Raw genomic sequence first — 72,089 nt, forward strand, 5'->3', positions numbered from 1 at the left:
ATCCTCTTGGTTCATCATATGAACCTAATCTCCATCTAATTGTCCTTAGTGTGTGACCCTATAGGTTATTGTAAAGTTGGCAATGCCCCTAAACCCATTTAGGAGCATAAGTAATGAGCGGTATCTAGCAACACATCATTACAACCCAAGTTACAAGAATGTTGAGATCCAACATCACCTTGTGACTACTAATTATGACTCCTCACAATATATGACAAGTGTCCTTCTATCCTAGACATCTAGATTGATCAATGTGAGGCATAGACCGTGTCATCCTCTGATCAAACTAAATCTTGAACTCCAAGTAGACTCATTAAATCAAATGAGCTCAATATCTCATATTGACTCATTTGGGCATGGCCATGCACTTCGTGGTCTCACTCTATCAAGAATATCAATGTCTCTCCCGTCATATAGGAGGGATAGATCTCATCTACATCACTCACATCCCTCTGCATAATTCGTTACATACCCAGTAATCGCCTTTATAGTCCACCCAGTTACGGGTGACGTTTGACGAAACCAAAGTACATAACTCCTTATGTAGGGAACCATGGTGACTTCAGGTCTAAGGACTAGTAGTCATACTAATAGCCACATGAGAAAGTATATTGTTAGGATCCTTTGTACGGCTAGAGAGGGGGGGTGTGAATAGCCGACCCCAAATCGCTCGCGTTTCTTCCTACACTTCGTTAGCGCAGCGGAAAAATAAACTAGAAACGAAAGGAAGAATATCAAACCTTAACACAGCGATGTACGAGGTTCGGAGATGATACTCCTACTCCTCGGCGTGTCCGTAAGGTGGACGAGCCCTATCAATCCGTCGGTGGATGAATCCCCGGAAACCCGGCTAAAATATACTCCTTCTGGGTGGAGAAACCTCGCCACAAAATCTTGCAACAGCAAGCAAAGAGTACACGAGATACAACAAGAAATACAAGACAATATGAATACAACAACACTAGCTTGCCTTCTCGTTGTCGACTGAAGTCCCAGATGAAGCAACAACTTCACGGACGGATGCCAACAAGCAACTCAGCAGCAGCTGATCCAGTCGTGGAATGAAGCTCACACGAAGCTTGCGAAGAAGAGCTCAACAAAGCTCAAGCACCGTAGCAGCCTGCAGCAGAAGAAGAGGAAGAAGCGATGCGCAGCAGGCCTCGACCCTTTATACCGCGAAGAAGACGAAGAAACTAGCCGCGTCAGCGGTTAGAACCCTGATCGGCTGGACCGATCAGGTCTACCGATCGGTCCCCGCATCGATCGGTACGTAACCTTCAGCGCATACGATCGGTGGACCGATCGATACCGGATCGGTCCACGACCGATCCCAACTCGGCTCCCTTCCGCGACATCGCCTCTCGACGGTCGCCACGACCGATCGTGAAGCTCTGATCGGTCCACGATCGATCGGCATCTTCTGCGATCGATCACGATCGGTCGCCGATCGACGATACCGATCAAGAGCACATCGGTTACTGATCGGTCACCAGACCGATCAGATAACTAGTGACTTGGTTTTTGCCCAAGCCAAGTCCCAAGCCTTCCAAACCAACATTCGGTCAACCTCGACCTGTTGGTACTTCATTCCTAGCATCTGGTCACTCCCTTGACCTGCTAGAATTCCCACCAAGTGTCCGGTCAATTCCTTTGACCCACTTGGACTTTCCTCTTCGTGCCAAGTATCCGGTCACTCCTATGACCTACTTGGACTTCCCATCACCAGATGTCCGATCACCCTTGATCCATCTGGATTTTCCCTTCCCCGGCTTCACTCACCAGGACTTTCACCTAGCTTCACTCACTAGGGTTTTCACACTGCCTAACATCCCAGTTAGGACTTTCTCACTGCCTGGCTTCACTCACCAGGACTTTCCAACTGCCTAACATCCCAGTTAGGACTTTCCCACTGCCTGGCTTCACTCACCAGGACTTTCCACACTGCCTAACTTCCCAGTTAGGACTTTCCCACTGCCTGGTTTCACTCACCAGGACTTTCCACCTGCCTAACATCCCAGTTAGGACTTTCCCTCGTGCCAAGCTCCCTGCTTGGACTTCTCCGTGCCAAGTCTCCATACTTGGACTTTTCCAGTGCCAAGTCTCCATACTTGGACTTTTTCCCGAATCAGGTCAACCAGGTCAACCTTGACCTACGGTTGCCCCAATAATCTCCCAAACATCTATTCTTGTCCCATATCAAGAATACAACTCGTCCACGAGTGTCAAACATCAACATGCAACTCAACTAGGTCAACCTTGACCTAAGGTTGCACCGATAATCTTCCTAAGTCAAACATCAAAATACAACTCGAGTCAGGTCAACTCGAGTCAGGTCAACCAGGTCAACCTTGACCTAAGGTTGCACCAACAATCTCCCCCTTTTTGATGTTTGACAAAATCCATAATCAAGTTAAGTTAACCCGATAACCTAACTTAGGTTTTCCAATCATCTTCCAATGTCCAATGTTCTTTCCTTGAACATTCTCTGGACATTCTCCCCTTAGGTTAACCCGATAACTTAACTTGGGTTCTCCAATAATTCTCCCCCTTTTTGACACACATCAAAAAGAATTCCAATGTTCTTCCTCGAACATTCCTTGACATTCTTCCCCTAGCTTAGGTTAACCCGATAACCTAACTTGGGTTCTCCAATAATTCTCCAGTTAACACTCTCCCCTTTTTGACACACATCAAAAAGAAAAAGGAGAGTATCAAGGTCAAGAGTTTCTTCCTAATGAAAGTCCCATACCTTTCATTGAAACTCTTAATTTCCCCCTTGATACTAAACTCAACAATCAACTTAGTGATAATCCCATATCACTAATCCTCAAAAGTCTTAAGGAGTAAAAACTCCCCCTAAAAGTTAACTCCCCCTAAAAGTCAACTACCCCTTGACAATTAGGTAAAAACTCCCCCTAAAGGTCAACTCCCCCTTGACAATTGCACCAACAATGTCTTGGAGAGTTTCAAACCTTTAGAAATCCACAAAACCCAACTTCCAGCTGAAATTTCAGACCAACAGCTGAAAATCAGAAACTGGCACGCTCTGATCGGTCCCCAGACCGATCAGCCCTTCACCAGATCGCACTCGTGCTACTGGAACTCACTGGATCGGTCCGCAGATCGATCCACAATACTCTGGATCGGTCCGCAGACCGATCAGAACTTACCTGGATCGGTCCCCAGACCGATCCAGAGTCTGATAGGCAGTTTTCTGAAATTTCCTTCCCGAAATTCAGAAACTCCTAGAAAATTCCAGAAAATTCGAAAAATTGTGAAATTTTGAGGATACATTCCTCATAACATATACTATTATGGAAAAATAATTTTCTATGAAAATAGTTTCCATTTTCAAATTTTGATACAAAATTCAAAAACTTTGAAATAGTTCAAAGTTAAGTCAATTTTGTATCACAATGTTCAATGATGAATGCTATCACTAGGAAAGCTTCATCAAGGTTTTTCAAATCAATTTTAAAATGCTTTTAAAACCATTTGAATTTAGGACCATAATCTTAGGGCTAGATGTACATGACTTGTACACAAGCTTTCCCTATGATCCTTCATTTCTTGAATTAGGCTCATCTAGGTACAAAAACTATGCACCTTGATCCTAACTCATGATCCTAATATCTCACACACATCTAAGGTGTATCAAACCACATTCAAGTCAATTTGATGTGAGATATGGGTTAAGGTCATCTTAGGCTAAGTTCTCATGCATTTTCTAAACTACACTTTGATCTCAATATCAAAATGTGTTTTTATCCTTAAATCAATTTCATTGATTCTTAATGCAAGAGATGATGACATGGCATGAAATAATATCATAAATGAAAACATGTGCCAATGTCATGATGTCATGGCATAAAGTTTGAAACTTAAATAAACATGACATATAAATAACCTAAGCATTATCATGACATTTCAAATGATCATAAATTAAATATGATGTCATGACATGACATATGACAAACAACCATGGTAAGTTAACACAAATAAAATACCTAGATTACCTATCTAAGTATCCTTAATCACTTAGCTAACTTAAATTCTAATCCTAGATTGCCCAAAGTGCTCCATGAAAATGTCAAGACCCAAATTGGCATTTCTTGATTTCTTTATACCATTTAAAAATTCTACAAGAGTAGCACTTCTAAATTAAGGCTCGGATTGCCTTGATTACCTAAGAGAATATCAAAATCCCAATTTGATATTTCTCTAGGTTTTTCCAAATTGTGTCAATTTAAAGTAAGATTGATATATTCTCACTTTGGCACACTTTACTCTTCCAAGGAGTGAATGATAAAGATTATTCCATTCCATTTTCAAAGGTTCCCAAAAACCTTGAAAATGCTCCTTGAGTGTCAATTCCCTCAAAGTTGGGTTAACTACCCTTCTTATTGGAGTTGACACTCTCTAACCCATCTATGGGGTAGAGAAGATGCTCCTAGGAACCCAATACCTATTAGAGCTCATTGGGTTCACTAAATATTCACTAGGGATAACTTCCCTAGCAACCCTCCTAATGACCCTCTTAGGCTTTAAAGCCATGGTCATTTGGGACTCATCAAGATCAACTCTAGGGGTGACTCCCCTTGTGACCTTGGTGATGGTCTTCCTAGCCCTAGTTTTTGTTCCATAATCAAATGGAACATTATGGTAAGTGGGCTTGACCACTTGGGACTTAGGTTTGTGACCCAAACCTTTCTTGTCCTTGGACTTGGGTTTTTGACCCCTAGACCCTAGAGTCAAATCCTCAAGAGCCTTTTCTAGTGAGTCAAGTCTTGACCTCAAGACTTGATTTTCTTTCTCTAATACCTCAAGCTTTAATTTATCATTTTTCTTTGAGGTATTCCTAGGCATATGTCTAGATGATTTTGGATTCCTACCTAGGTTTTCCTTAGCCTTAGATGGGCTAATTCTAGGGTTGGCTTTCCTAGTGTTATCCTTATCTAGGCTCACATGTTTGGCACCTAAGCATGTGTATCGATTTCTATAATTAACATGCTTATCATTCTTGACAATAGCAATAAGGCTACTAGCATGCATCCTACTAGAATTGCAAGAATGTGCCTTAGAGATTACCTTAGGGTTTGCCCTAGCTCCCCCTATACATGTGCTCGATCTCTTGTCCTTGTGAGATTGCCTCCCTCTCGGACATTGGCTCCGATAATGTCCCCTTCTCTTGCATTGGAAGCACACCACGTGCTCCTTGCCCTTGCGTGTTAGGACTCCGGCTTCCTTGACCTTTGGCGCCGGTGGAGTCTTTCTAACTCTCTTTGGACATTTACTCTTGTAATGTCCATACTCCCTACACTCAAAGCACATTATGTGTAATTTGCTAGAAATTAAAATGCTTGAGTTACCTAGGTTTGAGGGTGGATGAAAGCTCTCTTCTTCATCCCTTCCGGAGGTAGACGCTTCTTCTTCTTCTTGCTCCGAACTTGAAGAAGAACTCTCCTCCTCTTCTTCTTTAGATGTTGAGTGGCCCTCAACTTCTAAATTCACTCCTTCATAAGGTGAGCTCCTTGGCTCACTTGACTCCTCTTCATGACTTGAAGTGGAGTTCTCCTCATGGAGCTTTGCCAAGTTATTCCACAACTCCTTGGCATCGTTATACCCACCTATCCTACACAAAACATCATTAGGTAAAGAAAATTCAATGATTTTCGTTACCTCATCGTTGATGGTTGATTTGTGGATTTGCTCCTTCGTCCACCTCTTCTTCTTGAGAGGTTTTCCTTCTTCATCCTCCGGAGGAGTGAAACCTACTTGCACACACCTCCAATTCTCAAGATTAGTTATAAGAAAATATTTCATTCTTACCTTCCAAAACGCGAAGTCGTCGCAATCGTAGAAGGGTGGAATCGTGATGTCCTCTCCGAGTTGATCCATCTCTAGCTTGTGCTCCCTCGGGTGTTAATCCGATGAAGAGCGACCTCGCTCTGATACCACTTGTTAGGATCCTTTGTACGGCTAGAGAGGGGGGGTGTGAATAGCCGACCCCAAATCGCTCGCGTTTCTTCCTACACTTCGTTAGCGCAGCGGAAAAATAAACTAGAAACGAAAGGAAGAATATCAAACCTTAACACAGTGATGTACGAGGTTCGGAGATGATACTCCTACTCCTCGGCGTGTCCGTAAGGTGGACGAGCCCTGTCAATCCGTCGGTGGATGAATCCCCGGAAACCCGGCTAAAATATACTCCTTCTGGGTGGAGAAACCTCGCCACAAAATCTTGCAACAGCAAGCAAAGAGTACACGAGATACAACAAGAAATACAAGACAATATGAATACAACAACACTAGCTTGCCTTCTCGTTGTCGACTGAAGTCCCAGATGAAGCAACAACTTCACGGACGGATGCCAACAAGCAACTCAGCAGCAGCTGATCCAGTCGTGGAATGAAGCTCACACGAAGCTTGCGAAGAAGAGCTCAACAAAGCTCAAGCACCAGAACAGCAGCTCTGTAGAAGAAGAGGAAAGGGGGGAGCGGCGGCTCCCCCCCTTTTTCATATCAGCGGAGATGCTCCGCGAAGAACGCCATGGTGCGTTCGTCCGCCAGCCTGGCGGACTCGTCCGGCGGGCGCTACGCCTGAGGATATCCAGAATATCGTAACCTTCGTGCGATTCGATCGGTGGACCGATCACACCGGATCGGTCCACGCACCGATCCCAACTCGGCTCCCTTCGCGACATCGCCTCTCACGATCGGCGCCACGACCGATCGAAGCTCTCGATCGGTCCACGCACCGATCATGCGCTTTCTCGCGGCTCATCGATCACCGATCGGTCTCAGATCGATCGATCCGATAGCAGCGATCGATCTTACCGATCGGTCACGGACCGTCGATCAGATAACTAGTGACTTGGTTTTTGCCCAAGCCAAGTCCCAAGCCTTCCAAACCAACATTCGGTCAACCTCGACCTGTTGGTACTTCATTCCTAGCATCTGGTCACTCCCTTGACCTGCTAGAATTCCCACCAAGTGTCCGGTCAATTCCTTTGACCCACTTGGACTTTCCTCTTCGTGCCAAGTATCCGGTCACTCCTATGACCTACTTGGACTTCCCATCACCAGATGTCCGATCACCCTTGATCCATCTGGATTTTCCCTTCCCCGGCTTCACTCACCAGGACTTTCACCTAGCTTCACTCACTAGGGTTTTCACACTGCCTAACATCCCAGTTAGGACTTTCTCACTGCCTGGCTTCACTCACCAGGACTTTCCAACTGCCTAACATCCCAGTTAGGACTTTCCCACTGCCTGCCTAAGATTATGGTCCTAAATTTAAATGGTTTTAAAAGCATTTTAAAATTGATTTGAAAAACCTTGATGAAGCTTTCCTAGTGATAGCATTCATCATTGAACATTGTGATACAAAGTTGAGTTAAACTTGAACTATTTCAAAGTTTTTGAACTTTGTATCAAGATTGAAAAATGGAAACTATTTTCATAGAGAATTATTTTTCCGTGATAGTCTATGGTATGAGGAGTGTATCCTCAAAATTTTACGATTTTTGGAATTTTCTGGAATTTATTAGGAGTTTCTGAATTTCCGGGAAGGGAAATCAGAAATCTCTGATTTCAGAGTGTGGATCGGTCACCGGACCGATCCAGGGAAGTTCTGATCGGTCTGGTGACCGATCAGTAACGATCCAGTGCGATCAGTGAAGCGTGGATCGGTCTGGGGACCGATCCAGGGGGATTCTGATCGGTCTGGGGACCGATCAGTGCGTGCCAGTTTCTGATTTTCAGCTGTTGGTCTGAAATTTCAGCTGGAAGTTGGGTTTTGTGGATTTCTAAAGGTTTGAAACTCTCCAAGACATTGTTGGTGCAATGGTCAAGGGGGAGTTGACCTTTAGGGGGAGTTTTACCTAATTGTCAAGGGGGAGTTGACTTTTAGGGGGAGTTTTTACTCAAAAAGACTTTTAAGGATTAGTGATATGGAATTATCACTAAGTTGATTGTTGAGTTTAGTATCAAGGGGGAAATTAAGAGTTTCAATGAAAGGTATGGGACTTTCATTAGGAAGAAACTCTTGACCTTGATACCCTCCTTTTTCTTTTTGATGTGTGTCAAAAAGGGGAGAGTGTTCATTGGAGAACCTAAGTTAGGTTATCGGGTTAACCTAAGCTAGGGGAAGAATGTCAAGGAATGTTCAAGGAAGAACATTGGAATTCTTTTTGATGTGTGTCAAAAAGGGGGAGAATTATTGGAGAACCCAAGTTAGGTTATCGGGTTAACCTAAGGGGAGAATGTCCGGAGAATGTTCAAGGAAAGAACATTGGACATTGGAAAATGGGAGAATGTTCTAGGGAGAACATTGGAAAACCTAAGTTAGGTTATCGGGTTAACCTAACTTGATTATGGTTTTGTCAAACATCAAAAAGGGGGAGATTGTTGGTGCAACCTTAGGTCAAGGTTGACCTGGTTGACCCGACTCGAGTTGACTTGACTCGAGTTGTATTTTGATGTTTGACTTGGGAAGATTGTTGATGTAACCTTAGGTCAAGATTGATCTAGTTGAGTTGTATGTTGATGTTTGTCGAGAAGAGAGTTCTATTCTTGATGTTTGACAAGAATAGATGTTTGGGAAATTGTTGGTGCAACCATAGGTCAAGGTTGACCTGGTTGACCTGATTCGGGAAAAGTCCAAGCAGGGAGCTTGGCACGCGAAAAGTCCAAGTATGGAGACTTGGCACTGGAAAAGTCCAAGTACGGAGACTTGGCACGGGGAAAGTTCAAACAGGGAGTTTGGCGCAGGGGAAAGACCTAGTGAGTGAAGCTAGGCAGTTTGGAAATCCTGGTGAGTGAAGCCAGGTGAAAGTCCTGGTGAGTGAAGCCAGGCAAGGGAAAGACCTAGTGAGTGAAGCTAGGCAGTTTGGAAATCCTGGTGAGTGAAGCCAGGTGAAAGTCTTGGTGAGTGAAGCCAGGAGTGGGAAAGTCCTGGTGAGTGAAGCCGGGTAGATTGGAAATCCTGGTGAGTGAAGCCAGGTGAAAACCCTAGTGAGTGAAGCTAGGTGAAAGTCCTGGTGAGTGAAGCCGGGCAAGGGAAAATCCAGATGGATCAAGGGTGATCGGACATCTGGTGTTGAGAAGGTCAAGTAGGTCAAGGGAGTGACCGGATACTTGACACGAAGAGGAAAGTCCAAGTGGGTCAAAGGGATTGACCGGACACTTGGTTCGGAGTCTTAGCAGGTCAAGGGAGTGACCGGATGCTAAGCATGATGTACCAATAGGTCAAGGTTGACCGAATGTTGGTTTGGAAGGTTTGGGACTTGGTTTGGGCAAAAACCAAGTCACTAGGTATATGATCGGTCTGGTGACCGATCAGTAACCGATCAGTGTGCTACTGATCGGTATCTGATCGGTCTGCAGACCGATCAGTAGCCGCGAGAAAGACGCCTGATCGGTCTGTGGACCGATCAGGAGCTTCCCTGATCGGTCGTGGCGACCGATCAGGAGACGATGTCGCGGAAGCACAGCCAAGAGTTGGGATCGGTCTGGGGACCGATCCAGCCCGATCGGTCCACCGATCGAGTACGCAAGGTTACGTACGACCGATCGATGCGGGGACCGATCGGGCCTGATCGGTCCACGCATCGATCGAGTTCTAGCGTGCTATGACGCAACGCGGCTAGTTTCTTCATTTCTTCTTCGCAGTATAAAGATCGAGGGCATCTTCCGTGCAACCGCTTCCTTCTCTTCTGCTGAAGATTTGTGGGCTGCGATAAGAGCTCTGTTGAGTTCCTTCCGAAAGCTTCGCGTGAGCTTCCCCGACTGGGAAGCTGCTGCTTCATCCGGACTCCAGTCGATGAGAAAGCAAGATTGGTAGAGTGCTTGTGTATTCTTATTGTATTTCTTGCTTATTCTTTGTACTTGTACTCTTTGTTTGCTGTTGCAAACGTTTGTGGCGAGGTTTCTCCACCCACAAGGAGTATATTGTATTAGCCGGTTCTCCGGGGACTCATCCACCGACGGATTGACTGGACTCGTCCACCTTACGGACACGCCGAGGAGTAGGAGCCCTAATCTCCGAACCTCGTTACATCGGTTTGTTTGAGATTTGTTTTTCTTCTCCTGTTTTCTTTCTACGTTGTATTTCCGCTGCACTAACTTAATCGTAGGAAGAAACGAGTAATTTGGGGCGGCTATTCACACCCCCCCTCTCTAGCCGAGTACGAAGGATCCTAACATATATGACACTCATATAACGATCCATGATACTTTCTCATGGCGGGTCATTCAGTATACATTCTCCAATGCATACCCATGTGTCAACTTGATATCTCTATATCCATGACTTGTGAGATCAAGTCATCGAGTTGACCTACATGCTAGTCTTATTGCATTAATATTGTCCCTGAATGTTAATACTCGACTAGGAATGATTAAGAGTAGTGTTCCCTATATCATCTCACTATCGGTTCAACTAACCGATTGATATATGTGAGAACCTTCTACTCAAGGACGCTATTATACTTAGTTTATTTGGCACCAATACAAGCAAGTATAATAACCAAAACAATAAATGCCTTTATTTATATATAAGAATATAATACAACAAGTCCATAATACAATCATCAAATGATTGGCTCTAAGGCTCTAACTAACAATCTCCCACTAGCACTAGTGCCAATCAGTGTAGGCTCTAAGCCTCAATGACCTAGTGTGACCATCATGCTTCCTCTGTGCCAAAGCCTTGGTCAAGGGATCTGCGATGTTAGCCTCTGTAGGTACTCTGCATATCTTCACATCTCCTCTCTCGATAATCTCTCGAATGAGATGGAAGCGCCGTAGTATGTGCTTGGTCCGCTGGTGTGAGCGAGGTTCCTTCGCTTGTGCTATAGCTCCATTGTTGTCACAATAGAGCTCAATAGGGTCAGCGATACTGGGAACCACCCCAAGTTCAGTGATGAACTTACGGATCCAAACTGCCTCCTTTGCTGCCTCTGATGCAGCAATGTACTCGGCCTCTGTCGTAGAATCAGCTACTGTGTCCTGCTTCGAACTCTTCCAGCTCACAGCACCACCATTAATACAAAATACGAACCCTGATTGCGATCGATAATCATCCTGGTCGGTCTGGAAGCTAGCATCACTGTAACCCTTTACAGTTAGCTCATCATTGCCTCCATATATCAAGAAATATTCTTTAGTCCTTCTTAAGTACTTAAGAATATTCTTGACCGTTATCCAGTGACTTTCACCTGGATCTGACTGGTATCTGCTTGTTATGCTCAAAGCATACGAGACAACAGGTCGAGTACATAGCATGGCGTACATGATAGACCCTATGGCTGAGGCATAAGGGATCTGATCCATGCGGTCTCTCTCCTCTCTAGAAGAGGGACCTTGAGTCTTCGAAAGACTCACGCCATGTGACATCGACAGAAATCCCTTCTTGGAGTTCTGCATGGCAAACCGAATGAGTACCTTGTCAATATATGTACTCTGACTTAGGCCAAGCAATCTCTTAGATCTATCTCTATAGATCTGTATCCCTAGAATGCGGGATGCCTCACCTAAGTCCTTCATTGAGAAGCAATTCTCTAGACAGGTCTTGACAGACTGAAGCATAGGGATGTCTTTCCCAATGAGCAGTATGTCATCCACATACAATATGAGGAAGACAACTATATCCCCTACAACCTTCTTGTAGACACAAGGTTCATCTTCATTCTTGATGAAACCAAACTGTTTGATTGCATCATCGAATCGAAGATTCCAGCTCCGAGAAGCTTGCTTTAGTCCATAAATGGACCTATGCAGCTTGCATACTCTGATAGTATGCTGTGGATCTACAAAACCCTTAGGTTGTGTCATGTACACATCCTCGAGTAGGTTTCCATTCAGAAACGCGGTTTTGACATCCATCTGCCATATCTCATAGTCATGGTAAGCTGCAATAGCAAGCATGATCCGAATGGACTTAAACATCGCTACTGGAGAAAAGGTTTTATCATAGTCAATACCATGAATCTGCTTGAAACCTTTAGCTACCAAGCGACATTTATAGATAAGTCCATCTATGTCAGTCTTTCTCTTAAAGACTCACTTACACCCAATGGGTTTTACCCCTTCAGGTGGATCAACCAAAGTCCATACTTGGTTGGTGTACATTGATTCCATCTCAGATCTCATGGCCTCTAGCCATTTCTCGGAATCTGGTCTCATCACAGCTTCTTGATAGGTGGTAGGTTCATCCTCTATGAGCACAACGTTATCATGGTCAGACAAGAGAAATGAGTATCTCTCAGGCTGACGATGTACCCTATCAGACCTGCGAAGAGGTATGTCTACTTGAACTGGTTATTGTTCCTCAACTCTTTGTGGAACAACATCATCCACAACACTTTGTGGTTCCAGTTCAACTTCCATCAAGGCTTCAGTGCTATTGTTCGCATCTTGAACTTCTTCAAGATCGAATGTGCTCCCACTAGTCTTTCTAGAAACAAAGTCCCTTTCTAGAAAGACTCCAGTCTTTGCCACAACTACCTTGTGCTGACTGAGAATGTAGAAATAATATCCCTTAGTTTCCTTGGGATATCCAATAAAGTAGCACTTGTCGGATTTGGGTTCTAACTTGTCTGAGACTTGACGTCGAACGTAAGCCTCACAGCCCCAAATCCTCATGAAAGACACCTGGGCATCTCTCCCAGTCCATATCCTATATGGTGTCTTTATCACGGCCTTGGATGGAACTCGGTTGAGTATAAAAGTTGCCGTGTCTAGAGCATAGCCCCAAAGGAATGTCGGAAGATCTGTGTGACTCATCATAGATCGTACCATATCTCATAGGGTACGATTCCTCCTTTCGGATACACCATTCCATTGTGGTGTTCCAGGAGGAGTGAGTTGGGATAGAATCCCACACTCAGCTAGGTAGTCACGAAACTCATGGCTAAGGTATTCTCCACCTTGATCTGATCGAAGTATCTTAATACTCTTGCCAAGCTGGTTCTGTACTTCATTCTTGAATTCTTTGAACTTTTCAAAGGATTCTGACTTATGTGTCATCAAGTACACATAACCATATCTACTGAAGTCATCAGTAAATGTGATGAAGTACCTATAACCGCCTCTAGCAGCGACATTGAAAGGGCTACATACATCACTATGTATGAGTCCTAACAAATCAGTCGCTCTTTCGCTGTGCCCACTAAAGGGAGTCTTGGTCATCTTGCCTAATAGACATGACTCGCACGTCTCATAAGATTCAAAATCAAATGAGTCCAGCAAACCATCCTTATGGAGCTGGGATAAGCACTTGTCATTTATATGACCTAAGCGACAGTGCCAAAGATAGGTTTGGTTCAGGTCATTTGACTTGAACCTCTTGGTATTTATGTTATAGATAGGGCTTTCAAGATCTAGAATGTAGAGTCCGTTCATCAGAGGTGCACTACAATAGAACATATCTTTTAAATAAACAGAACAACATTTGTCCTTTATAATAAAAGAGAAACCTTTCTTGTCCAAACAAGAAACTGAAATTATGTTCTTAGTTAATGCAGGCATATAACAACAATCATCCAACTCTAATACAAGCCCAGAGGGCAGAGATAGAAAATAAGTCCCTACAGCAACAGCAGCAACCCGTGCTCCATTGCCTACGCGTAGGTCCACCTCGCCCTTCGCCAATGCCCTGCTATTTCTCAGCGCCTGCATATTAGTACAAATGTGAGATACACATCCGGTATCTAATACCCATGATGAAGAAATAGATAGATTGACTTCTATAACATATATACCTGAAGTGGAAGTCTCACTTCGCTTCTTCTTAAGATCTTCCAGGTACACCTTGCAGTTCCTCTTCCAGTGCCCGGTCTGACCGCAGTGGAAGCAGGTAGCATCCTTGGTGACCCCTCCTTTAGGCTTCAGTGCCTTGCCTTTGCCCTTGGCTTGGGACTTTCCTTTGCCTTTGGGCTTGCCCTTGCCCTTATGTTTCTGAACCATCAGAACAGAGTGGGGCTTTGCCTTCTTAAGGTTCAGCTCAGCAGTTCTTAACATGCTAAGCAGCTCGGGCAGTGGCTTGTCAATTTCGTTCATATTGTAGTTTAGAACGAACTGACTATAGCTATCCAGCAAGGATTGCAAGATCAGGTCAGTGGCCAGCTCTTGGCCAAGTGGGAATCCCAACCTCTGTAGGTTTTCTATGTACCCAATCATTTTGAGTACATATGGGCCTACGGGAGCCCCATCTGACATCTTGCACTGAAATAGTGCCCTTGAGATCTCAAATCTCTCATGCCTCGCTTGTCCTTGATACAGTTGACGAAGATGTTCAACCATATCGTAAGCGCCCATTAACTCGTGTTGCTTCTGAAGCTCAGAGTTCATGGTCGCGAGCATTAGATAGGACACATCTAATGCGTCATCTTGATGCTTCTTATAAGCATCTTTGTCTGCTCGCGTGGCATTGGCAGGAGGAGCCTCCGGAATGGGCTGCTCCAGAATGTACAGTTTACGTTCCTGGGTGAGAACTATTCTCAAGTTTCTGTACTAGTCCAGGAAATTTGCTCCGTTGAGCTTGTCCTTCTCAAGGACAGAACGCAAAGAGAAGGTGTTCGTATTCGACGTCATGGTTTATCTATAACAGAAAAATACAGAAAAATAAATATCATAGTCTTTAAATCATTTAATTAGGCCTTTAACTAAATGATGCCCCCACTGAATTCTATAATTCATGTGGGACAAGATCCACATCATACTAACCCTTGAGTTAGCTTTGACTAATACACCCAATACTTAGTATGATCGGTAGGTAACGATTTACCAATTACATCTCTATGCAACTCTTATTTATAGGATCATTATCCGTAGTTATATTAAAACTTGAGTTAGCTTTGGCTAATACGCCCAAGAATTAATATAAATGTGATTTATGTCCTATCTTTCCAACCATTGGAAGAATGCCTATAGTTGTACTTGATCCAACCGAGTTAACTAGGAATACTCAATCTAATTGAGTTTGTATTCGCCCATGCGTTGATAAGCGGGACCAAGATTGTCCCTCCGTACCCTACCAAGATAATATGTGTTGCTCTACTTTGGCAGATTCAACAACACATGTGATCGAGGTAGTGATAGGTATCACGGCACGGTAGACATTAGAGTTGACATGATTTAGATCTAATCTAAACGATGATGCGTATCATATACTCGATAGATCTAATCTAATCGAAAGGGTGCATCATGTGCACGACTTAGATCTAATCTAATCGTTAGGCACTAATTAATTACTTAATCATGCATCACATATACACAAGCAATTAATTAAATTAATTTGTGATTAGTCATGGCCCTACTACGATCTTCTCAAGCCAATGAGAAGATCGGATGGTCAACCTAGGGTCAACAGCTTCTCAAGCTCCTCCCTTTGACCACCTTGTGTTGCTCGCGCCTTCCTCGTAACACCGTCTCGAGTGGACCTTCCACGGCTTCAATTTTGTACATTACAATTTTGAAACTCGAGTTACATTCGAGTCTAAACTAATTTACAACAAGAATATAAAATAGAGAAAGGCACGATGCGCAGGTCGCGAATAAAAATACAACACGCACATCACATCACGACACGCAGGCCGTATTATGAATTACAACACATTTATTCCAATCCAATTGGGTCTTTTGGGCCATGACTATCACAAATTATACATAATTCTAAATTATGTAATTTCCATAATTTTCTGTAATTTTAATACTAATTTTTACAATTTTTACGAGTAAAATTTCCCGGCGGTCCCGTTTAGCGGTTACAAGACGAGGCTCACGAATTTGACTTGGTTACAACCAGGGAGGTTGTTAATCCAATGAATAAATCGCACTAAGTATCTCCTTTAGGTGGAGAAGCCTCTTACAGCAGTGGAAGCACAGAAAAATAAGAAGCTAAACTAAAAAGAAGAGCGCACAAGTGTTGTATTGCTAATTGCTTGTTGATGTTGAGCTTCTGGACCAAAGCTGTATTTATAGCCTTGGTCGATTCCAAGCGTCTGGAAGGGGATAAAACTATATTAAGATTTTCCCTAACTAGTGTTCGGGATTTATTTAGCTATTTAATTCATATAGAATTAGTTAAGTAAAAATATTTTGATGCAGGACTTTGATTCGAGATGAGCGTCTCGACGTAGGATCTTTTGGTTAGAATCTCTATTTTTGAGGCGGGTACCTTGACTTATCTCTTTTGATAATGTCATTTTAATATGCGTAGTAGGTTATAGCCACTAGTAATGATTATGTTTATCTTTGTTTTGGTATGTCACTACATGATACATGTTACATGCTTTTATCTATTCTGCATTTATGTTTTATACCCTCTTGAGTATTGTTAGATGTATTTATATTCATAGAGGTAGTAACATACCATGCTTTATTGTGTACATGACTAGTTATTTGTCATATCTGATATATGTATCTAGATCATTTTACCTTTGGTACATACTTTTTGGAGGTGGATATGGTCAGGATTTACATGCTTAGTGACATGCACCATCTTCAATATTGCATGCTGAGAGATTGTCGACTCCATTATTGTTGAGCACATCGCCAGTTACATGGATCTGCATACACAACCACTCATTGGTTAGTGGTATATCAGGCAGGGTGTGTTGCAGCAGGTTGCTCTGTCAAGGGCTCCGCTGGCCAGCTCATGGGTAGTGGTGACGCAGCGTGGTAATAGGACAGGGATCCCTCTTTGGACTATGAATTAGGGAGATGAGAGCATTGAACTCCCCCACTCTGTTTGGGGTAGGAGGATAAGTGTACTCCAACAGCATCCTGTCCACTCTGTCACTCAGGAGTAGTGATGACAGAGTGCACAGTTGTTATAGCCCTACCCACTCGGTCTCACCATCGCGTGTGAGATGGCTGACTGGCGTTAGGGGTGACCAGGACATTTTACATCATATGTATGGATTGCATTTATTGCTTGTGATTGCTGCATATTGGATGCTGCATTTTTATGGTTGCATATGATTGACATGCATACAGGAGACATGATGAGTTTAGTCTGGTGACCTTTATGTCAAGATAGGAGGCCTTGGTGAGTACAGTTTCTCCTATCTTTCAGTTTTACATTTTCAGTTATTGTCCAGGAGAATGTACTACATAATTATTACTGTTGGTTATGTTTTACTATGCATGCCAGCTTGATACCCGCTGAGTTGTTGAACTCACACCGTTGATATATTTTCCTATTTCAGGTTGAAGCTATCAGGAGGTTCTAGTCGCTAGTCCCCACTCGGTGTCGTGACGGTTTCCTATTTTTGGATTTTCATTTCCTTGTTATGTCTATATACTTATGATGTATAGATCATGTACTTGTGGATTTTATATTGTGCTTCGGGTATGATGCCCATGTTTTCTCTACGAAGGTTTTCCATTGCGTTGTCTTTTCCTTGTTGTAGTGGAGTAGGTTATATTAAACTGAGTGGTTGTGATTGTCAGCCAGAGTCTGTACTATATAAACTACGTGGATTGTTTATTATTTTATTATATGTGTTCCAGCCATATTGGCTGATGATTGTGAGCCTTGAGGGCTTTGTAGTCAGGTTCCATATTGTCACCCGTACAGGGGAGATGCTGTCGAAACTTCCTCTAGCAGGGACTCCCCTAGGGCGTGACACCTCTATTTTCTTTTTCCAATGGGCGAAGTCTCCCTTAAACTTCAGCAAGTGGATGCTTGCTCTGGCCATCATCTTTTTTGCTTCGTTGGCAGTTAGTCCTTATGAAGTGGTTGGGCTCTGATACCAACTGTAAGTCCCTTACGGCCAACAAGAGGAGGGTGAATTGCCCTGCACAAAATAAAAATAATGAATACCTTTCTCAAAGAATCGGGCTTTATCAATTACATACTTAATCAAAATATAATGGAATTAAAAGAGTACGAGACACACACATTTTTACTTGGTTTGTAATCAGAGGGTTGCTACTCTAAGGAAAGTCGGCTCAGTAAGAAAATCTCCTTCTTGAACAAAACTCAGAGGCAGAGAAGCCTCATACACGAAAATGACGCTCGAAAATGAAAGACAGAAAGAAACTCGAAGTACAAAGTGTGTTATCGAAAAGGAGAAGATCAGAGCTCTATTTATAGTACACTGGTCGAAATGAGATAAAATTTTATCCTGCTCCTGGTGCCTAGACCCTAGATGATGCTCATCCATAGTGTCGAGGAGTTGAGGCGAGCCGGCTGGACCAAAGTGGTCCAGGTGACCGGAGTAGCTCTGAGCGCCTGGAGTCCAGGCGCCTGGATAAGAGTCAACTTCCAGTTGACTTTTTGTCCCGACTTCCACTCCGGCTCAGCTCACTTGAGTAATTTTGGCTATCTAGAATTGGGCTCACCTGAACCTATCTTCTGGCCTTCTCGAGCAATCTTCCTCTCCGGTTTCTCGTCCCTCAGAAACATCACGCGCTTCCTTCTCATCCATAAGCGTACTCTTCCGCAGCACCTCACCCCTCATATGCACCGAGCCCGTCGACTCCTTCCTGTGCCATCCTTCTTGCTAGCTGTATCTCTCACTCGACTTCTTATGCTCCTAAGTTCCTGCACACTTAGACACAAGGATCAAAATACAACATGACCTAACTTGACTTGGTTGATTACATCAAAACTACCATGAGATACTTACAGCAGCTACCTACTAGCTTCAATACAGTTCATCATAATCAGATAATATTCATTTAAAATATAGTGAGTGTTGGTGCAGTTAGCACTAATGATCTAACTTAAATTTTGATGAATGACAAGTGAATTAAAGTTAGATGTTGTGGTCTAATTTGTCTACTAAGTGTGCAGGATATGAACCTGATGGGTTTAGAGGACTAGACACCATGTTGAAGTCTAGTCAGGTCAGGAGGACCAAATGATTGGTAGAAAGTCTAGCTAAGTCAGAGATGATTAGATAGTTGGCAGGAAGTCTAGTCGAGTCAGGGAGGACTAGATGATTAGTTGAAGTCCATATTGGCTAAGATCTGATAGAAAATCCTGGTGGGTCAAGGGACCTGACCTCAAGGAAGTCTATAATTGGTAAGTGGAGATAAGCAACTAGAGGAGAGATCTAGTAAGGATGCATTCCCAGTTGAGGGAACAATAGACATTGATCCGACCTAGAGTTTCAACGAAACTCAAAGTTAGGACTGGACAGTTCAAAGACTGTCAAATGTTACCTTGCTTTAAATATTATTGCTTGTCTCTAACTTTATATGGTAGGTTACTAAAATTGGAAGGTGGCTGGAAAATAGGCTTCCGGGCGCCTGAAGCTTGTCCAGGAGCTCGGGGAGGGAAACAAGTGCCCGGGCCAGTTTGGCCACCTAGGAGGCACCCGGATAGTTCGGGCACCTAGGGTTGCTTCAGGTGCCTGGACCAGCAAAAGTCATCCGTAAGCTGAGTTGGAGCTCATCTGTTGGTCCCTTTGGAGGCCGGTAAGAGGGGAGGAGTGAATTGCCCTGAAAAAATAAACCAACCCTTTCTCAGACTTTCAACTAAATAAAGAACACTTGTAATAAAAATAAAGAGACTAAGTAAAAAGAGAAAGACACGAGGAGAATTACTTGGTTTGCAATCAGAAGACTGCTAATCCAAGGAAAATGAAGCGCACTTTATCTGAAGATCTCCTTTGGGTGGAGTAGCCTCTTACAACGTTAACAGCACAGAAGAACAAGTAGAACTGGAAGAAATGGATTACAAGTTGTTGTTGAATGAACTGTTGAAATCAGCGCTATATTTATAGCATTGTTCCGGGTGCCTGGAAGGGTTCCAGGCACCTAGAGGGGGATAGAATTCTATCCATGACGCGTCGGTCAACGTCCACATCACTTGTGATAATATTTACCCTCTGTTTGGATGGGGTGAGCGAAGGTTCAATAACGGAAGGGGAAGGGAGAGGAATGGAGGGGAAGGAAAGGGAAGTAAAGTATTTATATTCTCCTTGTTTGGGAGGGAGGAAAGATTCATTAACATAACATGTGTTACCATGTTTGGGAGGAAAGTGAGTGTAATGAAGGTTAAATATATAAAATTACAAAATTATCCTCACTTTATTAAAGACTTACACATTCAAAAACCCAGTGCATCTTGTATACATTTGTTGGTTAAGAATTACGCATTCAAATAATTGTAGCTCATTTGTTAAAGTCGGCATCGACATCGGCGTCGGCATTAGTGTTGGCGTCGACGTCGAAGTCGGCGTCGACATCGAAGTCGATGTTGGTGTCGAAATCGGCATCGACATCTACATTGGTGTCGGCGTCAGCATCGACGTCGAAGTTGGTGTCGACGTCGGCATCAACATCATTGTCGGTGTCAGCATTGACGAAGTGTGAGCATTGGGTGGTGCAGTCAGGCTATGTGAGTGTTTTTTGTCGTGATGTAAAGAATACCTAAAACAATGATTTTTAGAATTAATATAATTAATAAAACAGGGATAAAATTGAAATATATTTTTTTTAATTCCTTTTACCCTTCCTTACACCCCAAATCGGGGTGAAAGAAATTCTTTCGTTTCATGGGTAAGGAAGGTTAAAGCTTACCCTTCCTTACCTTTCCTTTCCGTAGCTCACTTCTTCCCAAACAGGGTTTCAAGTTTCCCTTCCCCTTCTTTACCCTTCCCTCTCCTTCCCTCACTTCCTCCCAAATAGTGCGTTAGGTTTCGGGCGCCCAGACTCTATAGGCTCCAGGCGCCCGAACCATAAAAGTAAACAGAATTGACTTTTTGCGGTTCAGTTCCTCTGCTCCGGTTCGGCTCGTCTTGGTCTGGGTCTTTCGCTTTAACTCCGCTAGCTTGGGTGATCTCGGCCATCCGGAATATGGCTCATCCGAACCTAAGTTCAGACCTTCTCCTCAAACAGCCTTCCTCCCCGGCTTCTCGTCCCTCGAATGTCGCGTACATTCTTCTAGTCCACTGGTGTACTCTTCTGAGGTACCTCGTCGCTCGGATGCACCGAACCCGTCGGCTCTCTCCCCGTCCCGTCCTTCTCGCTAGCCACGTCTTCCGCTCGACTTCCTATGCTCCTAAGCTCCTGCACACTTAGACATAAGGGTTAAACCAAACATGACCTAACTTAACTTGTTTGATCACATCAAAACAACCTTGGCGTTCCAACACCATCAACTAGTCAACTTACGTCAACAATCTAGGCGTCTCGAGGTGGTCCGGATGCTCGGATATAGATAAACTTCTCGGATGATATTTCGACGAGAGCACACTACATTAGCACACTCTAGGTGCTTGGGGAGGGATCTAGGCACTCGGATGGTGCTATAAAAGGAGGGTTTGACCAATAGCTTGAATACATCAATTCCATCGACTTTTGTTCTTGCGCTGCTCTAAAAAGGCTCCTACGACGCTGTAATGCTCCTCCGACAACCTATAATCAAGTTCTACTAATTTTTTTTATTGTCGATAACTTTTTTTAATAGTTCTTATACATCACTTGTACTTCAATTATGTAATATTCGATCTATTAGTGGATTGTCTAATGAAAGCACTCAACGAGTGCGGGCCTTGGAATAGTAGTCGTCGAAGGCTCTGAACCAAGTAAAAAAAATTACTTGTGTTAGCGCTTGCCTTTTTATTTTTATCTCATTTTTTTGTCCTTAGTTTTATTTCCACTGCGAACTCAATATTTTAAAAACAAAAGAAAAAGAATATTTTAAAAACCGTATGATTTACCCCCCCCTCTCTCTCTCTCTCACACACACACACATGCTCCCGATCCAATAATGAGGGCCATGGAGTATTCTTACTTTGTTTTATTTATTGAAATATTATTTTAATCGGGGCATCACTATCTAATAAGCAAAATTAATATAAAATAATAACACTATTGTAGGAGCTAGTAATCAACTGCTACACGTTGCAGCAGCTAGCAACTAGTTACTATATATTATAGTAACTACCTACTATTTGCTATAATCTAAATCTTAAAATTCAGTCTAGTATTTTGGATAGTTTACTTTAAATGAGCATCCTTTTAATTTTTACCCTTCTTAAAATAAATTATAATAGATGTCATAGCATCAACATGCTAGTTGTACAGCACTGTAGAAGCAATTGGATTGCTAGAGTGGAGTGGTGAATAACATACCCGCAAGTTAAACACTTTTTTCTCTTGTTAATTACTTAGCAAGCACACACGTTAATTGAAATAAGTAAACACATAAAAGAAATGGACTCAGTTATTTACTTGATTTACAGCTCCTAGATTGCTACGTCCAAAGCCTATACACAAGAAACACTTGTCAACTATCATTCAATTATTCGATAACGTGCCGGAGGTGAAGAAATCTCTTACAACAATTGAATACAAAGAAAGAAAGCTTTGATGCTGACATGGCATGTTTGTTCGATCGAAAATGCTTGTTTAAAAATCGCTAACGTGGCAGCTAAATGTGATCCACAAGATATTCTTTGCTCATCCCTTCGCTGACGTGACATACATTCGATCGACCGAAACTTGGTTAGCTTCGGATAGCTTCTCTAGATTTGCTGCCACATGTTCTCTGGTCGTTGGATCCTGCACTCTGGTGGTTCGATCTTGCTTACATCGGATTTGCGTTGTTGGATCAACTTTGACATGACTTTTGATAGCCCGATCCCAATGTTTGATCGACTGATCGAACTCCAACAATAATTTGTATTATCGTTAAGGATAATACTATGCTTTGATTGACCGAATAGCTGGTTTGGTTGACTAAAAGATTCGATCGATCAGAAACCTTTTTTCCAGAAGCCCCAACCTTCTGACTCAGTCCGCCTGAGTCCACCTAAGGTTGAGTCTACCCTCATTTGATATATATCAATTATAGGTCACTCAACATTCGTCTCATTAGCTTACCTTGCGCATGCTTTCCCTTGGCTTCTCGTGCTTCATACGATCACTTCTCATGTCATTTTTCTCGCTCCACTAGAGTGTTTTTCATAGATTCTCGTCGGGCATATCAAGTCTGTTAGCTTCCTTCCTGTGTCATCATTCTCACTTGCTTGTGTCTTCTACTAAGGTCTTGTTGTCTTTGATGCTTTTCGTTTTTTCCGATTCCTCAGGTGTCCCATATCTCTTTTTTCTATTCTATTAATTGCCGTGCATTTTGAAATAGACAAAATTCATATACAATATATTTTTGGATGGATATTCCGTTTCATCATAGAATATATATTACTAGATACAAAACTATGATTAATTACTCATTTAAAATGAATTTGAAAATCCTCAAAACAATGAAATTCTGAACCCATTCATCGTCAAAACATACAATCTGTGCATAAACAAAATATCCACAATCAATGCATAGAGAGATAATACACGACAGAGAGAATAGACAGAGCTTTTTTGGACAGATGATGATTAATTAGTAGACTAAATGAAGAGCAATAATTGAGATTTGGGCGTTTCTTGGTGAAGCTTTGGATGTTTGATGTTAATTCGTGTACCGAAATGCCCTTTATCATATATTGCAAGCAAAGAGCTTATTAAGGGACTTTAATGTCTTTGTGCTGACTTTCAGCATCAAGATTGATGAACAAGGAAAAAGAGATTTAGATTCAACTTGAAGCTTTCGCAATTTGAAAGTTTTATCACACGAATATTCAAAAAAAAGAAAAAACAGAAGCAAGAATCTTCATGTCATTAATAGAGATGGTAGAAATTAAAGATAAAAAGCTTTGAAAAGGAAATGCATCGAGATGGATTAAATCTTTTTTATTTTTTTTTAAAATGATAAATTCAGATGATCCCATTGACTGTATGTGGGATGACTGGTCCGACTCCACATAATTTTCTCACCGGCTATTATTTGGAGAAAAAAATTTATACAAATACTTCATAGTAAATCATGGGTATTTAGATGACAACTTAGATACCCTATCACTGTATCATAGCCCCGAAGAAAAAAAATATAAAATATCAATTTTAGAACTTGTTTGTGGTTGACAATTAGTTAAGATTTAATTTCTCTGAAATTTATTAAAATTTCTTTTATATTAAATTTATTTATGTTTTATATTAAAAAAAATGTAGAACCGTCACATCAGCGGCCCCCCTAGGGCCGGTCCCACGGATATGGAGGGAAGTAAATACAAGTACACAGATGGAAAGTGCATGGCGGAAACGTTAACCCCAGACAGTGACACCCCGGGGATCAACCCCTAGACCTTTCAATAACAAAATCATGCATTCCCCATCTGTGCTACACCCTAAGGACATTATTTATATTTTATATTAGTTATTACGAGAGAGATGCACAATACAATGAGTCGTCTATTAATTAGATCATTAAGAAGAATGAGAAACAATGTAATAGACTTTAATAATATTTTACATGAAGATTTATTTTATAATGGTCGGATTCAATATTTTACATGGAGATATATTTTAATAGCGGTTGTAGTTAAATAAATTTTAAAGAAATTAATTTTAATCATTAATTAATTATCCACTTTCACCTAAAATACTATAAATGCCCCCATCATACAATCTTTTATACTAATTCTGTATATTGATTAGATCGATATTGATAAAAAAAAATTAATGCTAATAATAATTTAAATTAAATTAAAAAACAAGATTGAATAAAAACAAATTTAAACAAATGAATAAAAATTAACTAAAATATAAAATAGTTCATTTTTAAAAATTAATAAAAAAATATTTTTTAAAAAAAAACTAATTTCGATAATATAATCTATTTAAAAAATAGACATCCCCGTAGGAAAATAGCCCATCCCGTCCAAGTTGACCTTTGCCCTGGCCGACAGTAATGAGCTCTTTGCGGGAAGGAACCCAACGCATGGGTGGTAACAACCTCATCAAAACCCTTGCAGACCGATTCGAACAAAGAACTTAGGGAAAAGGATGCCGATGCCGATGCCGATGCCGATGGCGGTGGCATCGGCAGTTTCTTCCCCTGCTCTGTACAACGATCATCCGAACAATCTCGGCCGTTCTCATCAGCAGGAAGCGGCCGCGGTGTCGTTCTTCTGTCCTCCCAAATTGAGCTTCCTCAAGACAGGAACGCAATATTCTGTTTGCCGACGTGCCCCTCGCAACGTGAATGGGTGGAAGAGGCGGGTATGGATCCGTACGGAACTGACGAGCAACGGTCCAAGCTTTGCTGACAGAGGCAAAGACCTCCATGAAATCCCACGAAGTCGCCCTCTTATGGCGGCTTCGCCTGCGGTGGTGTCCACTGTCGCGTTCCCCCCCAAAAGGTCTAAGAAGAGCGTTTGCCTCTTCTTCTGCGAGGAGATGAGGGAGCTGGCCGAGCGCGTAGCGTTGGCGAGCGACTCCATTGAGCTTCGTAGCATCACTTGGAGGTGCGATTGCTTTAATTCCCTGGCTGAATTAACTTTGTCAAATGTGATCAATTTTTTTTTTTTTTTTGATTTTCAAATTTCTTTTGTTTCCGGAATTTGAAGTCCTGATTGCCGAACGCTCGCAATGTCAACAGGAATTCATTCAAATTATATTTGAAATTGTGAGTTTCAATCTCAAAATTCATTTTTTTTTACCACTCCAAGGAGCCCAAGATCATGAAACAAACAAGATTGTGCAATGAAAATAACAAGATTCCCTTGGACAAGCTGTGAACTCTCAACTCATCCTCAATTTCAGCCCAAGGAAGTTCTGGCGATAATGTTGACTTAGAGGCATCACCCTTTTTAAGCTAGATTTGAAACACTTATCACATTGCTTTTAATGAAAACTTTGATGGTTCATTTGACACAACCATTCACCTGAAGATGATGAGTCATGTTTCAATATGATCATTATTCCATATTAGTAATATCAAAACACCAAACACAATCAAAGAACTTAATGCATTAATCATAGTGGTTATATTCTTTTAGTAAGTACATCTTTCATGTATCACAAAACATCATGTCCTTTGAACATGTTATGAATTGAGCACTTTATGAATGGACTCCAATGAGCCATCTAAGGGTACAATAACAACAACCAAGTCTTATCCCACTAGGTGGGGTTGGCTATATGGATCATTTTACGCTATTGAACTCTGTCTCCTACTATATCATCATCTATACTTAATTAAATTTTATTTTGTTTTATTGTTTCTAATCAAGTCTTTTTTGGTCTTCCTTTTCCTCGTTTGATATGCATGTTTGTCATAGTTTCACATCGCCTAACTAGAGCATTTATTGGTCATCTAAGTACATGCCCATACCATCCTAAACGCGGCTCTCGAAGTTTTTTCTCAATAGATGTAACTCTGACTTTCTCTCTAATGCTCTCATTTCTTATTTTATCCATTCTCGTATGTCTACACATCCACCTTAACATCCTCACCTCTACAACTCTCATCTTCTACTCGTATTTGAGTTATAGCCTAATATTCAGCTTTATATAACATAACAGATCTAACTGCGATTTTGTAGAATTTTCTTTTAAGTTTTAGAGGTATTTTATGATCACATAAAACACCCGACGCTCTCCTCCATTTTAACCATCATGCTTGTATTCTATGTAAGATATCACTTTCAATCCCTTCATCATTTTATAAAAATGAACCTAAATATCTAAAGCTCTCGGTTCCAGTTAACTCGTCATCTCTATCTTAACAATTGACTCATTATGTCTAATATTACTAAACTTAAATTCCATATATTCTGTCTTTTTTTTACTAAGCCTAAAACCTTTCCCTTTTAGTGTTTCTCGCCAAGATTCTAGTTTAGCATTTACTCCTTCACGTGTTTCATCTACCAAAATAATATCATCTGCAAACAACATGAACTTCTAGTTTAGCATTTACTCCTTCACGTGTTTCATCTACCAAAATAATATCATCTGCAAACAACATGAATCACAGTACTATATCTTAAATGTGTGCAGTAAGTTCGTCCATAATTAATATAAAAAGATAGGGATTTAAAGATGATCCTTGATATAACCCTATCTTTATTGGAAATGCTTTAGTTACTCCGCCTGAAGTGTTTACTCTAGTTGTTACATTCTCGTACATATCCTTAATTAGTTCAATATATGTTATGCTAACACCTTTCTTTTCTAGAATTCTTCATATAATTTCTCTTAGACTCTATTATAAGTTTTTTCTAAGTCAATGAATACCATGTGTAGATCTTATTTTTGCTCCCAATATTTTACAATTCAGTGTCTAGAAGATGTATAGCTTCTATTGTCGACCTTCTAAGCATGAACCTAAATTGATTTTCGGTCACTATGGTCTCCTTCTTTAATCTTTTTTCTTACTTTTTCCCAAATTTTTATTGTATAACTCATTAATTTAATACCCCTATAGTTTGCACAATTTTGTATGTCTCCCTTGTTCTTATATAAAAGAACTAGAGTACTTATCCTCTATTGATCAGACATTTTTTTTGTTTTCAATATCATGTTAAATAATTTTGTAAGTCATTCAATATCTTATTTTTCTAGGTATTTTCATACCTCTATCGGAATATCATCTGGTTCAACGGATTTTCCATTGTGCATCTCATTTAAAGCTTGTTCTACAGTTTAAATTTTATGATAGAAATTTAAATTTCTTTGCTCATTTAACCTACTTAAATGACCTAAGTTAAGTTGGTCACCTAAACCTTCATTAAAAAGTTGATGAAAATATCTCTTCGCTCTTTTATTTCTCCATCGTTTACTAGTACCCTATTATATTCATCTTTAATACATTTTATTTGGATAAGATTTCTTATTTTCATTTCTCTCACTTTGGCTATTTTATAAATATCTCTTTCCCCTTCTTTTGTATCCAATTTTTGATATAATCGTTCAAAAGTTTCATTCTTTGCTTCATTTACTACTCTCTTATCTTCTTTTTTCGCTATTGTATATTTTTTAAAGTTTTCTTCGTTCTTACGAATATATAATTCCTTATAAACTATTAGTTTTTTCCTTCATTTTCTCTTGCACTTTCTCATTCCACCACTAAGATTCCTTACTTATTGGTGCACGTCCTTTTGACTCATTGAGTACACTCTTAGTTACTATTTTTAACTTTGATATCATCTTATCCCATGTCGTATTAGAGTTACCGTATATTTCATCTAATGCTTGTACTTCTACATTCTCTTTAAATATATTTTGCTTCCCATCCTGTAACTTCCACCACTGAATTCTAGGAGTCGTATATATATTTTTTTCTATTGATACTATGTTCGAGGCGTATATCCAACACTACTAATCTATCTTGGGTAGTTAAGCTTTTTTTAGAGTTGATCTTGCAATCTTTACAAATCTTTCCTTCCTTCTTCTTAATCATAAGAAAGTTAATTACGATTTATTATTCCCACTTTTGAATGTGACTAAGTGTTCTTTTCTTTTCTTAAAAAACGTATTAGCTAATATAAGGTCATATGCTATCTCAAAATCTAATATAGTTTTCTTTCTCATTTCTTATTCTAAAACCAAAACCCCCCATATATCCTCTCATGTTCCTCATTTTTCACTCCGATATGCCCATTTAGATCTCCTCCTATTAAAATCATTTCATTTGACGGAATGTTTCGTAATATCTCATCCAAGGGTGATAATTTTTTTTCTAATGATTTATGTTTGGAAAATGGAGGTTGATTTTAAAGTATCTGGAAATAGCATTCTTGCATGATCACAAAGCATGAATTAACGATTTCATATACTCTCACCATTGTTGTATAACCTAACCAATGAACTTTCAGGCATGATATTTTCTACCATTAATCAACATTGACATAATGAAGTCCCCTTCATGCCCTTTGATGCGATCCCTCAGATAATGTATTTTACATCAAAATTTTTGCTACAACATCCACCCTTGGCATTCCCAGAAAAGAAAATTATAAGTTGGTTGAAGCAATTATAATTCTGACCTGTTACACTCATGATTTGACTCTGAATGCTTTTATTAATATGAGACTTAGTGAGCCTCATACTAAAGCAATTAGATTTCTCCCCCGCTCATATGTTGTTTTCTCAAGTGGCATACTTAATTCCATTAGGAGGGGTAACTTATCCACATAAGTTAATGTCCATTATTACAAGAGTCCAAATGATCTTTCTTTCCAATAAAGGATTTTGCACTATCTACAGGAGAGTCATGGCGCAATGGTAAAGTTGCTGCCGTGTAACATAGAGGTCACGGGGAGTCATTGTCGAGATTACCGATGGTGAAAAATATGAGAATAAATCTTGAGAATACTGATGGGCAAAGAGAGGTCCTAAGAATATATGCAAATTCAAATTTTCTTATGGGCAAAGGCATATCATCGGATAGAATTAACATTTAACAATATGAACCATCATCTGAATTATGGATTTCAATGAATTTCTATACTATGAGCCTGAGAATTAAGTCCAGATGACTTAGTTGCAATTAACTCATAGATGTAACTGCTTCCTCGTGGTGTAGTTACTATTCTAAATCTACCATTATGAGATCTCATCCTCAATAAGATCTATTTTGTATTTAGGTATTATTGCACGTGTAGACATCATACAACCTTGTTGAAACTTTGTATTCTAGTCTCTTCTTGAACATAGATATTTACTCGTAGAAGCAATCACTTTTCTATGTGTCAATGGCTTACCATACAAGTTAGTTTTTATATCATTACATGTCACCTAGAGAGATCATTCTTTATATGACATCTCATCAACAATTATGCTTGCAATAAATGAAACCTTATGCAGATGCTGTCCAAGAGAGAAAAAAAAAAAATTTAAGTCTCTCGACCCAGCCTCAGCATTATGGAAATGGACTTTTACTAATTGAATTCCATGCCATGATCTTGATGGTGGTTCAAGACTATGGCTACCCTTTGAGTTTAATGAGAACTTTAAGACTTTGAACCATCAACAAAGTGTTATCTCAGAAACCTAAAAGCTTCTCTAGCAAACAAAAACATCTATAGACAACTCAATAAATTAGCTTTTTCGACTAAGTTTACATTAAGATTCTTTGGCTTTATCCATTACTTTCTAATATCACAATTGCTAAAATTATCTCGTTGGAATAAATGCTGGTTGTGATATATGAATCAACGATACACATAATTAAGTGCACAACAATTACTTTATTATTATTTTAAGTTTTAACAGCTTGATACCATCATTTCGTAAGGACTCAATAACATACATAACCCAGAGCAGGCGGGAAGTGTATAAACGATCTATTCACAAGATTGTTGAATAAAATAAACTATCATTTTCTTTGTTACTAAAACTGGGGACATTTTCTATACACTGGATTTATAAGGAGATTTGAGTTAGGGCTTCTGTGAGTTGTTCAAAATTTGAGTTAGACCTTGTCTAAGTTACTTATTTCAGAAAAAATCTGGATGCTTGTGGTTATTTGAAGCTTTTTGAAGTTGTTTGAACAGTTTGCTTAGTTCAGTTCATTTGTTTGGTTTTGCATCTATTTTTCAGGGTATTTGAGGATGGTTTCCCTAACCTATTCATCTCTCATGCTCAAGGCATTCGTGGACAACATGTAGCTTTTTTGGCTTCATTTAGTTCTCCTGCTGTAATTTTTGAGCAGCTATCCGTGATCTATGCATTGCCAAGGTTGTTTATCTCCTCATTTACGCTTGTTCTTCCTTTTTTCCCAACTGGATCTTATGAACGAATGGAAGATGAAGGGGATGTTGCAACAGCTTTCACACTTGCTAGAATTTTATCAAACATACCAATTTCAAGAGGTGGACCGACTAGTTTAGTCATCTTTGACATTCATGCTTTGCAGGTTATTGATCTATCTACCTTCATATACTCACTAGATTGAAATTTGTATTTCATGGGGGAGCAAAACTTCATGCTGTAATCTTCTGTATTTTGTTGATAGGAGAGATTCTACTTTGGAGATTCTATTCTCCCATGTTTTGAGAGTGGGGTACCTCTGTTAATGAATAGGCTTCAACAACTTCCAGATTCGGACAGAGTAATGATCTCCCTATTTATTGTTTTGAGATAACTACCATCAACTATATAATATTCGTTTAATATGCATCTTCCTCAAGATGTGATGATATATACTCGTTTAGTTGGTTTTCGGTTGATACAAACTTGCAACTTCTTCAAGAGAATGAGGTTGTTCTTTAAAAACAAATCATTGGTTGTAGGAGAAATGATTCAAATTTAATTGCGAATGTCCCTGTATTCTTTTTTTTTAAAGTTGCATGCAGAGATTTTTGTGATAGTGTTATCTTGTTGAGATTCATCTATCTCTTGTGAATTGTGATATAGCCCTTCTATTGGTATAATAATGTACACTGCTAATCTTTGGCATGCCACATTTGACATTTCTGTTCTGTCGTGTCCTTTTTCAGATATCTATTGCTTTTCCAGATGATGGCGCATGGAAGCGATTCCATAAGCAACTTCGACATTTTCCAATGGTACCTGTACAGTGAATTTTACACTGCCTAGTCTTTGATGTGATATTTAGGCTTAATGCTCTGGCACTTCAATTCCAGATTATTTGCAACAAAGTCAGAGAAGGTGATCAACGAATTGTACGACTAAAAGAAGGAGATCCTAGAGGCCGACATGTTGTGATAGTTGATGACTTGGTGCAATCAGGTGGCACACTGATTGAATGCCAGGTCTGGAAGGTCTTTCCATAAATTCATTTCATACATAAGCACCTCCTGTACATCTCCATGCACTATATTTCATCTTTGAGGCCTTATTTTTCTCAAAGTGCTTTATGTTATCTTCGCCATTTTCTTAGAAAGTGTTAGCAGCTCATGGGGCCGAGAGAATCAGTGCCTACGTGACCCATGGTATCTTCCCTAACAGGTCATGGGAGCGATTTGAACACGACAATGGAGGTCAGCTAATGATTCTGATTCTGATGCTTACGTTTTCTTTCTTTTTTAATTATGATAGTCTACAGCCATCAGAAAAATCTTTGTATGCATTGTTGCAACTCTTGTTCCCCTGCCATGAATTTACTTGAAATTTTTGACTTCATTTCCCTCATGATTCCTTTTTTCCGTTGATTATATCGTGTGCTGGAGAAATCTTGTGAAGCAGTCATGAATATCTGTGTAAATTGCCACTTCTAATGTTGAGTTCCTTATTATTATTATTATTATTATTTTTGTTGATAAACTGAGCTCTTCGCTTAGTTCCTTATCTTTGTCTTTATCTACCTTGTAAAATTTTCACAATTTTTATGGTGAACTGACTGCTCTTCCCACTCGTCTCAGCTGGTCCAAATAATGGATTGAGCTACTTTTGGATTACTGACTCGTGCCCACTTACAGTAAGAGAAGTAAAGAACAGAGCTCCCTTCGAAGTTCTTAGCCTTTCTGCTCAAATTGCTTCTGCTCTTCAGATATAGATTCGCATGGCACAATTTTGGCGCTGTTAATTAATCGTTGGGCTTATGATTGTTGTTTATGATAATATCCAGTACTGAATAATCTATCCTTTCGGTGTTTTTTTGTTGTAACAAATAAAATTTCTTTTAATAATTTGAAAAAAATTAAATCTTGCCCGATTTCTTTTGGAATGATTATGGCACGTTGTTCCCATGGATATTATGAACATAAAATGTGGTCACATGAACGCCAGCAGGGTACACATTAATAATTTTTTTTTTTAAAAAAATAAAATTAACTAAAAAAAAAAGCTCTTCTGGCCCAGGATTCTGATCGATTTTCTTTTTAACAAACCTCAAAATGAAAATATTACGTGGCGAGCAAAAGCAAAAAACAATTTCCTTAATTTTTATGTATTTTACTTAAAAATAAAGATATATTTAGTAGTTTATTTAATATGATCTTTTTTTTAATATTTTATAATTTGATCTTCAGAATAAGTAAATGGTCCATGCTCCTTTTTCTTATTTATGTTCCATTTAAGGATATATTTAATAGTTTATTTAATAATATTATTATTTTTAATATTTTATAATTTGATCTCCGCAAATAAGTCACTTCTACGTTTGGTTGGGTGTAATATAATCTTACTTGTAATGTAATCAAATTTGTAATGTAATATAATGTAATCTTGATTACATTACTACGTTTGGTAATGTAATGTATGTAATCTTTGATTACAAAGATGATTACATTCTTTTGTTTGGTATCCATTATTTTTTATAAAGAATGTAATTCGTATTATTATAAAATGACAAAAATATCCTGTGATCTCTATCGATGGCCGTCGCACCTCTGCCGGAGCTTGCAACAACCATCGATCATCGCCTCCTCCGCCGGCAGCCGCCACCGGCGACAGCGACGGTGACGATTGCCGGCGGCGACCGACGGTGGTTGCCAGTGACGATCGTCGGCGGCCGGCGGTGGCGGTGGCGGCGGTGGTCGCCGGCGGGCGGCGGTGGTCGTCGGCGGTCGGCGGTGGTCGTCGGCGGCTGACGACGACCGGCAGGCGGGGTCGACAGCAGTGGGCAGCGCCAGCAGACGGTAGTGGATGGCGGCCACGGTGGACTAGGGGTATATTCGACATTTAAATTTTGGTTAAACGATAATCTCGTAATGTAATCCGATTATATAGTATTTGCTTTGTAATCCAGATTACAAAATTTCACTATCTTTTGTAATTCAGATTACATTACATTACAAGTTTAAAATTAAATCAAACAAAATAATCAACCTTGTAATGTAATCTTGATTACATTACAAAGCAGATTACACCCTACCAAACATAGTGCTAAGACGAGTTTTCATATTTCATAAAAAAAAGACATATTTTCATTAAAAAAAAAGAAAATTATGTTTTTAGTTTGGTAACTTACTTTTTTTTTTATTTTAGTCATGTTATTAATCAATTTATATTTTTAGTCCTATAACTTGTAATATTTTTCAATTTCAATCATTTTTTCTCTAAAATTGAAATTTTTCAACGGAAAATGATGAGTTGTAAATTGAATTTGGAGATTTTGATTTTTTATGACCCATGTGCTTTTTATATTCTAACCACAAATTAGATATTTTATGTTGAAAATTTTCAATTTTGAAGGAAAAAAGATTGAAATTGAAAAATATTACAAATTTCAGGACTAATAACATAAATTAATTCGTAACAGGACTAAAATTAAAAAAGATATAAATTACGGGATTGAAAAAGTAATTTTCTCTTTAAAAAATATAAATAAATAAAAAGACATCTTTTGAAATCGTGCTTTATCAGTCCCCTCCTCTTTCTATTTATAGTTAAAATTCGGAGAGTGTGGGAACGTGAACAGGCTGCAGTCTTTGCTCGTTCTGTATCGTCCTCTTCGCCGCCGAAGTCGGACGATGCAAATGGATCCCTCCGCGGGATTACCAATGGCTCACTCAGTTTCGCCGGTGTCGGAGGCAACGGATCTGGCGGCCGTGATTCGGATGAACTGGGACGTGGAGTTCGCTCGATTCTTCAATTTCCCGATCTCCATCCCTCCGTCTGACCTCCGACCCCTCCCGAAGTCGAGGATCCGCTCGATTAAGGGAACCTGGATCCCCGCTTCTTCCCCAGCAATCCTCCTTGTCCACAAGACAAACCACGAGTCAGCATACATCCTTTCCGTCACCGTCCCCGCATTGGCATCCACTGTTGTTAGTTTTCTGTTTCCTCCGTCTCACATTAAAGCCTACAGTTGACTTCCGGCTTAATAGTTTATGCCCTTTTATTTTTTATTTTTACCCTATTCGCATTCACGAGAGGAGCATCCACGCAAATGCAATAACTATACTTAGGATTTTCCCACACATTTACAATCTGTAGTTTCAGTGACTGGTTTCAAATGCGGCTTTGATTTTAGTCCAATAGTTTTTCTGAAGTGCTTATAACCCTTTTCATATGCATTGAGACGAGTAATGCGTCTTTGATTTTTAGTCCAATAGTTTTCTGAGGTGCTTCTAACCCTTTTCTTATGCATTGAGACGAGTAACTGCTTGGTAGATTTGTGGTCTTTGATTTTAATAAATGTGAGTGAAAAATGTGGATGATACGTGTCCTCCTGGATTCTATGGCGAAAAAGGAAATTCTATCGTCTTCAATGTTATCATACTACGAGTAGATAGATAATTAGTTGTCTTATATTGTCGTTGTATTGCTGTACCTCATGATTTTAACACGTGCTACAGGACAATAATAGATAACTCAGAATTTTAATTGAATGATATACTAAAGCCCTTTTTTTTCCTCGTTAGGAAGAACACTATGTTCCAAACCTCATTTTCTCATGGCCACAACTGCCATGCATTTCTCAATTTTCAGTTGGAGGTAGCAGAGTGATCTTTGCAAGCCACATGGATTCATCCAATCAGGCAAGTTAAGATGTGTACTTTTTCTCTTGTATATTATTTTCTATCAACTGATGGTATTCTATTTCCCACATGCACTCGCAACAACAACAATAATACTGTGGTATAGTATTGAAAATTTCCAAACTGGTTAGTAGAGTTACATTGATTTTTTTTTTGCACAAGGTATCCAATTCTTTGAATCGACTAATCCTAAGTTGACTGGCCTGGCCTCATGAAAGTTTTCTACTGATTACTGGGATAAATCAGAAAGCGCTCATGGAGACCAATCTAGACCGCCACGTTCTTAGGCTTGCTTCTCACTAGAGGGAAAAATCCCCTATACTGCACATCATCTGAGACTCGAATCTTAGATCCTATGTCTATCCATTGGAGGGCCTAACCAATGCACCATTGCCTTAATTCATATTTGGAGTCTATTTTTTCCAAGACTAAACTGGTTTGTACCATCTAGTATAGACTTGTGATACAGCATGTATAAACTTGTTGGCCAAGACCAATGATTGTCTTTGTAGGTCTTTTGTTTTCTCATTTGGATAGGTTGGAATTCCTACATAATTAGTTGTTTGCTGCTTCTAGTTGTTATAATGACATTCCAGAATGTCTTGTTATTTCAAGTTTCTTCTTTTTATTATTGTTAACTACAACAATTAATCTTGGAACTAGTTCAGGTTCAAAAGTTTGCTTTGCGGTTCTCATCATGTTCTGATGCAGAAGCATTCATTAATTTTGTGAAGGTGAGGAGTCCCCAAATTTTCGTCATTCTTCTTTTCTTATTCCCTAAGTTACTTGATCAATACGCAAAGTGGTTTTCTTTCTGCACTTTTATCAAGTGTTTCTTCCTGATTTGCAAAGATATGCCCAGATTTTGTGAATGGCGCTTCTATTTTTCCTTGTTTACAGCATAGTGATTTTTTTATCTAACCTAAATATTTAGCAAGGCTTATTTTTTCCTCTCACTCTTCATTACTTAAATGGTTCTTTATGTTTTCATTCAAAATTACAAAGCTAGAAAAAAAACATGTTTGCATATTTGTTTAGTGAATTGACAAGAATAAGGTAAAGAACTACATTAAATTTCATGGGAACTAAACCACATAAAAAAGACTTTCCTTGCTCATGAGTCATTGATGCAACATAGTGGATGAACAAAAACACTATCCTCAGCTAGAGTTTGAGTAGTTTTATATATCACATTGGCCAAACCTCACTGTAAATGATTCTGAAATAACTAAATCAAGTGTGCCTATGTAGTCTTATCCTAACAGACTAGGTAATCTTAATATTTAGTTGATCTAATAGAATGAACAAGTTCTGGTCTTTATTTTATTTTATTTTTGCTAGCTTTAGCATTCGTTTTTGTTAGTTCTGGTACACCTTGCCTATCTTTCCCAAATTTTATGAGATTGTCAGGTTATTGTAAAAAGGAAGCGCTTAATAAAATAATTTTAGTTCTGGAAATCTCTCTTCACTTTCCCAAGATTGCTTATTGAGGCAAAATTGCATGAGGTTGCTGGTTGATACATGATCTATCCTGATTTTTGGTCAGTCATTTTCATCATGATAAACATCATTTGTGTCTTTCACACAAAAGAGGATACGTCAAAGTTTTAATACATATTAGCTTCATAGTGGTTTTCGTATATTTTTCAGATTTAGGTTCTATTCCAGCTAAATTTGGTGTATCTTTCAATTACTGTAATTGGCATTATCTATATATTATCTTTCTCGAAGGGACTAATGGGTGATGTGCCTCCAGAGAGTGATTTTTCTTGTGAAAACTCTTCAGCATCTGAAGTAGCTTCCATTAGTACTCTTCAGAGTTGGTAAAGTTCTGTGCGGGCTTTCACTTTCTTTATTTTTCTATTAATGCTTGAGAAGATATACAAATGATATTGAATTTCTTCCCTTGTGAATAAGTGTTGAACAACCTATGCCAACAGATGATGGGGAAATTTCAGATTTAATTAACAACAAACAACTGGAGTTATCTTATTCTATGGTGCTTTCTAGTTGTGCTAGGTCAATTTCTTCTGGTTTACCACCAAGCTTTGCAGAGCTTCTAACTGATTGCTTGAATCAGACTAGAAAAGGTAACCCGTGTATAGTTATTATGACATTTTGTTCAAGCATTATTTGTAGCTAATAAAGATTTTATTTTCTTTTGTTGTCTATTTTAGAACAAACTAATCCTACAAGTCAACCTGGTAATGGATCTAATGCTAAGGTACAGTCACTGAATTCTTGAAACCTGCTTACAAAAATTATCCCTCCCAATGGTACATCTTAGAAGCATTTATTCTTTCTGATTGATGTTTTCATAAAGGAGCACCTGATGAATCCTTATTTACAAGGTGCTTTAGTAGCATTCGCTGAAAATTCTAATACCTATGGTAAAATTCATTTTACTTTAACTTGTTCCAACATTGTTTTTGTCCCCTTGATTTATACTTAAGGAAGGTTCTCTCCTTTTTGCCTATTTTGATAATGATTGCAGAGCAATCAAACCCTACAGATGAACTGGGTTTTGAATTTCATGCTCAGGTATATAATAGACTTAAGATCTTGAAAGTGCATATGTAGAAATATACTCCTCACTGGTATGCTCCCAAAAGCATGAGTTAATTCTGATTGGTATTGTGTTGCAGGAGCTCCTGGTGAATCCTTTATTACAAGGTACTTTAGAAACATTCCTAAAAAACAGGAGCATCCTATTGAAGAAATTCTTCGTCTTTTTTCAAAATTGTTTTTTTTTTAAAAATTTTGTGACAGATGCTTCTAAGAAACTGGAATCAGTGTCCGAGACTAGTGAACTTGTGGTATATTTCTATTACTTGCCTAGCTACTGATACTTATTTTCGTTTTTTAGCATCAAAATTTCAGGTTACTGCTTATTTATATGTACCTGGCTACTATTACATTTTCTTGGTTTTAAGCACCAAAATTATTTGTTACTACTGAAATTCACTTGTCTTGTTGCTAGCTTCAGAAGTTCATGTCAGATGCTGAAATTACTAATGAAATTGTGGTGCATTCCTCTAACTGGTTACTGATTTTTTGGTGTCTAACTACTAATATCTTTTCTCATTTTCCAAACTAGATTCAGAAGTTCATGTCAAATGCCGAGAACAGTAGTGAAGTTGCAGTCTATTCCTCTAATATCTTGTGCTACATTCAGAAATTAATGTCTGATGCTGAAATTGCTAGTGAATCTGCAGTATATATCTCTAACTTGTCTATTTATCTGTTCCTTGTGACTAATACTTTTTCCTGTCTTCTTTATTGGCTTCAGAAGTACATGTCTGACGCTGCTGAAATGACTGATGAAATTGCGGTATATTTCTCTAACTTGTTATGTTTATTTATATATAGCTTGCTATTAATACCTTTTCTCATCTTTGCTAGCTTCAGAAGTACATGCCAGTTGCTGAAATAATTTGTGATATTGCGGTATATTTTCTCTAAGTTGTTGCTATTTATTTATATGCTCCTAACTACTAGTACCTTCTCGTCTTCCTTGCTATTTCAGAACTACATCTCAGATGTTGAAACTACTAGTGAAGTCGTGGTATATTTCTCTAACTGGTCACTATTTTATTTATCTAAACCTAACCACTAATACATTTTCTGGTTTTCATTGCTAGCTCCAGAATTACATGTCAGATGCTACTTTTATTGGTATACATCTTCACCAAACCTTCTTTTAGAGTCATTATCTTCTTTTTAGGCATTGCAAAAAGTTTTAATGTTTGTCTCTCTTTATCTCTGAGTAAGTTAGTTGTTTCATCAATTCTTCTTAACGTAACCAATTTTCATCAAGAAAATTTCATATAAATCTTATTGTTTTGTGAAGTGTTAGGCTGTGACATGTCGGATAATGAATTGTTGCTTCATTTGCTCTTTCTGGGTTAAACAGGGATTTTATCCAAGTTGGACAAGACTGTTGATGAGTTGGGTGGTGATTCGGCACTGGAGGTGGCTGATCTATCTCGTGATAAACGCTGCCGACATCATCCAGGTTCTTCGTAGAGAAGGTCAGCGGTGGATACTTGCACTCAACTTGCACTAGGATTATGAACAATTTGATATTACAAATTAGTTGATTCTGATTCCAAATCGTCTGATTAAGAAGTTATGCGACCATGTATGAAATGTTTGCATGTAGCAACGTGTCTTAATTTCCATGTAAATGTAATAATAGCCAAAAAATATTAATAGTGCTTGGATCGTAAAAATAACTCTTTTATTCTAGTTGTATGCTTTGGAAGGGAAGACATACAAATAATAGAATATCATTCATAGACAATAAAAAAAGAACCAAACAACAAGTGTCATCACAGAATATGCTCAAAATCACTATCAGATTCAGAGATTTTATAGAAAGATTAGAAACACTGGATCTCAAAGGAAAATATGAAATCTTTCTAAAAACATTACCTCTCAAAAAAGGATAATAAATAAAAGGAATATGCTGGCACAACTATTTTTATATCACACCTTCCCTTTACTATCCTTCCTATTAAATGATTCCTTGGTCAATGATTGAAATTCTTAAACCCAAATCTATGATGAAAAATAAGTTGAGCATGTATGCCAATTTGATTCAACCTGAATAATCCAAAATGGCTTAGTTGGACAATGCCTGTGTTGATTCCTTATGCTGATAGAAGATTACCTATGCTATGCATCAGCCAATTTCTTAGAACTCTCTTGGAATATTCCAAAAGTCACAGTCTCCAAACAAATTAATATTATTTTCTCCCTTAATAATGTTGGTGCTCTGGTACAAGAAAGCTCCTTAAAAATGCCAGCTTTGGCCAATACACTGCCTTCGGTTCCTCTCTTTGTCATCCCCCCAAAGCAGAAGGTGAAGCAATCAAAGCAATTAAAGTCCTCCATTTTGCTCCTTGAGAAGACAGATATGGTTCAGCGCAACCATGGAGGTTGGAGAGTCCTTCCTCAAGACCATCAGCATCAAAGTCTTCCTTCGCTCCCAGGTTTCTTCAGCTTAATTAATTTTTGGAAAACTACTTCACTTGTCTTTGCAAATATAATTGTTTTCGGTAGTTTAATATTGTTTGTGGAACAGAGGATTGTTTATAAACTCGCTAAGCGAGCAGAAGAACAACACAAGAGGTTCATCTTCAAGGTTAGCATTTTTCCTATGGGCAGCGGAACTACTATCTGTAACTAAATAACACACTGTCGTATAGATAGATACTCAGAGTCCCAGATATATTTAAGTAGGCATAAAAATTGTGCATTTTGTTTGGTGTCAGAGTAACTATTCTATTCTCTACTAGTTGTCATAGAGTACATTTTCTATTGTTTGTTTTTAGTTGTAAAATTGAATTTGAAATATCAATTCTTATGAAATTATGATCCCATATTCATAAGTAATAATTTTTTCTTGATCAGTTTCATTTTTCAAATAATTTACATTTTAGTATATTCAAACCTTTAAAATGTACATTATGAACTTGGTGGGCATGATAAGCATGCCAAGTTAAGTGAGTTAGGAAATTGGGAGTGCAAGTCCGGTTGAATAGGCTAGTTGACTCGATTGGTCAAACCAAATAAGTCAACTAGGTTAGTCAGATCAATAGATTGAACTAGGTAGGCTAGTCAAATTGATCAAGTTAATGGCAAACTGGCTACGCTAATCGGGTCAGTCGGATTGGTCAATCTGTGCAAGTATGATGGTATTGATTAGGCTAGAAGGGCTAGTCAAGTTGAATAGACCAATTAACTAACAAGCTTTGATCAGTTCGACAAGTCTACTTGGGATGGATATGCTAATTAGGCTAGATGTGCATAGCCAGGATGAACAAACAATTGAGGTAATTGAGTCAATTAAACTGACTAATTAAATTGGGTGAGCTAAATGAAACTATTTGGGTAGATAGGCCTAGTAAGGATAAACGAACAATCAATCTAGTCAGGTCGGTGAGTTGAGTAAGCTAAGAAGACCAATCAAGGTGGTAAAAGATGAATACACTCGTCCCCAGCACCCCCGTCAATCCGTCCCAAGGCCAACACGGAGGAGGTAAATCACAGACAACTACTAGCCTTTGGAATAGTGACTAGCACATAAGGGAGGCATTTATCTCAGCTTTGTCGAGATTCGAATCCTAGATCTCATGGTGGTAGCACCTCATACGCTAGCCACTAGAGCCATCCGAGAGCAGATATGATGGGATGATCTAGAAGAAATGAGTAGGTTGTGTGAGTCATTTATATAGATTTGGCCAAATAAATTAGATGGGCCGATTGTGTTAGTCCAGTTGATTGAGCTAAATAAGTAGCTTAGGTCAGCAAGGATGAATAAGATGGGATGACATAGTTGGGCAAGTTGAATAGGATGAGCACAGCCAAGTGAGTTGATAGAGCGGTCAAATAGGGACATAGGGCAATCTAGTAAGAAGATAGAGTTGATGAGGTCGAGTGAGCCAAGTGGATTGATAGAGTCAACAGGCCCGGGCGAGTTTTGTTGCCTTTCTTTCTCCATTAAACTTAAATTTTAAGGGGACCAGTTGGGTTGATATGGTGGGATGACTTAAATGAAATGATTGGAGTTCAATAAGTCACTTAGGTTAATGAGGGTGGACAAGATGGGATAATGATACAGTTAGGTAAGATAGATAGCTCGATCAAAGCTAAGTGAGTCGATAAAGGTAGTCAAATAGGGGTATAAGAAAAGCAAATGGTAAGATAAGGGCGATGGAATTGTGTGACCCAAGAGAATTGACAAAGTCACTAAACCTAGGTGGGCGGACCTAGTTGTGTGTTTCTTTTTCATTTAACTTTGAAATTAAAATGCAATCTTAAATTCTTTTCAGAAAAAGAGAATGCAAGGTAGCAATGCTGTTATTATTACTTTTTTGTAATTTCTTTATTTTCATTAAAAGAGATTCAATGCCATTTTAATAAACATATACAATTAAAATTGATAAAAGTAGATACTAACTGTAGTGGCATTTACAAAAGAACAATGCCATTTAGCTTACATGTGTTAGTTTACTTTACCACTAACTTCAATTGATTATAATCATTATAAGAAATTGTGAAAAAATTGTTCCTTTTACTGACAATAAAATACTTTAGTCTGTCACTTGTACGTGTACATGTAAATTATATACCATGATTAGTTAATAATAATTTACATGATTCTAGGCGACATATTTATTGTGTGTTCTTGGATATGGTGCTTTCTGCTTCATACTTGGTGCATGTAAGTAGAAATAAATTGAGGCCTATATTAAATTAAACATTTTCTTTAAGAATATTAAAATGATACTGTCATGTTGGTGAACAGGGCCCCAAGATGTTCCACTAATTTATTGTTTGCTATATATAATGGTGGTTCCTTTAAGGTGGGTTTACTATCTGTCCAAGAAATGGCATTATTATCTCCTGGTGAGCTTGCAAACATCATTTTTAAAAATTATAAGTTGGCAATATCCTTTTAGGTGCCTTATAGGTAGATATTTGAGCACAAGGCATCTTATATACCTATCCATCTATCTATCTATAGTTTTTTTTTGTTAATTTTCTTTTTCTGTATTGTAGTAAAACATTAGTATAGTCTTTAGTTGATTTGATTTGATCCAATAAAAATTTTACAGGATTTCTGCTACTATGCAAACACATTCTTTCTGATCACGATTCTCTTCTATCCCAAGAATGAAAAGCTTTTCATGGTTTGTTTTTCATTTGCAGAGGCAAGAAGTTTCAACTCCGTTATGAATTTTATATTGTGTACATCTTAGGATAACTTCATTTTGTCCCCACTTTTACAAATCTTCTCTCGGACAATTAGAAAAGAATTGCTTTTTCAAACTTCGCCAGCTATATTTGACAAGTTTTACAAACATTGAATGAAGATTGTTGAAGTGAAAATTTCTCATCATCATCTCGAATCACTAATTAAATCTAAATAGCTTTTAACAGGGGCCATTGGCTTGGGCATTGGTAGTTCGCCGTTGCAGCCTTGTTTTCATCTCCATTGATAAAATTGTTGGTGTTCTTATACATCTTGTACCTGGTAATACATCTGCTGTTATTAGAATCATAGCAACTATGTGATTCTACAAATACTTCATGCATACAAGCTTCATTTCAGGAATTGTTTTCTTCACCATCAGATGGTGGAATCCAGAACCTATGAGCCCCCAAGGCAGAACAGCAGCATGGCCTGAGGTGGAGGAGAATGCCTTCCTATGGACATGGTTGTTCGCGGTTCCTTTGGCTGCCTACACCATGTGGCAACTCCTCTACTTCCTCATTGCCGATGCATTGAGCTGGCAGCAATTTCTAATTAGTGACCCTGAGGTCATAACTTCTTATAGGTTTGTCTTAATTATCGTTTGTAGATCAGGATTATGAGCTTAGCGTTTGCTTAATTCTTATATATGTTATTTCACCCAAAGCAATTTGGATGCTTTTGTTGATGCACAGGGAACTACCAAAGAAGGCTCAAAAGGCAGACATCTGGTGGAGGTTAAGCAGCCTTCTCGGCGACAAATATCGACCCACCATGAACATTTTGATCCAGACTATCTTTACAGCAGCAACCATGGCTCTCAGTGTTCTCATCTTCCTGTCCTACGAGATGCATTTAGCTTTTCAGGTCTTGATGCTCTCAGCTACAGTATGGAATGGTGGAAGCTTCATTTGGGATACCTTCCTCATTCCCAAGCAAGCCATCCTCAAGGAGCAGAAGAAAAAGCCCTAATTGCTGGATTCCATCCTCAAGGAGCAGAAGAAAAAGCCCTAATTTCTGGATTACAGTTATAGCAATATTGTGATTTATCAATTGAAGTGAACAAGCTAGACATGGATGAAATGCATGAGTTAATTGCTTTGTCCTCTGTGGTGAGCACAAGCCCCTCTCAAGCATAGTGAAATTGGTAATTGTAGTTTTAGTTAAACAGTCTGCTGGGTTTTTTTTTCTACCTTTAGCCAAAAGCCTACTATTGACTCTGCTCATGCCCCAAATGCCTTAATGGTTTTTCTTTTGCTGCTTCTTTATTTGATTAGTTATAGGATTCTTCTATTCTGTCTAATTTACATTTTTAATATTCGTTAATATATATTATTATACAGTTTGCTTGTTCTATTATATGTTATTGTGATATTATATTCGTTAATATATATTATTATAGTTTGGAGTTGTTTATGATATAACAGGACATCCTGTATTTTTGTTTGTAGTGTATGAAGTGAATTTCAACAATACTTTTGTATTAATGAGTAATTAATTTGTAATACAATCCTATTGTAGTGGTATATTTGTATGGGACAAGTTCTATAAATAAAACTATAATACTGACTGTAAGATTTTCTCACACTAATTTGAAAACTATAATATATAAATAACAGTTTTATATAGTCATATAACCTTCGATTAGTACCAATATGATCGTGTTAAGTTCTAAAAATTTAAAACACTAACACACACTAGCTCCAACACAATCTTGACATATATCACTGCAATAGATGACAGCTGAATTTTATTCACTATAATATAATTCATTATTCTACTCCCTACATAATTAATTATCTTAATTCGCCTAATTGCATGCATGCAGCTGTGGCTTAATTAATTATCTTAATTAGAGTCCAAGCACCAGCAATAAAAGTCGGAAACTGACAGCTCCAGTAACGCTTCCGGCGTCATCTTCTCCAGCTCCTTCTGTCTCCACGCCGGATAACTGTTCCGGCTTTCGCCGGAGCCCGACGAGTAGTCACGGTCATGCTTCTGTGATCGCATCTTCACGTATAGTCTCATCGCCGAGACACAGTCCTCGTACGGATCTTGGATTCCAGTTTGGATCTCATACCTTAATTTACATCAAAATTACACAGTAGTAATCTATTATTAGCAATAAACCAAGTATATATATAGTTATATACTAGATATATATTACACTCACCCAAGGTATGCTTGTGTCAAGTACTTGAGTGAGTTACTGAGCTTGTTCGTCTTCGTCAACGGTGGATACGTCGCTGTGTCTCTATGTTTCACATTAATTGGGATACTGCATGTTAATATATACTCGATCGAGCTTAATTAAAATCGATGATTAGTGAGTTTATTTGAGATTATGGACCTAATCAAGAATGCTGGATATTGGAGGCCAAGGCAGTCGAGGTCGTGGTGGAGGCCGTGACCCACAAGGATCCTCGCTTTCCCTCCTCGCGATCGTATCTTCCAAGTCGGTTCGCTTCCGGTGAGCAACTCCTGAATCTTCCTCTGCGCCTGCTTCAGCGGCATTGCGTCCCTCAAGTGCTCAGGCTTGATGCCGGTCGTCTCGTACCTTCAGCAGCCATGATTTATATTTAATATATCAATAAAACAGTCGTGGCGTATATATCGATCGATAATTAAGCATCTACGATCGACCTGTAGTTTGTGACTGGGATTTGGGACTTGATGTAAGTTTGGAAAATGAGGTTCTCATCTTCACCGACCAAGCAGACCCTCGCACAAAGGTCCAGCGAGCCGTCGCTTCCTCCTCCTACCATCTTGCACGCCAAAGCCACGGCCTGCATTGGCCTCGAGCCATAATCCGACGAAGCCCCCTGCAAGCTCAACCTCGACATCCACGAGACCATCCCCTGAAACAGTTACAGCAGTTAGTTAGACGACCCTAAACTGCCATCATGCATCTTCTAATTGCTCAAACGGATTCGAGCCAGCTGCTTAATTCGGTCGCTCACAGGAGCATTGCGCGACAGTTGGCAGGTGGAGCGGTGAGCTCGAAGAGCACCGGGGCTATCGAAGATGCTCAGGCACAGATGGCAGCCTCGAGTGCTGAACGCCATTGCGCATTCGGCCTTGGGAAGTGGACCTTCAACACGACCAAATTAATTAATAATTAAAGCACATATAATTTTTCTTTTTTGAAATTAATAGTGAGTTTTGGTTAGGTGTAGATACATGCCTATGACATGTTCCCGGAGAGACTCAAAGAACCTGCAGTGCTTTTGACACACTCCACACTTGGGCTCATGCACAGAGTGAAATGACGACCTCATGTGTTCCACTAAATGCTCTATTTTGTTGTATTGTTTGAAACAGGCTGCGCACTTGTTCCTGCAATGCATACTGAAGTACTAATTAAACATCTTATAGCTTACTTGAGAAAATGCAAGCCCTATGTATGTGAAGAACAGATCATGCATGGTGGAAATACCTGACAGTACTCTCACAGTCAAGTCTACAATCCATGATTGCCAGTGATCTACAGAGCTCTGCACTAGCTAGCTAGAACCAGAGAGAACTCGCTTGAGTTTGGCATGAGAAATTGGATGCTGCCTCTCTATTTATACTGGGAACTCCGTTGAGCTAGATGTTGAAATCCAGTACTGGTTTGGTGTTGCTAATTCAGTATTTAGATCTTAGATTTGGTGTCTGAGACTAACTGAAACAGATTTCAATTTTTTTTTTTTACCTATAAAGGTCAAGGAATGACTTCACTGACTCACTCTGTGATAATTGCAAAGACTGAAATCAACCATCAGTTAAATCGCTCGCAATCATTGTCGTTAATACGGATTTGAATCCTTGAACATCGGCCGAAAGTACTTCGAATCTAGTTCGTTTATTATTACACCAAATAACTGTTTAGTATAGACATAAAGACATGGCAGATGGATATTCATAATAAGGTTTTGTAACCTTTTGATCTTGGTTCTTTGAAAGATACCCAGCTGGTCAAAAGAGAAGTTGGAAGAGAATAAGCTTTAAAAGGTTCAGGATTCCATGTCCACTCCATGATTGACTAGAAAGACCTAAGTCAACATTAAAAAGAAAAATAAATGCAGCCACATTAATTCACAAGACCATTTACTTGGTCACTAGAAATCTCTAGGATCTTTGCCTTTGATAATGTTTCAATGTGTTTGAAACAGGATGAATGCATGTAACCTTGAACTCCTAATGAACTTGTTACATTCATGTAATCAGTATATTATAGCAATTAATGTATCTTGTTTTGTGCCTAAAGCTGTCATACTTTAGATCAAGTGGACATCTGACAGTCCTGTGCATGCTGAGATTCTACTTATCGATCGATCACTCTTTCATCGAGTGTGTTCTCACCACACGTCCAAGTGGTGGTGCGTCTGTGGAACAGTTTGTTTTTCACTAAATATATTTTTTATATATTATTTGGTGCAATAAGAAATCATAATCAACTAAATTATTTTTAGTCATCACAACACTTTCTTTTAGTTTAAAAAATGATAAACAAGCCCTTAGTTGTATATATCAACTAACTTCTCTCTATTTTTTAGCCTTCATGCACCCTTGTTTATACGGGCAAATCGATTTGGGAAGACTGGTTTGAGTATATATATAGAGCTAGTCAATGTAGTTAGCTGTTTTATGAAGGTTTCGGCCTGAATGAGCTAGCTAGTCAGTCAGGGTGAAGTAGATGCTCTCGGTTAATCCGATTGAGCCAAACTGATTGATCAACCTGATCATTTGGACATAGCAATGCAATTCAAGACGATAATTTAATTGAGGAATGCTGGGTCTCATACCACAAAGCTATAAAAACAAACAGGTACATGGGCAGCTAGCCACATCTCTTTCCACAGGAGATGCTCTTCTCTTTAAATTATAAGGAGAATATATCCCTTTGACCAACAAATTAAAGGAAGGATTTTCATGAACCATTTCAGTTTGCAATTTTTAATGAAACTTTAATGTTGACAAAATTTCAAGACGATTTCAGTCAGATCATTGCGCCTAAATTCAAGTAGTCGATCAAGTGCATCCAATAGCTTCCTTAATTGCTACAATAGCTTCAATTAATATATACTAAGGGACTTTGTCTTCTCTCTCAGTGACTCCAATCGTCTATGAACTGAGAAAACTGAAAACTGAAAAAGAGAATCGATCGGCTGTTAAGAGTCGTCAACAAAGAAGGAGCATGATATTTTTCCCCGGGTCCCAAGATAAGGTATTTTTGTCTAAGGGGGAAAGGAGAAAGAGCAAAAGCACAGAACCTAAGAATAAAGGTCAGTTAACTATTGGGTAAATTAAAGTTCTAAGAGCAGAAGAAACGTTTTTCTCACTCAACATTTTTGGAGGAAACTCAAACTCGTAATATAGAAAATCAACACAAACTCTTCCTTATGATCAGCAAGGTTTGTTTAGGAGGCAACTGAACAAAATTAATTTAGTCATGAAGTACGTAGATAAATTCTTACAATGAAGCAATGTTCAGGCACTGAATATCTATCTACATCTCGGCATGCACGTTTGATGAGGGAGAGAGACAGAGGGCTCTCATGACTATGCATAATCTCATCTCCAATAATGATATATTCTGATCAGTTGATGGCGAAGCAGGTACGTGGTGCAGTGCAGGAGAGTTTGAAGTCAAAGTGGTGACACTGCAACAAAATGGATCGATGCTCAAAAGGGGCGTCCAAGATATCAGAGTCAAAAGGAAGGTGGCACGTTTAAAAAGATTTTTAATTTTTCTCAATCTCCATCCGAATCTCTTCCTCTCCATCCTCTTTACACCGACTCAATCCATAAATGTCCTCGTAGGCTGACAGCGTTGATACGTACATGTAGTGTTACTCTAATAAATTATATATATGATCAATTTTCAACGAGTACCAAATGCATTGGGATCATCTGATCCCATACTTTTATACATTACCTTTTACCGCCATTCATATTGTTGACTCTGATAGTCGTGCCAATGTAACAATTAGTTTTACGATAATTCTTATTGACCAGAATCTGATCAGCTAGAATTTTTTATCCTCCAATTAGAATGCATGTATGTACATGCATGTAATTAATGTACACATATGATATTACTAAAATATCTATGTGTACACTTGCATGTATTGATTCTAGCTGGCCAGATTCTGGCCATTTAGCATTACCCTTAGGGTGCGTTTGGTTCGGGGTTATTCTTGATAACCTTGGTTATCCATCCAAGGTTATCAACAAAAATCTTGTTTAGTTTAGGTATTCGATGATTCCCAAGTAATGTTCCATGCGCGACACGTCAGCAAAAGGGTCATGTAGCCCGGAATCAGAAAACCTCATAAAACTAAGGTTTTTCTTGATTCTGGGGTTAACGAATTTTTTTTACCAAAAATACCCTCCGATAAGAAAAAACATGAAAAAAAATATAAAAAATGTAAAAAAAATAAAAAAATATTTTAAAAATTTATTTTTTAAAAAATAAATAATTTTAAAAAAATAAAAAAAATTAAAAATTAAAAAAAAATTTAAAAATTTAAAAAAAATTAAAATTTTTAAAAATTTAAAAAAAATTATAAAAAATTTTTAAAAAAAATTTAAAAAATAAAAAAAATATTTATAAAAATTTAAAAATTTTAAAAATAAAATAAATAAATTAAAATTAAAATTAAAAAAATGTAAAAAAATAAAAAATATAAATATAAATAATATAAAAATATAAAAACATTAAAAAATAAAAAAACACATAAAAAAGTAAAAAAATATACAAGAAAAATAAAAGTAAAAAAACATAAAAAAAAAAAAATAAATAATAATAATAATAATAATATTATGTATAGTTAGTTTTGTAACTGAGGGTAATACGGTAAAATATTAAAGTAGGGTATTCATTAAAACCTTCAAACAAACAAGTTTTTGTTGCATTACCTAAGTTGAACCAAACAACATTTGGTTATGTTTTATTCCCTGTAACCTTGGTTATGTGATTACCTAGTAATCACATAACCAAGGTTATACATGATGACTTGAACCAAACGCACCCTTAGTTTTATACTACTCCTACCTCTTTTTATACATTACCTTTTTAAATTTATATATTTTGAAAGTTAGACAAATATTTAAGAGCCATTGTTTATTGATTATATCTAGTAAAATATTAAACATATATTAAAACACATAAATTATTAATTTTCTATAAATAAATAATTCAAATACACATCATCACACATAACTATATGAATGATATTCAACAAATAAAGAGCAACAAAAAAAAAAAATTAAAATACATTGTGGTGATAAAATTAAATTAGAATTTATGATTAACTTTCTTAATGTGTTTTTTTAAATTTGGGCATCCAATTTTGTAAAATCTCTCCTAATTTATGATCCTACTGAAAAGAGGAAAAAAATAATATTATGGTCAAATTAATTAATTAAATAATAAAAAAATATAAAAAATAAATACACATCGTTAGCTAAGTAGAGTAAACTAAAAGTTTCTGTACTTGGATATCACTGTGTGTTCGTTGAAGATTTTTTAACCTATTTTCTTTTACAACATGTAATTTAAAAGGAGCTTCAAATTTTTTTTTTTTGATCTTGAATTAGTAGATTACTTAGGATTTAATTTTTTTTAATCTATAATTTTTTTTAGAGAGACTCCTAAATTGGCGAGAGAAAAAAATAAAGGACTCCTATATTGTTGGGCTTGAGGCGGCGGTCTCTGGGTCTCTCCTCAGGTTTGGCCTGCCAGGACCTGAAAGATTATTCTACCATTGTGGCTCTCTCCCCTATAAATATATATATACCAAGTGTGACTTAGTTTGATTATTCCTTCATTAATCCAATTAATGCAAATATGAATGGACTCAGACACAATAAATTTTTTAAAATTACATCAGCTATTTAATTCTATTCAAATTTTGATAAATAAAAAATATTTATAATAAAATCAACTGTTTATTAAAAAGAAATTATTCATTAATTTATCCAGATTGAAATTCAATCATTAAATGTCTAAGAAAATATGTCATGCCACTACACTATTGTCCGGGGCCATGCCACTACACTATTGTCTGGGGCAATTGGCCTTTCATGACACTAGAAACTTAGCTTTATTGGATGATGTATAGGCTTAATTATATTTATCTCCCTTTCATGGGTTCAATTGGCCTTTCATGATACATAACATCTCCATGATTTATCTTTCTTTCCAAGGCCTGCTTTAGTTCCTGTCTCATTGTAACTTTTCTTGGGCTTTGGCCCTTGTAGTAGTGCATCTCTTCATTGTATTCTACCCAATTAGCTAGATCGATCGATCGACATTTCACTGTGTAATTATAATTTTGTATTTAGTAAAATTACCATTTCTTAAAATTTGTGCCATTATGAATAATTTAATAATTCCATATGGTATTATTTAATTAGCAATTGTTCCTAAAAGTATGTATGCTAGATGATAAAAAAACACTACAACAATACTAAGAAGTCATAATAATGTAAATATACGTATGTTTCTGCTATTAAATGGTAATAAATAATCTTAGGCTTATAAATGACATGCAACATTAATTATACACTTGGAATGTCAGGGAATATTCAACAGACTCTCAAAGCATCAAATGAAACTTTAATTAACTGTCCTAATTAATTAATTAATCAATTATATACTATATGAAACCAAAGTTAGTCGAAACTGCTTGATCTTTCTCTGGGATTTTCTTGGACTTCATTTGGATGGCCACTCTGGAGGATTTGACAACCGCAGAATACCCTCTTACCTAGTTTACTTGTTTATATTTTGTTATGAACTGCTTGGGATACTAAATCACCAATTTTGTTTTTTTTTTACTTCCTTGAGGCTCGGCACCACTACCACTCTAGCCATTTGAAGGATGTAGACAGACAAACAGACAGACGAGGGCAAGGTGATGGCCCATATCATTGAAGCATGAGGACAGATCTAAATTATAAAATTTGGCAGTACTGATCATAATGTTGTAGACTATATTTTGGAAACCGGTTAGCTAGGTTTGAATGAGAGGAGAGGGAGAGGGAGAGTGAAGCAGTGATAGATCTTGGTCCAAAGAGCTAGAGGGATCTCACTATATACTTCAAGAGAGATCACTTAGCCTTTTAGAGGCGCATCAAGGAGGATTTGAGATCGATCGACATAGTTCCACACAACAAGAAAGAAGCTTAATTCTTGCAAAGTCAAACCGAGTCATCCACTGAAGTTTGCCCGTGTTTGAAGCTTTCAATATTATTTTAAAAAAAAACACAATTTTTTTAAGAAAAAGGAAAAGTAAAATATAAAAAGCTCATAATGGAATATCGCACACAATAAATTAAAGCATGCATGGCATTAAAGTTTTTGATGCTGATTTAAAGAACAAATAAAGGTAAAAAAAAAATGAATGGAATGGATTGGAAAGTGATACCTGATTTAACGAATAAATGTAATTATACGAATATATTCACATCTCCAAGACTATTTATTTTTCATATTCTTTTCTCCACATGAAATATTTCCATAACTCGGACCACTAACCAAGGATTCGCGTCTAGATGCATGCATGTTCTTTAAAATTAATTAAATTATTATTATTATTTTTACGTCAAGTTAGAGATTTAGGGCATGTCCAATGAGAAATTTTTAAAGAAATTTATGAAATAGAAAAACTAAAAAAAAAAGGCACTAATGACTATGGATATATGATTTGAAGTTTATAGTTTAACAACGATAATAAAATTAAAATATGGTCTTTTATTTTAAAATTAATAATATGATGTGAGATCAATAATTAATGATACATATAAATTTTTTTTTTGATAAAGTAGGATTAAAAAAAATTACAGGGAAGAATTTTAGTCATAGAAAAAGTAATAATTTTTTATATTTTTGATTTAGCATTGTGGCATTGAAGTGACATATTAGAAATTACAAAAGTTAAAAAGTCATATAAAACTCTAACGATAGGAGATGCTTTTATAGTCATTAAGTAATGATAAAATAACAAAGACCAATATACTTACGTACAAGTAAAATATTAATCGTGGCATCACTAATTAAATTTATCTTTTTTTATTATAAATTTAAATATTTATAGCTATTTTAAAATTCAAAAGGTTAGAGGTGGGAACTAAAAGTTTTACATAAATTATAAAAAAAGATTTTAAGATATTTTAAATGGCCGTCCATTATCATGTATGATTAGAGATATTTATTTTTATTACTTTTTTTTTGGATTTCAAATTTACTGTAAAGAAATGATGGGAGAAAGATATTCCACCAAATGAGTTGGTGAGGCTTAAGGAAGAAGCTTCCAAAGGAAAATTTATTTAAATTCAACTTGACAAAATATTGTGCTACTTGTGACATTGTAATCATAACATGTTCTCTCTACTTTTCATTCTACTCATCAAGTGTTTATTTGACACAATCTCAACAATATATTAAATTTATTTATTTAAATATTCATCTTGCTAATTCATATTTTTATTAAAAAAATTAAAGAGATTTTTTTTCTTATCTAGTTTCATGGAAAACAAAAGCTAAAAATTATTATTATTATATTAAATTTATTAAATTTATAAACAATACATCTTTTGGTTATTTGTTATTAAATTACCTTGGCATTCTTGAACACTAGACTCAACCATATAGAAATTAAAGATTTTTATTTGATTTATATGCTAAATTAATTTAGTTTGGTATTTTGAATATTGATATGAAAAAAAATCAGCACTCTAATCGCAACAATTGGTTAAATAAAAATTGATAAATTATCGAATGCAGTCAAAGTTGTTGAACACCCAAATCACTTAGATAAGTTTTTAAATTGCCAAATCACGTATCTAATTTTATTTTTTCCTACAGTGCAACAATTGATTCAGACACTGTTCATCAACATAGAAGGTCATAAATGTAGCAATCGATTAAAAAATTCGAACTAGAATGATATGAAACAAGGTTTTATGTGTTCATCTAATTCTCCTGATTATATTGATGCTCTCAAATATCATTTCCATATGCATATTGAGAGCAATAATTTTAAATTTTTTAGACATATTTATATTTAAAAAATTGCTGCTTCCAATATGCCGTATGAAAATGATATTTGAAAGTATAAATATAATTAGGAGAACCAGACAAATACATTGAACCCGATTCTATATCATTTCAAGCTCTTTAAGTTCATAAGTCGATTTTGGCCATTGTATGTTATTCCGAGCTTTCTAACTTCATCAACCAGGTTTTGTTGGGAGATTATTGGTGCAATCATCCTCAGGTCTAGGTTGATCTATTTGACTAAACCCAAGTGGGTTCAAATTTGAGTTTTGATGGTTGGACAATATGTGGGACAATACATTTTGGACAATGTGTGAGAGAGGAAAGTCAAGTAGGTCATGGAGGATCAGATACTTGATTGGTAAAGTTCTAATTGCGGTTAGGCAAGGTAAAGACCAAGTGGGTCAAGGAGGACCACACGTTGGCAAAGAAAAGTCCTAACTATGGTTAGGTAAAAGGTGTTGGGATGTATACTATAAGCCTAGCTTTTGTATGAACATCTGTTTTGAAATATTTTGAAATGAGAATCACCTTAGTCAAATGTTTGCATTTTATATTTATATATATGTTAATGCAGTTGTCCATTTAATTTATATTGTAGATAACATGGTGTGTAGTGCCACACAGAAGATCATGTTATCGGTTCCTTATAAATTATAAATAATAGCTCACAACCAAGATGGATTGGGACAAACCATTGGAACGGTTGTAGTGTAATTTGGTATTAGTCTGTCTTGACTATAAAATTATACTAGTACACTATGCGTGTATTGAGCAGGACCGTTTGAGGTTGTTCAATTTGTAATGACTACATAAAAGAATAGAACCTCTATTATTATGGATGTGTGTCATCTTAATCCCTATATAATAACAAGCACATATACTTAGTATTTATTTCTTTAACTTATCAATGGATGAGATTTATTCGTTAAATCAATATGCCCGATGAGTTGGGAAATAGTACTATTTATATAGTATGTTGTTGATTATAGAAGGAATCTGTGTCCTAATTATTTAGGTTGATGATGTCCCCTTGAGGAGCTCATAAGGATTATCTTGTAAATCCTGCAGGTGGACTTAGTCTGACATGATAATAAAGTTGATTGGTACTACTATTGGAATCAGATGTTAATTAATTGCGTTGTTAGTAACTCATTTAATTAAAGGACATATGATATCTTAAACACAGGGAGATTAACACACTCATGATAAGAAGGAGCCCATATTGTAATATGAGATTGGTGCGGTAGTTCAATAATAACCCTTTAGTGGTATGAGTTATTATTGATGGACTCGAGTTGAGTGTTTGGGCCGAACACAAGAAGCCCAAACCCATCAGGAGGCCTAAACCAATTCCTCCTCTAGGTCCCTGTTGTAGCCTCTATATAAAGCCTCGCATCCACTCATCCAAAAGTTAGTGTGGTTTTTGGTTTACCATTCTTCCTTGCTTTGGCTACATCTCTTCCTTGCTAAGGCTGACCACATCTCTTCCACCTAGGGTCGGCGCCACCTTCCCCACAAGGGCTGGCGCCTCCTCCTCCATACAAGGGCCGACGGTCCACTTCCCTTACTTAGGGCCGGTGCCACCTTCACCTATTGCTAGGGCCGGCGGTAAATCTTCCCAATCAAGCTAGGGTCGGCGGTATTCTCCCATCTATTGCTTGTGGCCGGTGGCTTTGAGGAGAGGAGGAAGAGGAGAAGGCGCCCATCCTAGAGCCTCTCCTGGTGGCTGTCGGTTTGGAGAAACGAAGGGAAGAGTGTTTGTTGTCTTGGTAGATCGTAGCCCACATGATGTCCAAGAAGAGGAGAGGAATACAATAGAAGATCAAGAGGTCTTTAGCTACAAGGGAAATGTATAACTAGTTCTTTGATTCCGCTACGTAATTAGTTTAGTTTTCTTTGTATCGATTTTGAATACCAACATAAGAAGCCAACGATCTTCTACTTCGATCGAGGTGTGCTTTGATCTGTCAAGAACTTGCTTGATTGATCAAACACATGTCTAATCGAACATGTGGGTTGCTAGGAAAAGTTCTATACTTGTACAATTTTTGTATAGGGAAATTGAAACTGAACGGAATTCCAACACCTTCAAGTGGTATTAGAGCGAGTTTTCTGACTCCGTGTGATTGGTTTTCGGTTAAATTATGCACTGCTCATATATAAGTTTAGGCAGGATAATAGTAGGATGTGCAAGAAAGATTAACTCTGTGGTTGCAGGCATTCTAGGTCCAACTATTATGACTTTATGTGTTCATGTATGATTTGAACCCTCAGACATGTTCAGGTTGTTTTGTGTTGTGTATGATTGTAATAATTAAATACGACCGATTCCTATATTATATTATTTTTACATTCTATTCGATCTAAATTACATGTAAATTTCTTTATGGAATATAGGATCGATAAATATAAATTTTTAATTTTTTTGTTGCAGCTTGTATCCTTGCTATGCGTGGTGCTATTTTGAGGACCGGAGGCGTGGCAAAGAAGGAAGCAAGATAGACGTGACGGCTTGATCCATTGGCGGCATATTGGAGGACAACGATGGATGAGGCCATAATAGCTGAAAATTTTATTTTCATATTTATTGCCTTTATATGCTGTTTTTATGTGTTGTGATGCTATTTTTATGTGCTGTGATGTGTGTGCATGTAAAAATTCCTTAATTTAAATAACTAAGTGGGAGAGGGATTATTTAAATAAATTCCACAGTCTCCATTACTAGTTTGTAAGTGATGCATTCAAACTTGCACCTTGGCTTTAAGTGCCTTCCTCCATATCGGATGAGTTTGTTTGCAGATCACTAGATCAAACTTCCTCTATGGATGATTATAGGAAATTATTTTGATCTTCTCCATCTGAAGGGGCACAATCCTAATTAACGGACTAAGTATCAAGTGATGGTATACACTTAGGCGCATTTAATAGTATCCTCCCCATCAGAGTCACTTCTATTATTTATGTGACCAAAGATGAACAAACTATTAATTTTATTTGCCATAAAGTTAGGTTGACAAGATAATAAAATTAATGGATAAATCCTCCTTTTACAAATGTTTGAATTAGTATACGGCTATACTATCATGGCATACGAAATTCACGGTGTTTTGAGGTGTTGGTGAATTTATAATTATATTGTTTGAGGAATCAATATTATTTTAAATTCTAAAGTTTTGACCAAATATTTTATTTCGTAATTCTTAGGATTTCAAAATGGTTTTCAATCCTCTTACTATTATTTTAAAAGAAAACAAACTTATTGGTCCAAATTATATTGATTGGAAACGAAACTGGATATTGTCTTAACTGCTAAAGAATACAAATTCGTACTTCTTGAGGTTTGTCCTAGCGCGCCTGATAAGGATTCTAGTAAAGAGGAGAAAGAGAGACATAGAAAATGGGTCAAGGTAGATGAGATGACGCGGTGTTACATTTTGGATTCTATGTCAAATGTGCTGCAACATCAGCATCAAGACATACCCACTGCCTATGACATGATGCTCAATCTCAAGGAACTCTTCGGACACCAGAATCGGGCTGCCAGGCAGGAGGCCATGAGAAACTTAATGACGACCATCATGACTGAGGGGACACCCGTAAGGGATCATATCCTCAAGATGATGACTCATTTGAATAAGATGAAAGTCCTTAGAGCTGAAATCGATGGGGAAACCTAGATCGATATCATTCTCCAAACATTGCCTAAGGGTTTTGAGCAGTTCCGCCTAAATTACAACATGAACAAAAGGATTTATGTTGGAGGATCTTGCGGCCGGCTTGAAGGGGGGTTGGATAGACGGCACCCCCAAATCGTTGCTTCCTATGATGTTAGCGCAGCGGAATACAAACAAACACAAATTGAAAGCTAAACACTAAATACAAGAATGGAAATGCAAACCGCTAACACGTTCGTTTACGTGGTTCGGAGATAACTTGCTCCTACTCCACGACATGTCTGTAAGGTGGACGATCCCTCAATCCGTCGGTGGATTAGTCCCCGGCAAACTCCGGCTAGCTCAACCTCCTTGTGGGTGGGGAAACCTCACCACAACACTCACCAACAACACTTGGACACAAGGGAACCTTGAGCACTTTGGTGACTACTAATTAGGCTTTAACCAAGTCTAATTTTGTCGCCTTGGCCGGCCATACCAAGCTCCTTCTTATAGAGCTTGGAACAAATCAGAACCTGATTTGCCCGTTACCAGTCGACTGGTCCATGCACCAGTCGACTGGTGCCAGCTCAACGACTATCTCAACGGCTCTCTGCTACAGTGCATCAGTCGACTGGTCCATACACCAGTCGACTGCTACAGTACGCTACAGTAACTGCTACAGTACGCTGCAGTAACTGCTACAGTGCCGCTACAGTAAAACCCTAAAACTTGGATTTTATTCCGAGTACAATCTCTCATGCACTCGTACCCTCACGACTCATTTGACTCTTCTTTGCAGCCTTGACCTCTTGCCTTCAAGCCTACTTCCTTTGGCTCTCGTCCCTCGGATGCATCCAAGCCCGCGGCTTGTCTCCAATGCCATCCTTCGCGTATGCCTCGAAGTCGCTTCCCTCGGCCATTGTCCTTGTTGCCTTGTCCATGGTCCCTCGGATGCTCCATCCTTCACCGAACCCGAAGCTGTCAACCTGAGTCACATGTGTCACTTGCAGTCCTGCACAACTCAAGTACACATATCAAATAACAAGGGTAAACCTAACTTAAACCCTTTGCCCAAACACCAAAACACATGGTCCCACGAACCATTGGGATTGCTCCAACAATCTCCCCCTTTTTGGTGTTTGACAATACGTTTAAGTTAGGGAAAACAAATAGCAAATAAACATGCTAATACAATGGACTTACGATGCTAAGGCTACACACTTGGACTTACTCCGCCGAATGGACTTACATTGCCAAGGCTACACACTTGGCAACCGCCGAATGGACTTACATTGCCAAGGCTACATACTTGGCAACCGCCGAAACAACATGCATTGGAACCTATCACAAGGCTCCCCCTACACCTAAGCTCCCCGTTGAGCTAGGATTTTATCACAAGGCTTTTTAAGAACCTATCCCAAGGCTCCCCCTACGCAAAGGCACTAAAGCTTTTCCCAATTTAAACATTACTTCTCCCCCTTTGCCTAACATCCAAAAAGTTCTCCAACAATATCCCAATTGTTAAAAATTTCTCATCCAAACTGACCCTAAACTCATGTATTAATCCCCCTTGGATCCCATACATCTAAGTGAGTTGACATGGTCACAAACCAATGCTGAAAATAGATTCAGACTGGTATTAGTCGACTGCCCCAAGTGACAGTCGACTGCCCCCTTCGACAGAACCTTATAGATGTTGGTTGCTACTCGGAAAACCTAGAGCTTCCACTGTACAAAAATTTTGTACAAAGGTCTGAACCTTTTCCTAGCTACCATGTGTTCTTTTAAATTAAATTTTGGATCGCCTGCGGAACTTAACACGTTTGATCCAAAACTTAATCTATTCGTTCTTTTAGGTTTTGACTTGGGTCTCCTGCGGAACTTAACACGTTCGACCCAAATCACCTTAAGTTATTAATTCCATTAAATATTAATTTCCATAATTGGTTCCCAGTACTGACATGGCGAGGCACATGACCTTCTTGGATATGGGAGCAACCACCACCGACTAGACAAAACCTTTTATGGAAAGCTAATATTTAATTTCCTAAAATAACTTTAGGTTAACCGAAAAGAACAATCAAATCACAAGGGAAAGAAAAATAAAAGAACACTATATCGAAAACAAATTCGAAACTCTAGAATCGTATGCCTCTTGTATTTAGTATTATTTCCAAAAATAACTAGTATGATGCGGAAACAAAAATTACTAGTTATACCTTTTAGAAAGACCTCTTGATCTTCTACCGTATTCCTCTTCTAACCTCGGACGTTGTGTGGGCAACGATCTTCCGAGATGAGAATCACCAAGCACCTTCTTCTTCCTTACAAGTTTCGGCCATCAAAACTTCTCCTAGGATGAAGAGGTTCGGCCACCACCACCATGCTCCAAGGGATGCTAGAAAAGAGGCTTCTTTTCTCTCCTTCTTAGATCCGGCCACCAAAGCTATCTCCACCATGAGAAGGTTTCGGCCACACAAAGGAGAGGAGAGGAAAGAAAGGGCCGGCCACACCCAAGGAGAAAAGAGAGGAAAAATAGAATAGAGTCGTTAGCCTTGAAGCCTCCTCTACCCCCTCTTTTATAATCCTTGGTCTTGGCAAATAAGGAAAATTTAATAAAAACTTCCTTAATTCTTTTTCCATTGAAAAGGAAAATTTATTTAATTAAAATAATTTTCTCTTTTCAAATTATAATGGCCGGCCACTCTTCTCCCCAAAATAAGGAAAGTTTTAATTAAAACAAAAATTAAAACTTCCTAATTTGTTTCTAGAAATTTATAAAAATTTCTCCAATAATTTTAATCCCTTCATGATTGGTTAATAAAAAGAAATTTTATAAATTAAAATCTTTCTTTTAAACATGTGGATAATTTTCAAAAAGGAAAGTTATCTCTAAAAATTAAAATATCCTTTCAATCTACAAATAAGGAAAGATATTAAATCTTTTCTTAATCTTTTGTAGAAACTAATAAAAGAGAATTTTTAATTTTTAAACTTTCTTTTAAATCATGAATATAATTAAAAGGAAAGTTTTTACCAAAATTAAAATCAACCTTTTAATCTACAAATAAGGAAAGAGATTTTAACTCTTCTCTTAATCTTTTGTAGAATCTTATAAAAGGAAGGATTTAAATTTTTAAACTCTCTTTTAAATTATATTATCCACATAAGAAAAATTTTAAAATTAAAATTTCTTTTTATTTTAATAGGGACGACCACATGAATTCACCCATGAACATACCCATGGCCGGCCCTAGCTTGGTCTCCAAGCTAGCTTGGCCGACCCCTATAGGATGGGTATAGGTGGGTATAGTACTCTATAATTAAGAGGCTACGATAGGGACCGAGAGGAGGAATTGATTTTGGTCTCCCGATAAAATTAAGCATCCCCTGTTCGCCCCGAACACATAACTTAATTTTATCAATAATAATTCATTCCACTAGAGAATTATTATTTAACTACCGCACCAATCCCAAATTACATTTTTGGGCTCCTTCTTATTATGAGTGTGTTAGTCTCCCTGTGTTTAAGATATCGAATGTCCATTAATTAAGTGAGTTACTGACAACTCATTTAATTAATATCTAAATCCAAAATTAGTACCACTCAACCTTATTATCATGTCGGACTAAGTCCACCTGCAGGGTTTAACATGACAATCCTTATGAGCTCCTCTTGAGGACATTATCAACCTAGTATCTCTAGGACACAGTTTCCTTCTATAATCAACAACACACACTATAAGTGATACCATTTCCCAACTTATCGGGCTTGCTGATTCATCGAACTAAATCTCACCCATTGATAAATTAAAGAAATAAATATCAAATATATGTGCTTGTTATTATGTTAGGATTAAGAGCACACACTTCCATAATAACCGAGGTCTTTGTTCCTTTATAAAGTCAGTATAAAAGAAACGACCTCAAATGGTCCTACTCAATACACTCTGAGTGTACTAGTGTAATTATATAGTCAAGATAAACTAATACCTAATTACACTACGACCTTCTAATGGTTTGTTCCTTTCCATTTTGGTCGTGAGCTACTGTTTATAATTTATAAGGTACTGATAACATCATCTTCTGCATGTGACACCACATACTATGTTATCTACAATATAAATTAAATGAACAACTACAAACAAATGTAGACAATTTGACCAAATGTGATTCTTTATTCATAATAAATATTTATACCAAAAGCTAGGCTTTTAGTATACACTCTAACAATCTCCCACTTATACTAAAAGACTAAGCTGCCATATCTGCTGCCATACATCTGATTCCCATGCCTTTCAAAAAGCTCTTGCCTTAAGGACCTTAGGTTATCATCTGATGCAATCTAGGCGACAACAACTTCTCCTCGTTATACAATTTCTCGTATTGGGTAGTACTTGCGCTCTATTGTGTTTACTTGCCTTATAGACTCATGGTTTCTTCGAGTTTGTTACTGCACCATTATTATTACAATAAATTGTAATAATCTTTGGACAAACTAGAAATCATATCTAAGTCTATCTTGAGGTAATTAAGTCATTCAGCTTTTATGGCTACCTCAGAGGCTTGCCATATACTCAGCTTCTATGGTGGAGTCCAGAAAAACACCTATGCTTATCACTCTTCCATAGTTATGACTTTTCCTCCTAAAGTAAACACAAAACCCCGAGGTCGACTTATTATTGTCCCTATCCGATTGGAAGTCAAAATCCGTGTAACCCACAGGGACCAAATTAACTGCCTTGTAAGCTAGCATATAGTCTCTAGCGCCTCTAAGGTACTTTAATATATGCTTTACTGCAGTCCAATGTCCTTGTCTAGGGTTACTTTGATATCTGCTAACTATGCCCTTGGCAAAACAGATTTCTGATCTTGTGCATAGCATACATTAGGTTGTCTAACTGCCGAAGCATAAAGAACTGCCTACATGTCCTCAATCTCCTTTGATGTCATCGGAGACATCTCTTTAGATAAAGACACTCCATGCTTAAAAGGTAAGAAACCTTTTGAGGAGTTTTTCATGCTTAAAACAAGCAAGGATTTTCTGATGTATCAAGCTTGGGATAAGTAAAATATATTTTTTTTTCTTTCGATCCCTTATTACTTTGATCTCAAAAATATATACATTCTCCCAAGTCCTTTATATCGAATTATTTGGACAACCATACCCTTACTTCTGACAACATTTTGATATTGTTTCCAACTACCAAAAATGTTATCTACGTATAGTACAAGAAATACCACCACGTTTCCATCACACCTTTTGTATACACAAGACTTATCCGTTTACTCAATAAATCCATAGGTCTGGATTACTTTGATAAACCGGATGTTCCAAGACCTTGAAGCTTTGCCTCAGTCCATAGACTGATTGAGCTTGCACACAAGATGCTCTTAGCCCTTTGCAATGAACCCTTCTGGTTGCTTTATATGGTTGCTTTCATCAAGACTTCCATTAAGGAATGATGTCTTGACATCCACTTGCCAAATAGATAAAAGAATCCGGATAGACTTAAGCATGGCTACCAGTGAAAAAGTTTCCTTTTTCATCAAGTATTGCTTTGAAAGTTACTACCTTCCTTTCTATCCCTCTTTTCCTATTATAGACCTTTTTACACCCAAAGGCTTTTACACCATTTGGTGGTTTTACAAGCTTCCAGATTTTATTAGAATACATATATTCTAATTCTGATATTCATTACTCTTTGCCAAGATGTTGCATCTTTATCTTGGAGTGTTTCGTCATATGTCCGGAGATCAGGTTCATGTCCTCCAGGGATCGAGTCCAAAAACTCTCCCAAAACATGAATCTTTTTAGGTTGCCTAACAACCCTCCCACTACGATAAGACACTTTCTGCAATTGTGTATCATTTGTGATATGTGTTGCAGTTTCCTTGTGGTATCTCATCTTGTACAGTTGGTACTAGATTAGACATGCCTTTTATTATTTCCTTAAGAACACATTTTCTTATGGGCACATGGTTTATTACATAGTTCTTTTCTAAAAATCGGTCATTGATACTAACAATGATCTTCTGATTTTTAAGACTATAAACCTACTTTCATTTTACTAGGATAACCCACAAACAAGTGAATTCCTGTTCAACTTATCATTGTCTCTCTTCTGCATATGTGCTGGACTTCTCGAATCCGAATATGCTTCGAAATAGGCTTACGCCTATTCAGCAATTCTATATGAGTAGAGAGTTCTGACTTTAGAAGGTACTATATTCACTCCTGTTTCTAGAGTATATCCTTAAAATGATTTTGATAATATTCTTAATAACTCATCAATCTACTTATTTCCATAAGAGTCCTATACCTTCCTTTTCCTACACCATTATGTTGGGTGTACCAGGTGTAGTTAGTTTGGATTGAATCCTTACTTCTGATAAATGACTCCTAAATTCTCCCAAGAGGTACTTGCCACTACGATCTTACCGTAGTGTCTTGATACTTTTACTTTGTCGTTTCTCCACATCAGCCTCATACTCTTTGAACTGATCAAAGCACTTAGACTTGCGGCACATCAAGTAAATATATCCGTAACTCAAATAGTTGTCTATAAAATAGATGAAATATTTGAAACAACCTCTTGCCTAGATGCTCATAGGATCACACAAATCAGAATGAACCAATTCCAATATATCTTTGACTCCATACCCCTTAGACTTAAAAGCTTCTTGGTTATTTTTCCTTCCAAGTAAGACTCGTAGGTTGGAAAGATTTCCACTGCTAATGAACCCAAAAGTTCATCAGCTACCAATGAATCCTACTTAAGTTAATATAACCTAGCTTTAGATGCCAAAGATATAATTGGTTCATTTCCGAAGGTTGCTTTCTCTTAAAGTTAGAAGATGTGTTACTAATTTCTATTTGTTGCATCGTGGGAGTTATTGGATTATAAATTTTCAACCAACATACCAGAATAGATAACTTCCCTATTTTTCTTGATAACAACTTTGTTATCAAAATAGACACAATATCTATTCTATAATAGTTTAGAAACTGAAATCAGGTTCTTTCTAAACTTAGTATGTACAGACAATTTCTAATAATCCATATTTTATTCCCATTAGAGAATAAACCTCTCCCACTGCAACAGCTGCTACTTTTGCGGTAGTGCCCATGTGGACGGTGTTTTAATTTTCATTTAGTTGTCGGGTTTCCTGGAACCCTACAATGAATTGCAGACATGATTAATGACATCTGTATCTACACTCCAGGTTCTGGTAGATAACACCACTAGACATGTTTCAACTAATGAATTAAATACACCTAAATTGTTCTTAGTTCTAAGAGGACAGTCTACCTTAATGTCCAAATCCTATTTCCAATCAATTATTATTGGGACCACTAAGTCTATCCTAAAGTATATCAGCTGGGGATTGACCATCATCCTAAGAATCACAAAAATATTTGGTTAAGACCAACTCCTTAAAAATCCCCATGAATTTTGTATGCCACGTTAGTGTGGACGTATACAAATTCAAAGAGGAAATTTTATCATTTAATTTTATTATCTCGTCAACCTTACTTTATGACGAATAAAATTAATAGTTGGTCTATCTTTAATCAAATATTTGGTCAAGACTCTAAAATTAAAAATAATATTGATTCCTCTAACAATACTATTTAAATTTACCAACACCTCAAAACACCGTGAATTTTGCATGCCACGTTAGTGTGGGCGTATACAAAATCAACATTTGTAAAAGGAGGGTTTTACCCATTAACTATCTTGTCAACGTAACTTTATGACAAATAAAATTATCTCAAACACCGTTAATTTTGTATGCCACGTTAGTGTGGACGTATACAAAATCAATCATTTGTAAGAGGGGTTTTAACCCTTTAATTTTATTATCTTGTCAACCTAGTTTTATGAAAAATTAATAGTTGGTTTCATTTGGTCACACAAATAATAGCAGTGACTCCGATGGGGAGGATACTATTAGATGTGTCTAAGTGTATACCATTACTTGACACTAAGTCCATTAATAAGATTATGCCCCTTCCGTTGGGGAAGATCACACGCTCTTAATTAACTTCCTATAGTCATCCAAAAATGGAAGTCTGTTCTAGTGATCTGCAAACAAGCTCATCCGTTATGGAGGAAGGCACTCAGAGCCAACGCGCAAGCTTGTTTGCATCACTTACAAACCAGTAATGGAGACCATGAGATTTACTTAAAAATCTCTCTCCCACTTAGTTATTTATAAATGAGGAATTTTAAACTATGCTAGCCTACTAAACTTGTAAACTAACATGCACACACAGCACAATATAAAAGTAATAAATAGAAAATCTAATTTTCAACTATTATGGCTTTTATCTCTAGTTGTCCTCCGTGTGTTGTCATCCCAAGCTGCTGCCATATTTGGCCACCGCCACCGGGTCTAGCTGTCGCCTCCATCTTGCTCCTAGTTCCGCTGCGCCTCTGGTCCTTAGAAAGTTCCACGCTTTGCAAGATTCGATCTGCGACATAAATAGAATTTTACATTTTGATCCTATATTCCATAAAAAGAATGTACATATATCTAGATCAAAAATACAATCCTAATAAAACTAAATACAGCTCCTGCTGTATTTTAATACAATCATGCACACACATATAAATGCCCTTGACATGTCCAAGGGTCCAATCACACACATAATAATTAAAAGCCATAATAGTTGGATCCTGCATCCACAAAGTTAGCACATCCTACTATTAACCTGCCTAAATTATGTATGACATGTGCATAATTATCCTAATACCAAATACACAGAGCCAAACCCTAGCTCGATACCAATTGTTGGTTGCTACTGGAAAACCTAGAGGTTCCACTGTAAAAATTTTGTACAAAGGTCTCGAACCTTTCCTAGCTACCATGTGTTCTTTAAATTAAATTTTGGATCGCCATGGAACTTAACACGCTTGATCCAAAACTTAATCTATTCGTTCTTTTAGGTTTTGACTTGGGCTGAACTTAACACGTTCGACCCAAATCACCTTAAGTTATTAATTCCATTAAATATTAATTTCCATAATTGGTTCCCAGTACTGACGTGGCGAGGCACATGACCTTCTTGGATATGGGAGCAACCACCACCGACTAGACAAAACCTTTTATGGAAAGCTAATATTTAATTTCCTAAAATAACTTTAGGTTAACCGAAAAGAACAATCAAATCACAAGGGAAAGAAAAACAAAAGAACACTATATCGAAAACAAATTCGAAACTCTAGAATCGTATGCCTCTTGTATTTAGTATTATTTCCAAAAATAACTAGTATGATGCGGAAACAAAAATTACTAGTTATACCTTTTAGAAAGACCTCTTGATCTTCTACCGTATTCCTCTTCTAACCTCGGACGTTGTGTGGGCAACGATCTTCCGAGATGAGAACCACCAAGCACCTTCTTCTTCCTTGCAATTTTCGGCCATCAAAACTTCTCCGAGGATGAAGAGGTTCGGCCACCACCACCATGCTCCAAGGGATGCTAGAAAAGAGGCTTCTTTTCTCTCCTTCTTCTCCTTCTTAGATCCGGCCACCAAAGCTATCTCCACCATGAGAAGGTTTTGGCCACACAAAGGAGAGGAGAGGAAAGAAAGGGCCGGCCACACCCAAGGAGAAAAGAGAGGAAAAATAGAATAGAGTCGTTAGCCTTGAAGCCTCCTCTACCCCCTCTTTTATAATCCTTGGTCTTGGCAAATAAGGAAAATTTAATAAAAACTTCCTTAATTCTTTTGCCATTGAAAAGGAAAATTTATTTAATTAAAATAATTTTCTCTTTTCAAATTATAATGGCCGGCCACTCTTCTTCCCAAAACAAGGAAAGCTTTAATTAAAACAAAAATTAAAACTTCCTAATTTGTTTCTAGAAATTTATAAAAATTTCTCCAATAATTTTAATCCCTTCATGATTGGTTAATAAAAAGAAATTTTATAAATTAAAATCTTTCTTTTAAACATGTGGATAATTTCCAAAAAGGAAAGTTATCTCTAAAAATTAAAATCTCCTTTCAATCTACAAATAAGGAAAGATATTAAATCTTTTCTTAATCTTTTGTAGAAACTAATAAAAGAGAATTTTTAATTTTTTAATCTTTCTTTTAAATCATGAATATAATTAAAAGGAAAGTTTTTACCAAAATTAAAATCAACCTTTTAATCTACAAATAAGGAAAGAGATTTTAACTCTTCTCTTAATCTTTTGTAGAATCTTATAAAAGGAAGGATTTAAAATTTTAAACTCTCTTTTAAATTATATTATCCACATAAGAAAAATTTTAAAATTAAAATTTATTTTTATTTTAATAGGGACGACCACATGAATTCACCCATGAACATACCCATGGCCGGCTCTAGCTTGGTCTCCAAGCTAGCTTGGCCGACCCCTATAGGATGGGTAAGAAGGTGGGTATAGGTGGGTATAGTACTCTATAATTAAGAGGCTACGATAGGGACCGAGAGGAGGAATTGGTTTTGGTCTCCCGATAAAATTAAGCATCCCGTGTTCGCCCCGAACACACAACTTAATTTTATCAATAATAATTCATTCCACTAGAGAATTATTATTGAACTACCGCACCAATCCCAAATTACATTTTTGGGCTCCTTCTTATTATGAGTGTGTTAGTCTCCCTGTATTTAAGATATCGAATGTCCATTAATTAAGTGAGTTACTGACAACTCATTTAATTAATATCTAAATCCAAAATTAGTACCACTCAACCTTATTATCATGTCGAACCAAAGTTGTAGATCTTGAAATTATCTTCAATCTAATACTTGGATCGATCCCTGGATCAAACCGAGCTGAAAGTTATGGCAGTTCAAAATTTGGTCTACAGTCTGGGCGGAGGTCCAGTTGAACCCGCGGTTGGGAGGCACGGCAGTGCCATTTAGCAGGGGAAGACAATGCTTTATCTCTGTTGGATCTGAATAAAAGTTGTAGATCTTGACGTCTTCTACGTCTCGGTATAAAGAACATCCCAAAAATCTAAAGGAGCACAAAGTTATGGCCAAATTACGAACAGTCTGCAATCTGCCCAGAATTCAGCACAACCCTGTTTTGGCATGGCACGGCCCGCGTTCTTCATCACACGGCCGTGTAGAATCCACACGGCCTCACACGGCTTCTTCTCGGGTTGAGTCACACGGCCGTGCCCTTCTTCTTCTCTGCCTAGGTCACACAACCGTGTGGATTCACACGGCCGTGACCTTCCTGCCACTGGAATGTTGGCACGACTGTGTGTTGCTTGGCCACGGGATGATTGGCACGGCCAAGGCCTTCTTCAAATTTGGATTACAAGCACGGCTGTGCCATTTGGCACGGACGGAACATGCTATGGCCACACGGCCATGTGGCCTACACGACCCTTGCGCTTTTGCTCCATTTTCGCTCCAAATAACGTCCTGTCAACAAGAAAACACACAAAAGAGCAGATCTCCGAATAAAAGAGTATTTATGCTGAATATATGCTAAAAGAGGTGAATATGCATAGAATATACGTGAATAAAGTAAGTGAATGTGCGTCAAAACATGTATAAATAATCATAAGATCTACGCACATCACACACTTAATCAAATAAGTTCAATATCACATATTGACTCATTTAAGCATGGTCATGCATTCTTGTGTTCTACTAATCAAGGGACCCATAGATATCACTTCCGTTATATTGAAGGGATAGATCTCATCTACATCACTCACATTCCTCCACATAACTTATTTTATATCCTGTGATTGACTTTATGGTCCACCCTATTATAGGTGACATTTGTCGAAACCAAAGTATACAACTCCTTATGTAGGAATCGTAGTGACTTCTGGTCTAAGGACTATTCATACTAATAGTTACATGAGAATGTTTATGACACTCATATAATGATCCGTGAAATATTCTCATGGTGGGTCATTCAATACATATTCTCTAATATATACCCATGTGTCAACCTGATATCTTATATCCATGACTTGTGAGATTAAGTCATCCGTTGACCTACATGCTAGTCTCAACGCATTAATATTGTCCTTGTATATTAATGCTTAACTAGGAATAGTTAAGAGTAGTGTTCTATATATCCACAATATCCCACTATCAATTCAACTAATTTATATATTGTAGACTAGAACCTAATACCCTAGGATATTATTATATTTATTCATTCAACATTGAACTGAAGTAAATATAATAACCAACTTTGTCTTTTATTAATAAGTGAAATATGATACAAAAAGTACGCTTGTCAATCATCTCATAATTGATACTAGGGCTAATACTAACATCTCAAGCAAGCTTCCGCTCCGATATCTCGTCCCTTAGAAATGCCGGGCGCTTTCTTCTGGTCGGCCAACATACTTTTCCGTAACGCCTCATCCCTCAGACGCACCGAGCCCGTTAACTCTCTCCCATGTCATCTTTCTTGCTAGCTATGTCTTTCGCTCTACTTTCTATACTCCTAAGTTCCTGCATACTCAGATACAGGACATTAAAACACAATAGGATCTAACTTTAATTTGGTGGATCACATCAAAACTACCTCAGGGGTACTAACAATCTCCCCCTTTTGATGTGTATCAATCTGAGTTAATTTAAAATAAGTTCTCAAGTTTTGGTTTTGTTTTAAAAAAAGGTTTTTAGTAATTAAATCATGGGAAATTTTTTGTTTATGAAAGAATTTACAAAAATTAGTTTCAAATAGAATTTCAAGGGATCTATCACTATAAAAAAAATTAGGATAAAAATATTGAAAAGAAGGATTATTCAAAAAAATAGATATCACAAATATTTAAAGAATAGTTTTATTAATCTAAAGATAATTATGATATTTCCCGTTATTTAAAATACAACGATAATTCTTTGAAAAAATTTGTTGAAATACATATCTAAAACATTTTGAGTTTTAAATCATGACTAAAAAATCATACTTTTTTTGTTTTTTAATTAAAAAAATTTAATACTAAAAGATTTTTCATTCTAGAATATTTTTTAAAGATAACTATTAATAGTAAGCGTATGACCTTAATTTTGAAATTTAAATTTGTAGGATCTGTTAGATGTATACTAAAAGCCTAGCTTTTGGTATAAATATTTATCTAGAAATAAGAATCGCATTGGTCAAATGTCTACATTTATAATAAATGTAGTTGTTCAATTAATTTATATTGTAGATAACATGGTGTACGGTGTCACACACAGAAGATCATGTTATCGGTTCTTTATAAATTATAAACAGTTGCTCATGACTAAGATGGAAAGAAACAAACCATTAGAATAGTCATAGTGTAATTAGGTATTTGTTTATTTTGACTAATAAATTACACTAGTATACATTAAGTGTATTGAGTAGGACCATTTTAGGTAAGTTCTTTTTATACTGACTTGATAAAAGAACTAGACCTTAGCTATTATGGAAGTGTATGCTCTTAATCCTAATATAATAACAAGCACATATATTTGATATTTATTTCTTTAATTTATCAATGGGTGAGATTTAGTTCGATAAATCAATAAGCCCGATAAGTTGGGAAATGATATCACTTATAGTGTGTGTTGTTGATTATAGAAGGAAACTGTGTTCTAGTTATCTAGGTTGATAATGCCCCCAAGAGGAGCTCATAAGGATTGTCATGTTAAACCCTGCAGGTGGACTTAGTTCGACATGACGATAAGGTTGAGTGGTACTACTCTTGGACTAAGATATTAATTAAGTGAGTTGTCAGTAACTCATTTAATTAGTGGGCATTTGACATCTTAAACACAGGGAGACTAACACACTCATAATAAGAAGGAGCTCAAAATGTAATTTGAGATTGGTGCGGTAGTTCAATAATAGTTCTTTAGTGGAATGAATTATTATTGATGAAATTAAGTTATGTGTTCTGGGCGAACACGGGATGCTTAATTTCATCGGGAGACCAAAATCAATTCCTCCTCTCGGTCCCTATCGTAGCCTCTTGTATATAGAGATTTATACCCACCACATACCCACCTTCTTACCCAACCTATAGGGGCCGGCCAAGACAAGCTTGAAGCTCAAGCTTAGGGCCGGCCAAAGGTGGCCGGCCAATGCTTGGGCCCAAGCTTAGGTGGCCAGCCACATCATATTAAAAAGGGATTTTTATTAAAATTATTTCTTATGTGGATATCATGGTTTTAAAAGAGAGTTTGAAATTTAAATCTTTCCTTTTATAGCTTTCTACAAAAGATTAAGAAAAGATTTGAAATCTTTCCTTATTTGTAGATTGAAAGGTGGATTTTAATTTTAATAAAACTTTCCTTTTTTAACCATGTTCATGATTTAAAAGAGAGTTTAAAAATTAATTATCTCTTTTATAAGTTTCTACAAGTGATTAAGAAAAGATTTGATATCTTTCCTTATTT

At 37.5% G+C, this 72,089-nt stretch overlaps 4 protein-coding genes across 5 annotated transcripts; 3 read left to right on the forward strand and 1 right to left on the reverse strand.

Annotated features, from left to right (window-relative positions):
• Positions 1-24,728: 24,728 nt before the first annotated feature.
• LOC122005642 (ribose-phosphate pyrophosphokinase 4-like) lies at positions 24,729-32,466 on the forward strand. Of its 2 annotated transcripts, none has more exons than XM_042560760.1 (7): positions 24,729-25,319; positions 30,397-30,712; positions 30,812-30,907; positions 31,296-31,364; positions 31,443-31,580; positions 31,700-31,799; positions 32,181-32,466. In XM_042560760.1, the coding sequence occupies exons 1-7, from the start codon at positions 24,859-24,861 to the stop codon at positions 32,312-32,314; spliced, it is 1,314 nt and encodes a 437-aa protein (XP_042416694.1). In that variant the 5' UTR covers positions 24,729-24,858; the 3' UTR covers positions 32,315-32,466. The 2 variants fall into 2 exon arrangements, with proteins under 2 accessions (XP_042416694.1, XP_042416695.1); XM_042560761.1 differs by having other exon boundaries at positions 31,443-31,571.
• A 1,767-nt stretch (positions 32,467-34,233) lies between these two features.
• LOC122004283 (protein POOR HOMOLOGOUS SYNAPSIS 1-like) lies at positions 34,234-36,148 on the forward strand. Its single transcript, XM_042559194.1, has 4 exons — positions 34,234-34,529; positions 35,127-35,243; positions 35,912-35,977; positions 36,074-36,148. The coding sequence occupies exons 1-4, from the start codon at positions 34,239-34,241 to the stop codon at positions 36,146-36,148; spliced, it is 549 nt and encodes a 182-aa protein (XP_042415128.1). The 5' UTR covers positions 34,234-34,238.
• Positions 36,149-39,885: 3,737 nt separating this feature from the next.
• Positions 39,886-44,110, forward strand: LOC122003669 (glycerophosphocholine acyltransferase 1-like). Its single transcript, XM_042558749.1, has 8 exons — positions 39,886-40,237; positions 40,330-40,389; positions 42,414-42,471; positions 42,556-42,656; positions 42,866-42,961; positions 43,191-43,284; positions 43,363-43,588; positions 43,698-44,110. The coding sequence occupies exons 1-8, from the start codon at positions 40,178-40,180 to the stop codon at positions 43,972-43,974; spliced, it is 972 nt and encodes a 323-aa protein (XP_042414683.1). The 5' UTR covers positions 39,886-40,177; the 3' UTR covers positions 43,975-44,110.
• Positions 44,111-44,825: 715 nt separating this feature from the next.
• LOC122003670 (RNA exonuclease 4-like) lies at positions 44,826-46,543 on the reverse strand. The gene is made up of 7 exons (XM_042558750.1): positions 46,439-46,543; positions 46,187-46,338; positions 45,963-46,093; positions 45,646-45,860; positions 45,353-45,559; positions 45,176-45,256; positions 44,826-45,082 (listed from the first exon to the last, which is right to left on the reverse strand). The coding sequence occupies exons 1-7, from the start codon at positions 46,471-46,473 to the stop codon at positions 44,851-44,853; spliced, it is 1,053 nt and encodes a 350-aa protein (XP_042414684.1). The 5' UTR covers positions 46,474-46,543; the 3' UTR covers positions 44,826-44,850.
• Between the last annotated feature and the right edge of the window lie 25,546 nt (positions 46,544-72,089).

The sequence above is a fragment of the Zingiber officinale genome, chromosome 7B (assembly GCF_018446385.1).
Source record: "Zingiber officinale cultivar Zhangliang chromosome 7B, Zo_v1.1, whole genome shotgun sequence".
NCBI classification, from domain to species: Eukaryota; Viridiplantae; Streptophyta; class Magnoliopsida; order Zingiberales; family Zingiberaceae; genus Zingiber; species Zingiber officinale.

Excerpts from the sequence above, each read along its gene's own strand:
- LOC122003669 (XM_042558749.1), top strand. The coding sequence starts at position 40,178 with ATGGAGGTTGGAGAGTCCTTCCTCAAGACCATCAGCATCAAAGTCTTC. Across the intron at positions 40,238-40,329 it reads AAGTCTTCCTTCGCTCCCAG|AGGATTGTTTATAAACTCGC; the intron begins GTTTCTTCAGCT and ends TTTGTGGAACAG. Across the intron at positions 40,390-42,413 it reads ACAAGAGGTTCATCTTCAAG|GCGACATATTTATTGTGTGT; the intron begins GTTAGCATTTTT and ends ACATGATTCTAG.
- LOC122004283 (XM_042559194.1), top strand. The coding sequence starts at position 34,239 with ATGGATCCCTCCGCGGGATTACCAATGGCTCACTCAGTTTCGCCGGTG. Across the intron at positions 34,530-35,126 it reads CCGCATTGGCATCCACTGTT|GAAGAACACTATGTTCCAAA; the intron begins GTTAGTTTTCTG and ends TTTCCTCGTTAG. Across the intron at positions 35,244-35,911 it reads ACATGGATTCATCCAATCAG|GTTCAAAAGTTTGCTTTGCG; the intron begins GCAAGTTAAGAT and ends GAACTAGTTCAG.
- LOC122005642 (XM_042560760.1), top strand. The coding sequence starts at position 24,859 with ATGCCGATGCCGATGCCGATGCCGATGGCGGTGGCATCGGCAGTTTCT. Across the intron at positions 30,908-31,295 it reads AACTTCCAGATTCGGACAGA|ATATCTATTGCTTTTCCAGA; the intron begins GTAATGATCTCC and ends GTCCTTTTTCAG. Across the intron at positions 31,365-31,442 it reads AACTTCGACATTTTCCAATG|ATTATTTGCAACAAAGTCAG; the intron begins GTACCTGTACAG and ends CTTCAATTCCAG.
- LOC122003670 (XM_042558750.1), bottom strand. The coding sequence starts at position 46,473 with ATGGATTGTAGACTTGACTGTGAGAGTACTGTCAG. Across the intron at positions 45,257-45,352 it reads TATCCAGCATTCTTGATTAG|AGACACAGCGACGTATCCAC; the intron begins GTCCATAATCTC and ends TGTGAAACATAG. Across the intron at positions 45,083-45,175 it reads TTGACACAAGCATACCTTGG|GTATGAGATCCAAACTGGAA; the intron begins GTGAGTGTAATA and ends ATGTAAATTAAG.